The 72,089-nt window shown below is 33.8% G+C and overlaps 4 protein-coding genes across 8 annotated transcripts in view; 1 reads left to right on the forward strand and 3 right to left on the reverse strand.

Moving 5' to 3' along the window:
- Positions 1-3,044: 3,044 nt before the first annotated feature.
- LOC133192597 (uncharacterized) lies at positions 3,045-4,142 on the reverse strand. The gene has a single exon (XM_061328589.1). It carries the CDS (start codon positions 3,902-3,904, stop codon positions 3,128-3,130), a length of 777 nt encoding a protein of 258 aa, XP_061184573.1. The 5' UTR covers positions 3,905-4,142; the 3' UTR covers positions 3,045-3,127.
- A 378-nt stretch (positions 4,143-4,520) lies between these two features.
- On the forward strand, positions 4,521-42,572 carry LOC133191961 (vacuolar protein sorting-associated protein 8 homolog). The gene is made up of 42 exons (XM_061327750.1): positions 4,521-4,581; positions 4,815-4,886; positions 5,993-6,135; positions 6,287-6,377; positions 6,590-6,622; positions 6,788-6,842; positions 6,936-7,060; positions 7,188-7,274; positions 7,378-7,445; positions 7,875-7,925; positions 8,080-8,182; positions 8,305-8,361; positions 9,679-9,801; positions 9,955-10,035; positions 10,122-10,205; positions 10,427-10,513; positions 12,376-12,486; positions 12,799-12,936; positions 14,207-14,299; positions 14,734-14,780; positions 14,944-15,166; positions 19,697-19,881; positions 20,788-20,897; positions 21,358-21,431; positions 21,777-21,811; positions 23,073-23,139; positions 23,471-23,563; positions 23,944-24,083; positions 26,538-26,622; positions 26,791-26,889; positions 27,085-27,224; positions 27,824-27,980; positions 28,296-28,385; positions 28,523-28,583; positions 28,859-28,956; positions 29,329-29,410; positions 30,803-30,885; positions 31,238-31,318; positions 40,356-40,522; positions 41,010-41,181; positions 41,904-41,975; positions 42,255-42,572. The coding sequence occupies exons 1-42, from the start codon at positions 4,531-4,533 to the stop codon at positions 42,381-42,383; spliced, it is 4,143 nt and encodes a 1,380-aa protein (XP_061183734.1). The 5' UTR covers positions 4,521-4,530; the 3' UTR covers positions 42,384-42,572.
- Positions 36,323-37,745, reverse strand: LOC133192342 (uncharacterized). The gene has a single exon (XM_061328359.1). The coding sequence runs from the start codon at positions 37,730-37,732 to the stop codon at positions 36,323-36,325; it is 1,410 nt and encodes a 469-aa protein (XP_061184343.1). The 5' UTR covers positions 37,733-37,745.
- Positions 42,573-43,269: 697 nt separating the features above from the next.
- Positions 43,270-72,089, reverse strand: part of LOC133191960 (tensin-1-like) — a 38,408-nt gene continuing 9,588 nt past the window's right edge. For 3 of the 5 annotated variants that reach the window (XM_061327746.1, XM_061327745.1, XM_061327744.1), the window contains exons 2-22: positions 70,120-70,157; positions 69,653-69,720; positions 68,826-68,923; positions 68,245-68,486; positions 66,653-66,736; positions 66,205-66,378; positions 65,367-65,566; positions 65,099-65,167; positions 64,771-64,872; positions 54,139-55,584; positions 51,411-51,646; positions 50,133-50,334; positions 49,433-49,736; positions 48,922-49,082; positions 48,658-48,744; positions 48,303-48,524; positions 47,804-47,881; positions 47,586-47,666; positions 47,177-47,345; positions 46,071-46,139; positions 43,270-45,830 (exon numbers count right to left, since the gene is read on the reverse strand). In XM_061327746.1, the coding sequence (XP_061183730.1) occupies positions 45,686-45,830; positions 46,071-46,139; positions 47,177-47,345; positions 47,586-47,666; positions 47,804-47,881; positions 48,303-48,524; positions 48,658-48,744; positions 48,922-49,082; positions 49,433-49,736; positions 50,133-50,334; positions 51,411-51,646; positions 54,139-55,584; positions 64,771-64,872; positions 65,099-65,167; positions 65,367-65,566; positions 66,205-66,378; positions 66,653-66,736; positions 68,245-68,486; positions 68,826-68,923; positions 69,653-69,720; positions 70,120-70,127 (4,245 nt within the window). In that variant the 5' untranslated portion in view covers positions 70,128-70,157 and the 3' untranslated portion in view covers positions 43,270-45,685. The remainder of the gene's footprint in view (positions 45,831-46,070; positions 46,140-47,176; positions 47,346-47,585; positions 47,667-47,803; positions 47,882-48,302; positions 48,525-48,657; positions 48,745-48,921; positions 49,083-49,432; positions 49,737-50,132; positions 50,335-51,410; positions 51,647-54,138; positions 55,585-64,770; positions 64,873-65,098; positions 65,168-65,366; positions 65,567-66,204; positions 66,379-66,652; positions 66,737-68,244; positions 68,487-68,825; positions 68,924-69,652; positions 69,721-70,119; positions 70,158-72,089) is intronic. The other 2 variants (XM_061327748.1, XM_061327749.1) reach the window with 2 other exon arrangements.

Raw genomic sequence — 72,089 nt, forward strand, 5'->3', positions numbered from 1 at the left:
GATACATTGTATTTGAAAGAATGGAGAAACATTCCCTCTTTCTCTCCAGTGTGCAGTTCATTACTTGATGGTAAATGGTAAAATGTATCTTTCTACTTTTTATTGTGCATAATTTTATTGGGTTGGGTCTCCTTAACTCCGTTATGATGTCATCTGTTAGAAACATACAAATACAGTGGCGCCGCGGTAATCCGGACGCCTCACCTTCCGGACGATATTTTTTGGGAACCGATTTTTTCCACGTTATTCTGTCTCATTAATCCGGAAATTCGCGTTCCGGATCCGGACGGTCAATTTCTACTACAAAACGTAATATTTCGTTGAAAAATGACTCGTTTATCCGGACGGTAATTTTTCGAGGAACGACTTTTCACACCTTTCTTGCAGTAGTGATAATTATTGTAAAAACATTGTCCGTGGAGTCAGTGTGACCTCTAAACAATAGCGTCTATAATTAGCGTGTGTTTACCTCAGATAAAACACACGTCTTTTATATTATGAAGCCCGAAGAATTTAGCTTATATTGTGCATTAATTCAATTGCTAACGGTATATAAATATATGAGAATTTTGGAGAGCTGTAAATAAAATATTTTACTGAATAATAAATCACGAGATTTTGTTGTGATATCGTGTTGCGTAAGTTTATCAAAATACGATCGTACATTATTTGAAACGTTTTTTTTTCTTTTCATAAGACAATTTAATATTATGATACATAGTTCAAAAAATATATATCTCTATTAATGCACTAAGAAATACGTAACTGGCGTTAGTTATAAATGCCGATCACGTCTTTTCAAGATATATAACTTAAGAGTTTATAGAAAAAGTATTGATTATCCTGAATATGGCTTGTGTTTACGCTGAATGTTTGCAATACGTACACTGATTGCAGTATTTAGTTACTTACTTCCCTATGTAGTGAATATACGCGGTTAGTCATTTGAACATTCTCAATGGTGATAATGAACAGTTCTACTTAATATGAGCTTGAATAAATTAAAAAAAAATGTGCCGAAATAAAACAGTAGCAGATCAAAATTTGGTCAGCCCATGTAACTACACGTCAAATAGAAGGCGAGTAAAGTTTCCTGTGTTAGAAAAGGAAATCTCAACATAAAACTGACTATCCATTTTTCATCGTGTAAATTACATTTTAATTTTTTCTTTTTTAAATATTTATTATTTCTTTTAAAACTATAAAAATGAAATCAATAAGTCAAGGTAAAATAAAGGTGTTTTCTTTGCCTTCACATTTGATACCACTATGTTCATATGTACATGCTTTAAGAGGGTACGTCTTTTAAGAAGTGATTCACTTATCTGGACGATTCATTTATCCGGACGATTTCGTTGGGGACGGAGGCGTCCAGATTAACGAGGCGCCACTGTATGTTACTAAAATTTGACTGAAAAAAAATCCCCTCCCATTTATAACCTGTGATATGATTTTTATTTCTCAACTGTACATTTTATTGCAATATATGAGGATATTTTTGAGTAAAATTTTTAAGACATTATCTAAAGTATGTTGTGATTTTTAATTGATTTAATTTCCAAAGTTTCATATTGAATGTTAAATTATCAATCAGAATTCTGCCTGGCCATGCCAGCTTAAGTAGTCTTCAGTCAATGCATCCACATGCATGAAAGGAAGACATTTGTCCACCAGGGGGACAAAATAGGGGGCCAGGATGTAAATAAATGTCAGTCCCTCTAATGAATTCATAAAAGTGAACTAGTGTAATATGATATTAGTTTCTAATTAATATCACAGCCAATGCTTCAACTATTTATACATATATCAAGAAAGTACAAGTTAAAAAATACTTCTTTATCAGGTTTAATAAATAAAATGAAAAATAAAATGATTGTTTGATAAAATTTTCAGTAGCAATGCTCAGTTGTTAAAATGTATAACTAAAAACAATGTCCTAATCACCACCTAAGTAACTCTTCCACCGCTTCTTTGGTGGTGACATAATGTAATCTCGAGAACAAACAGATTTGTTGTCAAGCGTATCGACGGCATTAGAGTTACATGGTGAAAAAGCTGAAGCATCACATGAACTTTCAGTTTTGAAGGTAAATCTTTTGAACAGACGGTAATTAGAAAGGTAATCTGAAAAAGTCAAATGTCTAGCACAATTTAATTTTTCAGTGACATTTCCACATCCCTGTTCTTGTGAGGTATACCCATCTTTTGGACCAATTTCCATAAAGGTACTGGGCTGAACAGTGTCACTATTATTCTCCATGCAGTCATTAGCACTTCTCATTGAACATTTGCTGCTCAGATTTGAAATATTATCAAGGGAATCACTTGTAAATGGCACAAAACTCTGAAATAAAGAGATATTTTTGCTAGAATCATCTATGGATTTAATTCCAACTATATCCTCACTTTTAGTCTGAATGCTTTCATGCTTTCCCATATCACTGCAGAAGGGCCCCTCAAAATTGTTTGATGTATCAAGGATAATCCAGTGTTTTTCTTTCAACAAAACACCTGTTCTTGTTATTTCTGGTAGTTGTGGAGATATAGGGGGATGATTTAATGATTTAAATGATGAAAGTAGAGATTGCTTTGATGAAAGCTGTTTTGAAGAGAAAGATGATGATGCTTCATCAATTCCTCTAAGATATGTTAATTCAGATGACAAGCAATTCTCATTTATATTCGATTCTGAGTGAAATTTGGCTTCTGTTTCTCTGACTGTTTTCTGGCAAGACAAACTGCTTGAAGACTCTGTGATGTATTCACCTATAACTTCTCTGTCCTGATTATTCTCTTTAGCTTTCTCAGAGTGCTTATTCAACAACCTCATATGTTCCGAATAGGTCCTAGTCCTGCAACACTGTTTTAGATCATAGTTTCTGACAACATTAGTTATCTTCACTCTTCTACATGAATAAGAATCACTGGTATTTTCATCATCAAAAGAGTCTCTGTTATTGTCATCTCTTAAATCTGGATGGGATTCTTCTCTTTCAGCTGACATTGTGTTCTTTTTCAATACTGTGTATGATTCATTCCTATTTTCTACACAAAAGTCTTTCAACATTTTCGGAGGAAGTTTATCATCATGGTCAGTAGTATTTGAATGCACAATAGTCTTATATTTTTATAGTATGTCTGAATCATAATAACTCTCATATGTTTCTAAAGTGTAGTTACATGTTTTTCTTGCATTTTTTCTCAATTTGCCACAATGTCCTCTTATAGATACATGTAATCGTTTGCTGTGCTTATTTGCCATGTGTCTATTCTTGTTGTCTTTCGAATTAAAAATAAAGTTACACATATGACAAGTGTACACTGAGGTTGATTTGCTATTTCCTCTATAACTAGAGATTGAATGCATTGATTTTTCATCTTCAGAATGTTGCACCTTTTTTATCTTCATTTTTAATGGCTTCACAATTTTCAAAGCAACATGTAAAACATCATCCAGTTTATGACTTGGCAAGCCATGCTTATTTAAAACATCAGATACTTCCAATGAATCTGGTTTTGCTGTATTTTCATCTGCATCCATCGAAGAATCAGAAACAGGAGAAGAATTGCTCAGAGTTTTTTGACTTTCAAAGCAGAGTTTTTTCTTGCAGTTTTCACTTTTCAGGATGTCTAAGATGTAATCATCTAACTTGTGTCCTGTCTTCACTCTGTTGAAGTTGTCCATCAATTCCTCACCTGGAAATTCCCAACTTGACGAGGGGGAAAAACTTTCACTTGTATTTGAATCATCATCCATGACTGCTGAACTATTTGAACTGATGCTTGCTGAATTTTCAATCGTCAAATTATCATTAGTGAATCTGTTTGGGGATTTTACACTTTTAAGAAGGCTCAAAATATAAACATGATCTTCATCGTTTTCATCTGTGACTTTTTCCTCCATATTGAAGGTGTTTAAGCTTTAGTTTAACACGATTGATCTACTAACGAAGATCCCTCAGAATTCAACCAAATTCCAAGATTAAAAGAATGACAAAGGCATTCACAATGTTTGAAGTTAACTTTCTGCACATAGCTATGTATAATTCGCAATTATTCAAGGCTAACTCAAGCTATTTCCTTCTGGTTTGGTTAGTTCTTGCTGTTCGCTGTGGAAACTGAAACTCATTGTTTGTTCATGTATTGTGTATTCATGTATTGAGTCTTCTGCAAAAGCAAAGAATATGCATAATTAAAGCCAAGTATGTTTTCATGTATTTTGCAAATTACAGTATAGCATTGTTTTTAACCTTTCATTTCGCGAAATGTCTAAAATTATAAAATAGCGTTACTTACACGTTCTGAAAATGAAACTAGGCTGACGCTATTTTAGAATATCAAACCCGGGTTCATAAAATATATATTTTTAAATTTTACACTTATCATTTTTATCATAAAATGTAAAATGATAGTTCTATATGTATTTTTAGGATTTTAGATGAAAATGAGATTTTCTGAATGATAGTGGAAAAAAATCTTAAAGAAAAATACATCGGGATCGAGGTACAAATACACAGGTCTTCATCAGTTATGACAGAGGAAACGACAAATACAAACAACTTGTTAAACTTTGAAATAGAGGTAGGTATGCACTACTGTGCCAAATATTGCACATTGTTTAACACAAACAATGTAAAGATTTCCCATTAATATGATAACATTTTTCAACAAGAAATGATTTGGGAATCAAATAATTGTATAAAAAGGGGGTGTTGTTATCAGTTTCACCTCAAGGGTACGTATATATGGCAAAAATTAGTACATATTTTTAAAGCATTTGTGTAAAATGTCTTAATGCCTTTTTTATCTTGCAGTTTGATGATGAAGAATTTAAGTCTGACTTGCCAACTGTGGAAAACCCCACACTAGAAAGTATTCTAAATGAGGTAACAATTTTTCTGTTATGTTTTTAACAGGCAGGTAATAAAGTCTCTTTTAAGTAAAAAATAGGTTGACAGTGTGACTGTTTGGGGTGAACACAGATATGTGTATTACTGGATTCCTATTCAGTTTAATTAAGTGATTTGTCTCTTCAAACCCCACAAGACAGTTTGAACTTCTAGACTGTGGCATCACATACAGTTGTATGTTAGTTGCACTACCATAATGAAGTCTGAAAAAAGCAAATTCTAACAAAGAAAGTGTAATCTACCATTTACCTCCAATATCCATTAATTAAATCAAGGTGAGTTTATTATTTCATGGTGAACTATTCTTGTTAGCACAAGAACATAGTAGAAGCGAGATACATTTGCATTGCATTGTAGATTTTGAGATTATTGCAGAAAAAAAACAACATTTGGATCAATTTGCACAGTCCAAATTTTTTTCTTGGCCCAGCATTTGCTTAAAAAGCTTGAAGTGTCGAGTGGTGCTTTGTACCACTAACTTTTTCTATATCGATACGTATCACGATACTTGAGCCACGATGTATCACAATATGTTGAATTGGTTATAAAATTTTTTTTTGTATTAAAACGAACAAAACATTTCTTCACAAATAAGAATAATGGCTTTATTCAAAGAAGTTGTATACCTGTTGTAAAAGAAAATAATTTTACGCAAGTGGTGTTAATTATTATGTATTTCATATTTATATTAATATTTAGCATATTATATCATATATTTAACCCAAAATGTTAAGTAAACAGAGAAAAACGTAAGTTAGAACTTTTTTGCGATATTTCGATATTTCTTCATACGTATCAATATGCGTATCATCCTCACATTGAATCGATATTATCAATAACTCGATATATTGTCCCAGCCCTACTATAACAGTGCACTAACAAATTCAAAAAGCCTTAAATTAAGACTACCGGTAAACAAGTACTATGAACAGTGATTTTTTTTTTGGCATTGTGTATATAATATTGATAGGTTTATTCTAACTATTTTATCTGAATATCATTAAGTATATATATACTGTCATTTTATTAATATACTGTCCATCTACAAAAATCAAGTAAATCCCATTTTTTCCCTTTTGTAGACTGAAGACTATGAGTCACCAGTGGAAGATGACACATCTTCCGTTATATCTGCTGTCCAGGCATTTAAGGACTCAGGTGACACAACCTCCCTGTCCAGTTCTGACAGCAATCGCACAGATCGTAGTGCAAGATCCAAACAGAAGTGAGTTATTCATATTTCATGCCACATTACGTCTTTGTAACTTTCTGTGATCCCTTTCAGCTAAAAACCAAAATAATTTACTTTGAAAAAGCAGACAAAAGTAGATGATTATATTCTTATACAATCTGACTATTGATTTGTTACTTTACAGGAAGAAAATTGATATACAACAAACAGTACATGGTTCAGTTTTGAAACCCAACCGTTTAAAAAATATAGCAGCTCAACTTCACAGTGCAGCTGTTAGTAATACATGTATATATTAATCTACAAACTGTACATTTCATTTGTTAAAATATTTGGATAAACTATAGTTTATCAAGGGAGCTTAAAGCCCAAGTTTCTTTAAAAATGAAAAAAAAAAAAATACATATTTGTTTTTCAAGATGAAGCTTTTCATAACAAGTCATTAACTCTTTATGTTTCATTTGATTTATTGTCCATCTGTTAACAGGAGAGAGTTGATGCAGGAATGCCAACAGCAATGGTATAATTAGTGTGAATTTCATTTGTTTTTCTCTCAAAGTAAATTACTAAAACATTGATTATGTAATGCACATCTGAAGTCTCTTATACTGCAACTTTTAATTAAGAAAATGATTTCATAATCTTTTATGATTGATGTATAGGCTACATATGCTCTCATTTTCAGGCTGTTTCATCACTGATTGCCATTGGAACCTCACATGGACTTGTCCTGGTGTTTGGTAAGACGAAACAATTTCGACATCTTGGAGTTTCTTTTCCTTTTTTTTTTTTGGAAGTGATCTATTATATCACCTTTCTTCTGTTTCCTACAGATCCCAAACAGGTGTTGAAATGGTGTCTAGGGAGTACCGCTGTGGGCCAGCAGTATGGGTCAGTGTCTGCCCTCAGCTTCAACAAAGACTGCACCAGGCTTCTCTCTGGTTTTGCCAAAGGACAGGTGAGAATTTAGAACACTAATGAAGGACTAAAAAGACTTATCCCAGGGATATATGGGATGGATGGAAATGGGACTTCACAAATGAATTTGCATTGGCAGGAATTTGACAATTTTGATATTGTTTTAGATAACAATGTGGGATTTGACCAATGGAAAACTGCTGAGGACAATTACAGATGCTCACCCACCAGGATCAGCTGTCCTTCATGTCAAAGTAAGACTAATACGATGAATAAAACACTAGATATGTCTTGACCATATTTTCCTACTGGATGTCGTTTTAATAAGCTTTGTCTTCAAAAGAAGTCTTTGTTCAGTTTACAGACAGTCCAGTTTTAGCTGTGTGTAGTGACAGTGGGGGATCTGTGTTTGAACTAGAAATGAAGTATGTTATATTTCTGATATCTTTACTACAGGAATGTTTTTACACAATTATTTTTAAATACTGTAAACGAACTGTTTTCCACGGGATCATAATTCTACAGAATCTCAATTTCTGTTTAATCCGCGAGTAGAAAATGTCGCGGATTTCTTAGACTTTCACTATATGCCTTACATGTGTATTATGTACACTAGCTGCGACAAATTTCCATAGAAAATTTGTGACGACAAATTTTCTCAGAAAATTTGTGACCACGTATATGGCATAAATTAATACCACGCGGAAAAAAGTACTTCAACAGTACACATATTTTTAACATATACTTGTATTTTCTTCATTCAAAAGTTAAAGTTTGTCATTGTTTTAAAGAAAAAAGATTTCTTGATCTGTGATTATTGAATTAATCATAGAATTGCTCGATTGTTATTTCAGACGATTGATTGGAGTGCGTACCTGTGAATCAAAATGTCTGTTTTCTGGGAGGTGATTATTTTGATGTTATTCTCTGTAATGCACGAGTGTGCTAAGAGTGATGTTAGATGAAACAAGAAATTTTTTCTGTATAATCTATTTTTTTGTACTGTGTTGTGCTTCAAAACTTTATGATTAATTTAATTTCTCTCACTATCGTTCTCAGTCGAGGAGAAGTCTGTGTGGTTGAACCCCTGCACATGAACCTTACCATCAAAGATCATCCAATGCAGGATGTCATGGTGGTTGCTATGGCAACATTATCTAAAGTAGGTCAATGGTTCTTTAATGTCAAATTTTAATCCCTCCAATAAAAAGGACAGATTTATTTCTTGTGTTGAACATGTTCTTCTTTTCAGTATAGGTGAATCAGTATATTTTTTTCCTTCAGGTTTTGTTGGTAACACTGAGACCCCAATTGAAAGTTGTTTTTACTCATCCCCTTAAGGTGAGATTATTTTTAGATTGATGTTACTGGATTGTCAGTAGCCTCTCTTTGATTGCATGAGTGTATCATAGAACTCTTTTAATATATAGAATGATGCTTTTCTATTCAGGAAATTGTGATCACCTGGCATTTGTATTTAATTAATATAATTACATATGCTTATACATATACCATGATATTATCATTTATAGAATTATGTTAATATTTATAGAATTGTCACTACTTGTATTAATTTTATAGAGTTCTTTTACTATTTATTAGGGATGGCAATTTGTAACCGGTTAACCAATTAATCGGTCAGAACAATGGTAATCGGTTAAGAAATCTGTAATCAGTTAATCGGAAAAAGTGAAAATATGTGTAAATTTCCTTAAAATTCAATTTGCAATTTAAAAAAATCTATGAATGTTGATAAGTTTAAACGTTTTCACATACATGTATTTAGATTTAATTTATTAGGACTCTTCGGACTGGGGTGTTGGGGTAATTGGTCAATTTGTGAAGTGTTAATTGTTGTTTATACATCAGACCGTTCCCAGCTCGTCCTATATTTTTTTAATAATAATAATTAAATCACTGTTGAGTATTGGGAACAGATTATATTCTTTATCTTTTGCAGTTTTCTGTCAAATTATATTTTTACAAACGTTGTAAATTAAGTGATAGTTAAAAGAGGTTCGTTCCTGAGCTTTTGAGCAGATTTTAGTCTTGACCTCTATTTAAAAAAAACCTGCGCATTGTTTTAGTTCTTATAATAAATTTGGATTGTACAATGCAAAATAAACTATATTCAACTAAAACTCCATGATTTAATTGAGCTATGTGTGCAGATTCTAAAAATATACTTGATAAAAACTTCTCAATACTTTTGAAAGCAGGATCCAACCTCCTTAAACTTTGTTTCTGTTTATGGTGACAATGCAGAATGACCGTATGTAATGTTTGGGGGTCGTCAGAAAGATATCTATGTCCTTGATACATGTATCTCATGTATGTTTTATGGACTTCTTTTCGAAATTGAATTAAAATACGTAAAGTGTATACATATGAAGCATAAACAGAATATTACTAATGCCATTTTTCTTTTCTTTTTATATATATATATTAATTTATTAGGGGTGTATGAATAGAATTAATTTTAAAAAACAATGACTGGAAATGTGTATTTTGTTACGATTAACCGGTTAATCGGTAGGAACATCTTACGATTAACCGATTGGCAATTCTCTATTCAATTGCCATCCCTACTCTTTATAGAATTCTGTTACTGTATAAAGAATTGTGCCACTATTTATAGAATTGTGTTACTATTTATAGGGTAGTCCCACCAGTCTCCCACTGCTTGCCTGGCAGTTTGTCATTATCCAGGTGTCAGAGAGGGACAGAGTCATAGACCCAGTACTGGTGTTTGCTAGGGAATCTACTATCTATTTTTACCAGGTATATGTATAGACAAATCAGAAACTCTGAAATCCAATAGCTAATGCACAGGCACATAAGATAATGCACAGGAACACATGATAATGCAAAGGTATGAGAGCTGTTGAACAGTCTCCTGAGTATTTATTAATACCATATAATTGTTGATTCTAGGTGATCTGTAGTAATGCCCAGGACATAAAATGTACAGGTTTACAGAAGATCAAGGTACCTTACAAGATGCTGGCTGTGGCTGTAAGTATCATAAAGTACATTATATGCATAATATATTGAGTTGAATGGCTAGAGAAATTTTAGATTAAAATGTTTTTGCATTGTAGTGGATGAATCCAAGAGTCCTGGTTGCCTTGGATACAAATGAAAAAATGCATGTCATTGATGTCAGGTCTGAAGAGGAGCTGGAGGTTAGCTGCGGCATTTATTATCATAGAGACATAATCTTGAAAGTTGAAAATGCATACATGTAATATTTGGAAAACCTGTTTAGATGTTTTGTTTGGAAGGGGGGGGGGGGGAGACTTCATATATGATTAGAAGCTTTGTACTTATATTGGGGGTAAGAATTTTAAATCAAATATTTTTATTCTTACAACTTGCTGTTTGTATGCCTGAAAATTCATTACAGGTAGTGGATGTGTCTGATGTACAGTTGGTGTATAATAACAGTCACTTCAAGTCCCTGGCTACAGGAGGCAATGTCAGTCAGGCTCTGGTAAGTTAATCATTACAAGCCCCTGGCTACAGGAGGCAATATCAGTCAGGCTCTGGTAAGTTAATGGCTACTGGAGACAATGTCAGTCAGGCTCTGGTAAGTTAATCATAACAAGTCCCTGGCTACTGGAGGCAATGTCAGTCAGGCTGTGGTAAGTTAATCATAACAAGTCCCTGGCTACAGGAGGCAATGGTCAGTCAGGCCCTGGTAAGTTAATCATAACAAGTCCCTGGCTACAGGAGACAATGTCAGTCAGGCTGTGGTAAGTTAATCATAACAAGTCCCTGGCTACAGGAGGCAATGTCAGTCAGGTTGTGGTAAGTTAATCATAACAAGTCCTTGGCTGCTGGAGGCAATGTCAGTCAGACTCTGGTAAGTTAATCATAACAAGTTCCTGGCTACAGGAGGCAATGTCAGTCAGGCTGTGGTAAGTTAATCATAACAAGTCCCTGGCTACAGGAGGCAATGTCAGTCAGGCTGTGGTAAGTTAATCATAACAAGTCCTTGGCTGCTGGAGGCAATGTCAGTCAGACTCTGGTAAGTTAATCATAACAAGTCCCTGGCTACAGGAGGCAATGTCAGTCAGGCTGTGGTAAGTTAATCATAACAAGTCCCTGGCTACAGGAGGCAATGTCAGTCAGGCTGTGGTAAGTTAATCATAACAAGTCCTTGGCTGCTGGAGGCAATGTCAGTCAGACTCTGGTAAGTTAATCATAACAAGTCCCTGGCTACAGGAGGCAATGTCAGTCAGGCTGTGGTAAGTTAATCATAACAAGTCCCTGGCTACAGGAGGCAATGTCAGTCAGGCTGTGGTAAGTTAATCATAACAAGTTCCTAGCTACAGGAGGCAATGTCAGTCAGGCTGTGGTAAGTTAATCATAACAAGTCCCTGGCTACAGGAGGCAATGTCAATCAGGCTGTGGTAAGTTAATCATAACAAGTTCCTGGCTACAGGAGGCAATGTCAGTCAGGCTGTGGTAAGTTAATCATAACAAGTTCCTGGCTTCAGGAGGCAATGTCAGTCAGGCTGTGGTAAGTTAATCATAACAAGTCCCTGGCTACAGGAGGCAATGTCAGTCAGGCTGTGGTAAGTAAATCATAACAAGTCCCTGGCTACAGGAGGCAATGTCTGTCAGGCTGTGGTAAGTTAATCATGACAAGTCCCTGGCTACAGGAGGCAATGTCAGTCAGACTGTGGTAAGTTAATCATAACAAGTCCCTGGCTACAGGAGGCAATGTCAGTCAGGCTGTGGTAAGTTAATCATAACAAGTTCCTGGCTACAGGAGGCAATGTCAATCAGGCTGTGGTAAGTTAATCATAACAAGTCCCTGGCTACAGGAGGCAATGTCAGTCAGGCTGTGGTAAGTTAATCATAACAAGTCCCTGGCTACAGGAGGCAATGTCATTCAGGCTCTGGTAAGTGAATCATTCTATTTGTTTCCTTTTGTTATGGGAATATTTAAAGTATAAATACAGAAGTTAATCCCTAGTGATGACAGAATACTCCTTCCTCATGTGTAGTTACCTCAGGTATATGTATAGACTTTTTTATCTCAGCTAGGATGATGTGTTCCTGGTTCTGTTTGTTAGTGAACATTGCTGGAGTTCAGTGCCATTTCTAAGTTCATGCTGGGACACATGTTCTTCAAAATCTCAAAGAAAAAAAATTAACCAATGCTGGGTCATGTAACTGGCTATAACTGACATTTGTGTTAAGATTTTTACAGAGCTGTGGATCAGGAGGGGATATTTTTATCAAAGGAGGATAAACTTAGTCCAGACAGTTTTGTGCAATTTTGATTGTTAATTTACATAAAATCCACTTTTCTGTTGACAATGGATTTATTTTCTCTATGTTCAGGCGATGGCTGGGGAGGAGGCCTGCTACCAGACCGTGGTTGGTCACAATGGTCAGTTACTGTTGCTAGGTACCAAGGCTGTGTATGTCTACATGCTACGCAGCTGGAGGGAGGTAAGGCAGTGGTCAATTCATAGCAGTCAAGAAAAGATATACACTGTAGAACAGGGTATTCCCAAAAGAATGACAGTAACTACAATGAAAATCTTACTGCTTACATATATATTGAATCAGAATGTAAAAATCTTCAATTCTCTGCAAGTTTACTGAATATGACCTATGATCCTATGAAGAATCACTTTCATAAAGGTTACAAGCAGTATTTCATTTTTGTCATCATTTACCGTTATGAATCTACTGCAACCAACTGTAATTAAAGCTTACTTTGTATGTATGTTTGTATGTGGATATGTATTGTATTTTCAGCGTATTGATGTTCTGGTGAAGCGGAATAAATACAATGAAGCCTTGGCTCTGGCATTGTCATTTTATGATGGTCGAGCCAAAGCCGTCATTGGACTCAGTGGGTCCTCAAAAATCAAAAGGGAAATAATTTCTAGTATGGTAAGCTAAAGTTTGATGTAAAATGTAAATAATTAAAATCTAGATATTATTTTTTATGCATGCAGAAAAACAGAACCAGTTTATAGTAAATTACTAACTTCTCTGTTTATATCTGTATTTATCAATCTCCCAAGGTCAAAGTATACTGTAAAATCACATATTTTTGTGGGGGCAAATTTTCTTGATTTGAAGGGGGATTGGTTCATGGGGATTGAATTTCATGGTAAGAAATGCAAGATTGTTATATATTTTTGAAACTGATTTTTTAAGGAGGACATGAATTAAGAGGTCTTTCCATACCACAAAAACAAAGAAAATCTAATTATGTTCTCTTTCGCTTCGCTCAGCTGAACATAAATTATTTCCTATTCTTTTTACATAAATAAAAACTCAAACACAAATATTGGAGGAGGCGACAATGTTAGCCAGATTTAATAAAACAGATTTGTACAAATGTAAACGTGTCCATTGGAGTAGTCTTGCAGCCCAGGTTGGAAGAAAAGCACAAAGGCAGTCCTGGAATAGTCCCAAAGATACTATGCAACTCCAGGCTAGGAATCAGATCAACTTTAAAGAAACTGAACAACAATCTACAAAATAAATCTGCTTCATTATTATATGAAAGTAAAATTTTCGGAAAACTGATAGGTCGTGGCTAACTTGTCGAATGGCAATAGAACTTAAAACATGAGTTTAAATACCCTTAGATCGAATTACTACGTGCCACAAAATAGACCCCGAATGTGATTTAAATTAATATAGCGCTTAAGTGACATCAATAGAAAGTATACTGACAAGATACATATTGCCTAGATAGCCGAATCAATATACCTGCCGCCGCTCACGCCGAAGCAACCAGGATCGACCCCACAGAGCATCAAACATTTTTTTTTTTAATGTAACCGAAAAGAAATTTATACCTCCATAAAATATTTTTTTAATGATTTCACTGTATTCAATATTGTACATGTAATTTGTAACATTGTAAATGAATTCTTCATTGTGTAGTTCAAATCCTGTTATTGTTCTGGGCTTAAAAGTCAAAATTGATGTTAGCATTTTCCTATTTTCACACTCCTGGGTTATTTTTCTCAAATCTGAAGGATCAGTATAATATTTGAGTGTTTCATGTCAAAATTCTTTTAGGAAAAGAGATCAAGAATTATGTGTATAGATCCTTGATTATAATTCTTCTGGACAGGATGGGGAGTTTAAGGACAATTGCATGTACACTTTAGCACAAAGTAAAGCTTATTTGTTGTCTTTACAGATGTTAGATCTCCTGTTTGAGTACGTAGACTTGTCCATGACAACACTGTGTCCAGAGAAGGGGAAGATGGAGGAGCTGGAGGCTTACTATCAGGTCTGTAAATGCTGTTAACATCTTGTTAATACTGTAAACATCCTGTAAATACTGTAAACACCCTTTAAATACTTTAACATGTAAATACTGTAAACATCCTCTAATACTGTAAATATCCTGAGAATTCTAGGATCTGCATTCTGTTTAATTACAGATATTGATTCCTTGCAGTTGGATAAAAAAATCAACACTTATTGTATTTAGCTCATTAATGGTTAGAATCCAAAGAATAAAAAATAGAGCAAAGGCCTTACTATAATTCAGGCATTGAACATGAAAAAAATTGTTTAAGCTTGAAAAATGAAAATAGAATTCAATGAATGCTCCAGTAATTCTTGCACCTATTAAGCATTTTTTCAGTTTATCTAAATTTTAGTTTATTAAAAATGATGATGTTTTCCTTAAAAATCAATTCTTAATTCAAAATTTTTCAGAATATTGTTCCTGTATGTGTTGATTACTGTTTACATCTCAACAGAACGTAAGTATTTAATGTTGTTGATGCCATAAAAATATTTATTATATGGTTATAGGTTCTTTACAGTATACAGTATTTTTTTTTAGAATTTCAGAAATATGAAAGGCTGAAATTCGCTTGTTATTGTTGATTTTGTTGACACAAATGTTTTAAACTTTTATTTCAGTGATATTTTGTTCGGGAGGATCTATGACAGATTTGCTGTAGACTACATTGCCCGGGGGACATTTCTGGAGTGTCTGGAGCCGTACATCCTCAGTGACAAGCTTCGTTCCATCCCTCCCAGTGTAATGAAGGACCTTGTGGAGCACTACCAGGATAAAAACATGTTAGAGGGAGTGGAATCCTGCATAGTTCACCTGGAGGTCACAAGTCTGGATATACACCAGGCAAGCTATAATCGCTAGATTTCATTTATGTATTGAATGAATTATTCAGGTGCTTATTCACATTTAAATCTGATATTTTAAAAACTGATATAAATTTACATTATACTATGTTAAAAAGAAAATACATGATCATGCAGTGTCTGAAAAGATTATAAAATGAATGTGTTCAGAGAAGCTTAATTAGGGCTTCACTCTTCCATACAGTGATAGTCTGCCTCCATTCATCTGTCTGTCCTTCAATCTGTCTCTTGGTCTGTCTGTCCAATTTCAGTTGTCCAGATATTATTTTCTCTTCCCTTGGACCAGTTGGGCTCAAACTTAACCCAGAGAGTGCCCACAGGTAGAGCTTTTGCAGTGATGTCGAACCAATTTTCTTGATCAAAAACAAATTTGAAAAATTTCTCAATGTAAAATCCTTGTCCAGAGCATATTTTGTCTCCCCTTGGCCCAGTATGGCTCATACTTCATCCAAAGAGTGTCTGTGTGGATGGTGTGTAGTGGACTTTAAATGAATCAATTTTCTAGATCATAAGTCAAGGTTGAAAAAAACCTCTTTGTGCAAAATCCTTGTCTGGAGATATTTTCTCTCCTTTTGGTCCTTCCTGATTCAAACTTAACTTGTAGAGTGTGTAATGGTAGACTATGTGTGGTGTCCTTCAGCTAAGTTTCTATTATAGTGATCAAGGTTATACATGTAGTTACTGTAAATCTCTGTAATTTTTTTTAAACCCCCGCAAACGAAGTTTAGGGGGGTATATTGGAATCAGCATGTCTGTCTGTCTGTCCATCTGTCCGTCTGTCTGTCTGTCTGTAGACGAGATTTTGTCCTGACCATTTCTTGGAAACTGTTGCAAGGATTTCTCTGAAAATTTGTACACTTATTATTTGCCATATGAAGGTGTGCACCTGGTATTTTCATCATGATTGGATAATTTTTTTGCATTTTACAGGTGTGTTTTTTTTCATTTTTATGTTCCCCAAACGAAGTTTGGGAACATATTGTTTTTACTATGTTTATTATTATTATTATTATTATTATTATTCTTTTTTTTCTACTTTCTTCTCCGGTACTTTTTTGTCCGGGAGTGTTCTCATAGAACCACTCATCCGATTGACATGAAACCTTTTTAGGGTTAATAGGCATGTTGTGTAGGTGTTCGGAACGAAGGTCATTTTGCGCGCACATGCATGCACGTGCGCGCGCGTGCAATGAGTGAAATGACTGATATACTTGATGAAGCCGTAACTTTTATATTTCTTGATGACTTGCTTTGAAACTCAAAATATAAAGATATATTAGTAGTCTAGACAAGATAACATGGTCAAATTAGCGTGAACTCACGCGCATGCACGTGCGCTCTTCTCTGATTGGCTGATACAAAAATCTCAATAATTTCCTTCTTTTTTGACAAAATACTTTGAAATTTAGAAGTATATATTATAAGGTGCTACAGCATGTTATATAGGAAATTTCTTGAACACACGCGCATGCAGGTGTGCTGCAATCTGATTGGTTGAAACTTTAAATGTCTATAACTCCCTTGGTTTTCAACAAAACAGGATGAAATTTACGACATGGATAGGCACATAGAGCTCCTACATTATGATACTATCAAAATTGAATGCAAGGCCATGCATGTGCGTATGCTGAATTCTGATTGGCTATTACTTAAAGGGTTACATCTCTCTTATTTTTCAATGAGATTCTTTAATATTTAACACAAATGTATGTATTGTGAGACACTATAAGAAAATTAATGTGAAAAATGTAGAAAACATGTGCAAGCACAGGCGCTGAAATTTGATTGGCTAATACCCATATGGCTATATCGGAGTAGTTTTCCAATGAAATACCCTTAAAAATAAAGTGTCCATCTATATTACAAAAGTATTGTTTAATTTATTGAAGCTTGTAGGGAATGGGGCATCATAAGGGATTGGGGAGCCGTTTGGGGAACATCTGTAACGGTTCCCGTTACAATTAGCACTAGTTATTATGTGGTTTTGTCCGGATCTGTTCCCAGAGACTATTGCATAGATTTGTATGAAAATTTGTACACTTATTATTTACCATATGAAGATGTGCACCTGGTATTTTCAACATTATTTGATAATTATTCTGCATTTTACAGGTGTTTTTTTTTTTCATTTTTATTGACTTAGTCATTTCGGGTTCATGTCTAAGGTTTGAGACATAGAATCTAGAACAACTGTACAAAAATGTGAACTACAGCTTAAAACTACTTATCAGAACTAAAAAAAAATCACAAAATATTAAAAACAGTTTTTACATTACACAGCAGATAGTGTAAATCTATTTGTCCCTTTGGAGTAATGAGTGGACATGCATCCAGTTAAAGATTAATTAATGAGTTCAGTGTGGGAAGCTGTTAGGGCATCTCTGATCAAGCAGGTCTTATCTATATCTCCTGGGAATTGGGCAGAAAGAACTAAAGATCTCTGTTGTCTAAGCCTCTTAATATTGTAATTTATGTCTGTCAAAATACATAGTTACTGAAACCAGCCTTTTATTTTTAAAATGAGTTTGATATAAAGGTATTAAGATCAATTTGACTTTGTTTAATTAATTATGATTTTTTTTTTCAACAATCAATTTGCAGAGTGTCATGTCTCGCAAAGATGACAGATAACTGCAAACTATTTTTTCAATGTAATTAAAAACACTGTAATTATTAGTATTGATGTTTTATTAGGCTGCACCTTAATTTCATTCATTAAAAAAAAAATATAATGAGTAATTAAATTTTCACTCTAATAACTCGGATCTGTTCCCAGAGACTATTGCATAGATTTGTATGAAAATTTGTACACTTATTATTTACCGTATGAAGATGTGCACCTGGTATTTTCAACATTATTTGTTAATTTTTCTGCATTTTACTGGTGTTTGTTTTTTTCATATTTATTGACTTAGTCACTTCGGGTTCATGTCTAAGGTTTGAGACATAGAATCTAGAACATCTGTACAAAAATGTGAACTATAGCTTAAAACTACTTATCAGAACTAAAAAAAAAATCACAAAATATTAAAAACAGTTTTTACATTACACAGCAGATAGTGTAAATCTATTTGTCCCTTTGGAGTAATGAGTGGACATGCATCCAGTTAAAGATTAATTAATGAGTTCAGTGTGGGAAGCTGTTAGGGCATCTCTGATCAAGCAGGTCTTATCTATATCTCCTGGGAATTGGGCAGAAAGAACTAAAGATCTCTGTTGTCTAAGCCTCTTAATATTGTAATTTATGTCTGTCAAAATACATAGTTACTGAAACCAGCCTTTTATTTTTAAAATGAGTTTGATATAAAGGTATTAAGATCAATTTGACTTTGTATAATTAATTATGATATATTTTTTTTCAACATTAAATCAATTTGCAGAGTGTCATGTCTCACAAAGATGACAGATAGCTGCAAACTATTTTTTCAATGTAATTAAAAACACTGTAATTAGTAGTATTGATGTTTTATTAGGCTGCACATTAGTTTCATTCATTAAAAAAAATATAATGAGTAATTAAATTTTCACTCTAAATGTTTAAGCAAGTTGTGAACACCTCTCACATCTAGAAAACATTAGTGATTTGGTACCTTCTCTGAAAAACCCAGCGAGGGTATTTGTCCCATTTGGACAGTTCTAGTTTCTTTAGTATCCTATTTATTTGTGTAGAACATATTTTCTCTAACCTTAGCCCTGTTGGACTCAAACTTAACCCATTGAATGCCCCATGGGTAGAGGATGTGCAGTGTCCTTGAACCAGTTTTCTAGATGAAAGGTCAAGGTCAAAAAACTTCTTTGTGTAAAATCCTTGTCCAGAGCATATTTTTCTCCCATTGGCCCTACTTGGCTCATACTTCACCCGTAGAGTGTCCATGGGTAGAGAATGTGAAGTGTTCTTGAGCCAAGCATCTTAGTTTGTGGTGAGGGTTAAAGCAAATTTGTAAAATTTCTTTTCTTGAGCATATTTTACTCTCCTTTTGACCCATTTAACTCAAACTTCACCCAAGAGTGTCCTTGGATTTCATCATTATGTCCTTTGCTAAAAGCAGGCTATTTGAGATGGTCACCAATTCAATATTGTCTTAGTTATTATCAGTAATTTAAACATTCTTGATACTAATACATTCTTGAATATTACCAGTGAATAAATTTGGAATGCAAGGTATATTTAAATGATACATTTTTCATTAAAATCAAATATTATGGTCCGAGTAACCAAGTTATCCATGTACCAAGGTACACAATTTCAGACTGTAGAGTATATCCTATTTGAATATTTTTATATTCAAACCTTGTTATCTCGATTTCGATGGGACCGAGCAAAAACTTCGAGATATCTGAGGATTTGAGATATCAAGGGTAAAATACTTAAAGAATAAGTGGTTGGGACTTCCAAATCACTTCGACATATCCATGGTATTCGAGATATCTGTGTTCAAGATATCGAAGTTCAACTGTATAGTACTTTTAAAATGTCAAATAATAAATTCATAACGTCTTCTCAAAACAGGTGGTGAATCTTTGTTGGTCCCATGGACTGTATGATGCCATCATTTATGTGTACAACAAAGGCATGCATGATTACACTACTCCATTAGAAGAACTGCTGGGCATTCTAAAACAAGCCGTCAGCACAGGGATTCAACTGACAGACGAACAGATAAGACTGGGGAACAAGCTGCTGGTGTACATCAGGTATGGTTTATTCTCTCTACAAAACAAGTACAAATATTGTACATAAACTTATTAAACCCCCGCTTGAAAAGCAGTGGGTGTTTAGTGATGGGAGTGTCCGTCCGTCCATCTGTTACGCTTTGGGATACACATCTCTTATCCGCAACTCCTCTTATACCACTGAATAGAATTTGATGATACTTTTACAGAGTATTTGTTACATAGTGCCATTGTGCACCTCCTATTTTACTTTTTGATCAGACAAATATTTCGGGTTTCCAATAGCACAACATAGAACACTGCCATTCTTTCTATAATATTGAGGGATACCCATCTCTTGTCCGTATATCCTCCTATACCACTGAATAAGATTTAATGAGACTTTCACAGAATCTTTATTACATAGTGCCATTGTGCACCTCCTATTCTGCTTTTTGATTGGACACTTATTTCGGATCTCCCACAGCAAAACAGTCATGGACTTTGCCATTTTAAACATATGGGAGGTGGGGAGTATCATTTGTGAGCTCAGTGCTCACAGTTCCTCTTGTTTAAGAATATATTCAAAATTCAGTGAAGATATAAGCCAGGAACTATTTGGAACAATTATGAAGTAGTACATATACTATTGATATTTACACATAAATTAAATACTCATTTGGAAGGGTCTCTTAAGACTATAACTTGTATTATTGTCAAAAATTCATTGTAACATCATTCATACAGTAACATCTCCATATTTTATCAATGTTACAAATTATGAATGGATTAAATTTTTTGTAAGCCATATTTTCTTTTGAAGTAAACACACAATGTTGGGTATACATCAACTTAAGTCTCAAAGCAGGGTACTTGACAACTATTCATGAAATTTCAAGAATTTTTTCAAGAAATACCTATTACAGTTTGAACATACAATCATTTCAGCTGCTGTTTAGCGGGAAGAGCTTATCCCCTGGGTGATATTCCAGAGGATATGGTGGCAGATGTGAAGAGGAATGTCTTTCAGTGTATCACTCGTTTGAGGGTTAAAGATGGTAGGCATATGAAATTATATGTTGTTGAAAATTACACGATAAAAATGTCAAAAATTTTGAAGTATTATTATTCATACATATTCATGGAAGTGCAAATGGCTAATGTTTTAAACAATGACCTAAATTCACAAATTTTAGAATTTTTAGACTGATTTTTTTTTTTGGAGATTGCCTTTATATATGAGTCATTTTCATTAATGGACATTGTTTGGAAAGGATATACATGTATAATTATATAAACTTTATTATTTGAAACTCAGTGCAGTCAAGAAAAAACTGAGTTATCCAAGGACTTTGAGATAACAAGGTTAAAAATACATAAAGAAAGAGTAGTAGGAACTTCCAAGTGACTTTGACATATCCATGATATTCAAGATATCCATGTTTGAGATAATGAAGTTCAACTGTATATGTACAAGTACATACATATGTACACTATACATGCATTACATACTTGTAGATGAATCCACTTACCCATATCTGAGAACACTGCTTCACTTTGATACAAGGGAGTTCCTCAATGTTTTAGCCTTGGTGAGTTGGATCAGTTTCCATTAAGCTACATGTATTAAAGTAGACAGTAATTTTAGATTTTTGAAAATATTTTTGTTTCATTTCTCTTATTTGGAATTTAAAAGTTTTATAAGGCAGAAAGAACCTAGGATCATGAAAATGAAGTTTTAATTTCTTTAATTCCTGACAATTTTTTAAAGTAAAGATGGAGATTACAATGAAATCAACTCAAATGTTGAGGACAAAAATTTCATAAAGGAAACAGTGATTGTCAATGTTAAAAGTTATCTTTCTTTGAAGAGTACCGTTCTTCCTTGCTAGAACAGTTGCCATGGTACCTAAATGATGATTGATTTTTTTTTTCAGGCTTTTGAAGAGAGAGAATTTAATACTGAAGAAGGGTAACACATTTTATTTTTCATGATTTCTTTATGTATTACAGCAGTTTAAGAATTAGAGGGCAGAGAAATTTTTTTTTTACAGAGCACATGAACATGTATAGACTTTTTTTATGTTAAGATATGTTTTTAAAAAAGCCATTATTCAAACTTGTACCATACTGTATTTTAAAACAAAAATGTTTGCAGTGTTGATGCTAAAAGTTTATCTTCAGATATCATGTGTTAGCAGGGTTAATGAAACAAGTTCAAATACAGTAAACTTCTTTTATAACGTATCTCAGGGGACTGTGATAAATCCTACGTTATAACCGGTGTACGTTATAAACGGAGACGGGAAGTACTCAGTACACCTTTACCGTAAGCACTTTTCAAACTGCTAGTGTGTTATTAATATTTTAAAGTATGTATAGTATGTAAATAAATGATTTACAGGTATATTTGGTTTCATGCCTTATATTAAGAAAGATTTAATATTCACTAACATTTTATTTTCACAAAGTATAAATTATTTCAAAATCACTTAAGTGCTGTACAATCTTGATCATCGTCAGATCATATAAAGAGTCCGTGATGTTTGTCTGTTTGGCCTGACGACATTTATTTACAAAAGTCTCCAGAGTTGCCAGAGTCGTGAAAACTTCGGACTAATGCCCTTTGATCGTCAGGGTAGATGGTATGCATGTGTCAGGCATGGCCTCGTCGTCGTCGCGGTCTAGTGATACTGAATCAATGTATTTTTCTTTCACTAGTTTAATTATATCATTTTCGGTTATATTGCTATTTACTGACTCAAAGGTGAATTTTTATTCAAACAATTATGAGTACATCTACTGGATGACCTTTATCAAACAATTATTAAAAATACATCTACCTGAAACAACAAGAAAACCTTGTTAGAAAATCACCCATTACGGAGAAGCTATGAAGTCAACAAACCGTGACTAATCTGCAGTCACTGAGCTGATAGAAAACTCTGAAAAGGTGTGAAACCACGTGTCAGAATACATTATAAGAGGTGTAATTATGTAACCGAGTACGTTATAAAAGAAGTTTACTGTACTGTGAAATCACTAATTTTCATACAATTTAATTTTCGTTGATTTTATGGTATGAAAAGACCATGAATTCATGTCCTCTAAGAAGTGCTAAATTGTAATTAAAACAATGCTATACTTCTTCAACCATGAAATAAAATCCCCACAAACCAATATATTTTTCTCAAACCCTGAATATTTGACCTCACGAAAATAAGTGATTTCAGGATACAGAATCGTCAGAGAGTTGTGGATATCCTTCTACAAGTGATGGTTGAAAGTGGGGAGTTCACTGTAAGTCTCTCATTAGGGATTCTTGAGCAGATTCTTTCAGATGTACTGTTACATCAATTGTTAAAAGAGTTCAGTTTTCATTGGAAAAAAAGAGATTGAAAGAAGGTATTTAGAATTTTTTTTATGAATTCTCAGAAATCAATCAAGATGTTTTCAGTTAAAGTTGTAGAATGTTATGGAGAATGGAATATTGTTCGACATTAATGCACACATACCTGTACATACATTTACAGCAATAAAAACATATGTGACAAATGATATTTGAAATTTCTGCATTTAATATGATTTGAAGCGCAGGTGAAGTCTTCAGATAGTTTTTTCTGTTTTGTAGCCCACACAGATAGGAATCCTTTTCACGTTTCTAGCCAGACAGATGGCCTGTCATGAAAACACAATCCTCGTCAACAGAGTCCTGTTTGAACAGGTGCTTTATAATTATCAAATGGAAAATAGATGATGAAAATTAGATTTATAGCTTTGTTATATAAGCTAATCAAAGTTTGTAATTAATGATTTTTTTTAATACTGACTTCTCATATGATACTGTAAACCAACTATTATTCAGGTCATCTTTCATTTGCAATTCAGCAGTTTGAAATCAATCCGCAACTATTAATTTTCATGACCTAGGAAACATTCTCTACAAATACAAAGCAAAATAAATGGTTTGGAGCGATGAATATTTGCGAGTTAAAGAAGGTCACGAAACTCGCAGATATTTATCACGTGAATAAAAGCTGGTTTACAGTAAAATGAATAGTATGTTTGACCTTGTTTATGAGGACAATATTGTTGGTGTTCCAGGTCTTAGAGTTTTTAGCTAACCCTGAGGATGACTCCCGCCATGAGGAGAGACAGCAGGCTCTGATGGAGCTCCTCCAGGCAGGGGGATTAAAACAGGTGGATGAGGAAAAGTTACTGTCTATGGCTGAGAATGCCAAGTTGTGAGTAATGTTTATTTCCTCCCTGAAGTATTCCATTATCAAAATACATTCAGTTGAACTTCACTATCTTGAACACGGCTATCTCGAATACCTTAGATATGTCAAAGTCATTTGGAAGTCCCAAGCACTTTATCTTTAAGTATCTTACCCTCAATATCTCGAACCCTTGGATATCTCGAAGTTTTTTCTCAGTCCCATCGAGTTTGAGATAACGAGGTTTGACTGTATTTTACAACTAATGGTTAGGTTAGTAATCTGTGAGTTTTCATGAAGAGAATGGACATAACATTTTTAAAAAAATCAGTAAAATAAATATTGAAGCCCTTGAAATCTATTTTATTAGCTCTTCTGAGCCAAAGGCTCAAAGAGCTAATGCTATGGCCATTTGTGCGGTGTGCGTAAACTTTTTAGAATATGGGCCATAACTTAAGAACCCCTTGGCCAATTATTGTCAAATTTGTCACAGGGTATCCTTGGCCCAAGGGCTCCCTTTTATACTAAAACTGGGGTTGTGACCCTTTAACAAGGGGAGATAATTAGGAAAATAGAAACAAAAGTACTGGTTGCTAAAAAATCTTCTTCTCAAGAACCACTGGGCAGATTATCACCAAACTTACACAAAAAGATGAGGATATGTTGTAGATTAAAATTTGCACGGGGATTTACCCTGGGGCAAAGGGCGTGGTCTCAAGGTCACTTCAAAGTTGACCAAAAATTACATTTTATTAAAATGTTGATATTTTGCTTACTATAAGGACTAGGACCATCAAATCTTGTCAGTTGGTGCATCTAAGGACCTCATATCATGTTGACTCAAAAGTAGGTCACGGTGACCTACTTTTTAAATTTTGCGGCCATTCTTTTTCAAAATGATTTAGAGGCATATTTTGAACAATTTAAGGCCTATGATCATCAAACTTTGTCAGTTGATGCATCTTGGGTCCTCAAAGTACGTCAACTAAAAAGTAGGTCACCTTGACCTACTTTTTGAATTTTATGGCTAATCTTTTTTAAAACAATTAAGGTCATTAATTCGAATACGGGGAGGCTTAGAATCATTAAATCTTGTTAGATGATGCATCTTGGGGCCATAAAACATATTTATTAAAAAGTAGGTCACAGTGACCTACTTTTTGAACTTCGCAGGCATTCGATTTCAAAGCGTTTTAGAGGCATAATTTGGACATTTTAAGTCCTATGATCATAAAACTTTGCAAGTTGATGCATCTTGGGTCCTCAAAAAAGGTCAACTGAAAAGTAGGTCACCGTGACCTACTTTTCAATTTATATGACTATAATTAAATATTTCAGGTACTAATTGGCTTAGAATCATAAAACTTTGTCAGTTGATGCATCTTGGGTCTTTGGAGTAGGTCGACTAAAAAGTAGGTCACCGTGACCTACTTTTGAAAATTTATGGCTTTAATTAAATATTTGGGGTACGAATTGGCTTAGAATCATCAAACTTTGTCAGTTGATGCCTCATGGGTTTTCGGAGTAGGTCGATTAAAAAGTAGGTCACCATGACATACTTTCGGAAAATTTATGGCTTTAATAAAATATTTTGGGTACTAATTGGCTTAGAATCATAAAACTTTGTCAGTTTAAGCGTCATGGGTCTTCGAAGTACAACAACTGAAAAGTAGGTCACGGTGACCTACTTATGAAAATTTATGGCTTTAGTCAAATATTTCGGGTACTAATTGGCTTAGAATCTTTAAACTTTGTCAGTTGATGCATCTTGGGTCCTCGGAGTACAACAACTGAAAAGTAGGTCACGGTGACCTACTTGTGAAATTTTATGGCTGTATTTAATATTTTCAGGAATTATTTGGCTTAGAGTCGTCAAAATTTGTCAGTTGATGCATCTTTGGTCCTCGGAGTAGGTTGACTGAAAAGTAGGTCACCGTGACCTACTTTTGAAAATTTATGGCTGTAATTAAATATTTTGGGTACTTATTGGCTAGAATCATCAAACTTTGTCAGTCGATGTATCTTTGGTCCTCGGAGTACAGCAACTGAAAAGTAGGTCACGGTGACCTACTTTTGAAAATTTATGGCTTTAATTAAATATTACAGGTACTAATTGGCTTAGAATCATCAAACTTTTGCATCTTGGGTCCTTGGAGTAAAACAATTGAAAAGTAGGTCACTTTGACCTACTTATAAAATTTTATGGTTATAATTTTAAAAAAATATTTTAGGTATTAATTGGCTTAGAATCATCAAACTTGGTTGATGGGTCTTCAGAGAATGACAAGTGATAAGTAGGTCACCATGACCAACTCTCAGGTACTAATTGGCTTAGAATCATCTTGGGTTCTCAGAGTGTGAATTGGAATTTCAAGGGTTTATCTAAATATACAGGATACTTCGAGGCTTCAAATAGAAGTGATAGGTTGTACAGTTTATCAGAAGAGCGATTCAAGGCCCATGGGCCTCTTGTTCACTCAGCTATCGAGTCTGTGAGTTGCTGTATGAAAAGAGAAGACAATTTGACAAGATTTTATCCTGTTACCTGAGAGATCCCTCAAGAAAGGTACTTGTATTGATTCAAAAGTTTTATAAAGTCATATGTTGCCCCAAAAAAAGTTATAAAAACCATAGATTCACCCAGGACATGCATATTCGTGTTTGTATGCTATCTGTAAAAGTGTTGTGTTTCATGGCTTAAAGCCACTTTACAAGTCTTTCTGTCTTTTGTCAGTATCATGCCTTCAGCTACATCACCAGCATACTGAACAGTGAAAGATTTACAAAGGAGGAACAAGAAAGGCTAAAAGAAGAGGCTTTTAGTCACTTAGAGGTAACAAACCAATAAAAATCTGTCACTCGCAGGAAACTAACCAATCAAAATCTGTCACTCGCAGGAAACAAACCAATCAAAATCTGTCACACAGAGGTAACAAACCAATCAAAATCTGTCTATATTTGACACAGTTCTCCTAAACATGTGACAGAGTAGCTGAGTTGAACTTTACCTACCTATAAACTTTTGCAGGAACTAGTTTCCATTGATTGTAAACAAGCAGCTCAGATGGTGATTTCTACCATGCCCAAAAATTTGGGAGTAGTCGCCAATAAAATGAAGAGTAATCCTAAGATTTTGTTTGAGTTCCTGAAAGGAGTGATGTCATACAGGTACGTTATTTCTGTAAAATTTGAAGAAGTTACATATGTATTGCTAGGGTGTGTGGTAGACATAGGGATCCCTTTCCCTGTGTTAATCTTTGTGGCATTTTGCCTTCACTATAACATCACTTTTTCATGAATTTTCATGGGAGTAATTATTATAAAAAGATGTTGCACAAAAATGATGAATGTAAAAGTAACACTGAAGTCCAAGATTCCTTATCATAAACAAACGAATGGAATGAACTTATTTTTACACTTATTACTTCACTTCTGCAATTCTTAAATTTACTGCATTTTGCAAACAAACAGGCAGGATTATTATATTATATTAACTAAAGTGTAAAATTTAAAGAAAATTTCCCTTTCCACTGTATATACAAAAATGAATTGTGTATTTTTTATGACCTTTTTCTAAATTAATTTAACATCCCCCCCCCTTTTTTTTTTACATGCATCTTTAAATCAAGCAAGCATTGTGGCCCATGGGACCCTTATTGCATGTACCGTTATGTCTAATAGTGTCATTCTGTTTGATACATGTCACAGTCTGTTTGATACATGTCACAGTCTGTTTGATACATGTCACAGTCTGATATATGTCACAGGGAATCTGGTAGCAGTGCCATACACACTGACAAACAGGTGAATGTGGAGCCATGGATCCTAGAACTGTATGTGGATCTAATGTGTCAGTTCAGGCCCCAAGATGTGTATAATTTTATCAAGCTTAATGAGGGATACAGGCTGGAACAAACACTGGGGGTAAGTGCTTTCTTTCTAAATCAATCAATCAATCAATCAATCATTGATTCAGTGAATGATACTGTATTTAGAGTTTATAAAAATAGTTTTAGTAATATATCAGTATTCCTCCCTGATTTAGATATTTCAGCAAGATGATCTCAAATATTGTATTAAAAAAGATCAAATTAAGACCTCATCATCTAAAATTGCTGTTGATTTATTATACATGTAAAATAAGATGAAAAATTGATTATAGGCATGTTAAAATATTTTGTAATACTAGTATTAATAGCTGTATTTCATGTAATGGAAATTGTCCTACCTATGACACAGATCTGTAGAAAACACAAGCACTCGGAAGCCACAGCATACCTACTGGAGAAAGCGGGGGACATTCAGGGGGCATTTGGAATCATACTGACTGTAAGACATTGGACAGCTTATTTTTATTTATTTATATATACAATGTATAAACTAAAGCATTCTACAGGAAAGTTTTGTTGTAAATGTATACATACAAGTATATATTTCATGGACACCTGTATTTTTGATAATTTTAGAACCTTCAGAACAAACTGAAGTTACTGACCAATGAGCTGCTGACACCGGATTCAGAGAAAGGTATGTACAGCTCTAGGATTGATTTCTTTATGAAGTTAGTGTGTTGCCAATCATACTTGTGCAATAATTATGTATGTCACAGTTGTTAAAAAGTAAATCTTGATATGAAAATGAACCCAGAGTCCCCTAGTGCAGCATGCCCTGTACACAGTCTTGCAGAGCTGTCATTACTATAATTGACTTATATAAAGTAGGAAGTCATGACATCTTTGATGTTTTACCATTACATGTACACATTGTAAAATTCATATAAAGTGCTTTTTTTCTGAATACAGATGTCACAGTACAGTTCCAGGAAGTAGAGACCCTTATTGTAGTGGTCATACAGTTGTGTCAAAGGAACTCTGGGAAAATGGATGAGGCTGGCCGAGAGGTAATCATATCAACCCCAACCCCCAAACCCCCCAACCCCCCAAAAAAGGAAAAAAAAATTCTTGTTAAAAAATATCATGTAACAAAAATGAAAACTCTAAGTTTCCAGAAGTAGTGTTTGAAGCAGATACTGTATGTGTACTTAAAAAAGCGAGCTTCATATTTTAGCGCCTTTGCCACAGACAACAATGCTAATTAATGAATACCGTTAATAAATCATTAATAAATACATCATGATGGCGCAAACGTATGTAGAGCTAATTCAGGATTACGCCAAACACTCCATACCCAGTGATTCTGCTAAATTTTGAATACGCCAATTTATGTACATGATTACTTAACCCATTCAATATGATATGCCTGTATTTTTCAGTCTCTTTGGTTCCCTCTACTTGAGACTGTCATGTCACCACAAAGAAAACTAAAAGATATAAACAACAAACAGATTCAAGAAGGTACATGTCTTTTACTTCATTGAAAAATGTTTTTATATTATATGCTTTTATCAATTAACAGAAGTCTTTGTTCAGAATGAATCTATTTTAAAAATTGAATTTTGAATTGAATTAAATTTTTCATTATTTTGCCATTCCCCAAGTAGGAAATACTTGATTTTTTTTTAAGTAGGAAATACTTGATTTTTTTTATCAACATTATGGATTTATCAGGGTTGGGGTCAAATACTTTGAAATGTAATTAATTACTTTCAAATACATTGATAATTTTGTCAATTACTTGCAATTACAATTACATTGATTTTTTCAAATGTAATTAATTACTCTCAATTACTTTGACAAATGTAATTAAATACATTTCAATTACTTAAGTTTTATTTTTAAAAAATCTTGAGAACAAATACATATATAAACGGCACTGAGATACACAAAGCATTATGTACTGAAATATTTTTACTGTTTTGAGTTCATTTTAATCATCATCAGATTTTCAAACACAGCATCACTCAAACGACATCTCAAATGACACGAAAAGAATTCATGTTTCGTTCTGAATAAGGTTTTTACTATAATGAACTTTTATTCAGTGTTTTTGTTCTTGGATATTAGAGGGGTTCACACCTGGACAAAATTACACCTCTACCTATTGCCCTGGGCAGTGTGACATGCTGTATAAACAAATTAAGCACTCTGAGACATTTAATTGTTGCACAAACACAAGCCCATGCCACTCAGGTATACTGAACTGTGTATCTTGAAAAGACACCTTTTTAAACTTACAAGTAATTGAAATGTAATTGAAAAGTAATTGAAAATACATGACATTTTTGGAATTGTATTTAAATACATTCAATTACTTGTAATTGAAGACTGGCTCAAATACAGATTACTTCCAATTACTTTAGAAAATGTAATTAATTACGCTCAATTACAAATACTAATTACAATTACCCCATCCCTGGGATTTATATTAATAAACTGTGTCATGCAGTCTCTTAATTTACAGTATTAACATGTAAAAGTGACCTGTAACAGTTACCTGTATACTAGTATATACATGTAGATCCTTGGCTTGTAAAGAGCTTTGAGTACCTTGACAATATACAGTCAAACCTCGTTATCTCAAACTCCATGGGACTGAGAAAAAACTTTGAGATATCCGAGGATTCGAGATATTGAGGGTAAAATACTTAAAGAATATGTGGTTGGGACATTCGGATCACTTCGACATATCCATGGTATTCGAGATATCGGTGTTCGAGATACTGAAGTTCAACTGTAGATGAAAAATTTGAGATCACAAGTTCAAGACATAAACAAATTAAGCTTTCATTGATGATTTTTAAATGTATTTTCATGTAGAATAAAAATGAGATATCCAATTCATTTCAGATTTCAAAAAAGCTACACACCATGTCCTCAACAGCATGATGGGATACATAGCATTACCCACAATTCTCCACAAAATCATGCAGGTTAGATTGATAGAACAGAAAAAAGATATTTAAATAAAAGGATACTCATAGATGTTAACAGCAAGAGAAATGTTATGCAGAAAAAAAGCATAGATAATCAGTGATAATTCTTAAGCATGTATTGAACCTGGTTCTATTAATCTACATGTATACTTACATGTTTCATGTTGTTGCATGTTTAAATTCTGTTTTCTGTTTATCATCTGGTTTATACATGTACATGTAGGTATAAAGTACTGTGAATGACTTTTCGTGTTTTGTATGAGTTTATTTTTGGAAGAAAGTGCAGGCAGCATTTACTAATAGGATATGATTTTTATGAGTTATCTATCAGAAATCTGTTTTCTCTCAGGATCCTGCCTATAGTACTGGAAAGTTTGGAGAAGTCAGGGAATTAATTCTAGGAATGCTGGAAACTTATAATTATGAGCAGGTGTGTATAAATTTGTTTTCAGCATAGTCGCCAATCACCCAATTTCGTTGGGTTACATCCGATTTTTCGACCCTTAACCTGATTATTTCTTATGACACGGAGGGTCATGCTTTTCACCAGATTTTTGCTGAACAACCTGAAAATCTCCCGATTTCCAGATTTGATTTGTAAATTAGTTCGCACATGTCATTTCCAGTTATTAACCCAAGTTTGGATCTGGTAAACAATGTCGATGGCTATGTACCGTAGGCTGTTTATCGGTAAATTATCAGTACGGGTGTTAACAATTATCTGGGAAATGTTTTCATAATATTTCATAATGTTTTCATTTTAATTCATTAAATATTCAAATTTGCAATTGCTTCTTTTCAATTAAATGATTCTAAATATACAGGTGCATATTGTACAATGTATATATATGCAAGGCTAATTGTATTCGGCGCGTCGGCGCGCCAGCGCGTCCATCTCAACCCGATATCACAAAAGTATTTTCTCCCTGCATTAAAACACTCAAATGACATCGATTTTCTTTATAATTTAAGCATTATCGGTTATATTCAAGTCGACAGCCCGAGCCCGATTGTATTTTTTTGTTGGGTGGATCCAGAAATTTTTCCCTAGGAGGTGTTGGCTCAAATCGCAAGGGGAAGAGGTCCAAGGCAAAGCTTTAGTAATTTTACTATGTCAGTTCAAATAAATTTGAATTTTCCAGGGATCCGGATCCCATTTGATCCATGCATGCCTTACCACAATTTGTGCTAGAGTAATCCGAAATACCCCAATTTTTTGAGTTGGCCTATACTTTCGATTTCTCTCTCTCTCTCTCTCTCTCTCTCTCTCTCTCTCTCCAAACATTAACTATATACATGTATAGCATTTAAAAATATTTAGTGCTTTGGTTTTTATAAATTTTCTTTATGTATAACAAAAATTTACCGGTATTACGTAATGACCCTAGACATTAACTATATACATGTATAGCATTTAAAAATATTTAGTGCTTTGGTTTTTATAAATTTTCTTTATGTATAATAAAAATTTACCTGTATTACGTAATGACCCTAGACTCTAGAGTTTAACCCCCTTTTTAGAGACTTGATTATCATGGCAATAAGCTGCAAAACATTGGTATCAGTGTTTGACAAATATTCCTTGTTACGTATTAAAATATTACTACTACTAAAAATTAGCTTGTTCTTTATTTGAGCAGGGGGAGTAACTTTAGTTACAGATACATAAAGTCCTGCCTCCCCATATTGTAGTCTTCTCAACCACTAAGCTCATTACAAATCCAATCATATAAAATACATCTACAATGGTTCCATCAACATTCCTTAAACATTAATTTTTTTTTTTTTTTTTTTTTTTGTTTGTTTGTTTGTTTGTTTTGCAGAGTGAAAATTAAAATAGAATTTGATGGTCATTAAAGTAAGAAGCATACCAAAAAGGTTTATGATGACCTGTGTTTACGAAATACTGAATCATTCGCTGATTGCACAAAAATTGATGCCAATGAAAATTGATAAAACTAGTGTATTAATTAGTGGATAAAAGAATATGAATAAAAGAAACAACAGGCGGTTAAATAATGGTATCAGGTTCGTTCGCCCTATCTACCTGTTCGCATGAATCCGTTCGCGCAGGGTCCGTTCGCCATTATTCTTGTTCACCCTATATCTCGTTCGCCCTATTATATATACAGTATATAGTAAATATCAACATTTATAATTAATTTTATTAAATATTTTACTTGGTGTTTTTTTCAAATGTTGCTACAGTATTTTTTTTTATTAACCGTAATCTTAATGAAGTAATTCAAATTTGATATTTATGCTCTTTACATGCTTAATTGATTTAATTATACTTAATAATGTCACTGTAATTTAGGGGATCATACAATCTGCGTTATGTTCAATTAAAGGACTGAGATGTTAATTTCTGTTGGTCTGCTGGGTCTTTGATTAGTACAGGTATAAATTACCGGTATAGTGTGACCACATGCATTCGTCTGTTGTCTCCCGTGTGCAATTTATGTACCAATGTACATATAATTTATTTAAAAAATCCATTGGTTAATTATTCAATTTCTGCAATATAAATAAGGCGAACGGACCCTGTGCAAACAAGTGATGTTGAAGCTTCAAAAACAAAATTCCATCTATAAAACTTTCTCTTTTTAGCCGAGCGCATTGCTCGTAGAGCAATAGCCGGTTTATGTTACGGTGTTCAACCGGAAATACTGCTTCCTCACCGCCAAATTAAATATGAGTAAGAATAAAGTACGTATGCTCAACCACCTTTGAAGCAATACAAACACTTAATTAAACAAATTTAATTTAACTAAGAAATTCTCTAAAAAAAAAAAAAAAAAAAAAAAAAAAAAAAAAATTGATAATATACTTTCTCCCCTTTTCTTCAATAAATTATTTGTTTAAAAGATGCGATAGGTAATTTCATCAAGTCTGCCAGCTTCACATTCTATAGATAAAGGTTGTGTTACCAGGCTAATGCGGGGAGCATGTGACCCGATGCACACCTTTATGCAAAACTCCCCGCTGAGGACCCGTCTGTGTATAAACGTTTGACCTTGCTGCATCAATGTAAATTCAAACTGCATTTTATTTTATTTTATCTTTTAAACATTTTTTTTATTTATACTATATGCCATAAATATATTTTTGTGTTACATATTCTTCCAGTGTCTTGTTGTTATTCATCTGTAATTACAATGTATGTTTCATGTAAAACGGACTTGTTCACTTCTCTGTAAATGAGCCCGGCTCTCTGTACTTCTCAGTACTTTGATTATTTATGATATCGAGCCCGATGCTAACAATATTGTATAAGCGATAATTTATTTTAAGCCATATGCAATATGAATGGAAAATATGTCGTGAATGTTGTTACAGATTTTGACCAGATTTTTCTCTTTCCAGAGAGGGTCATGACCCTCTCTTTCCAGAGAGGGTCATGACCCTCTTTTTATTACATGTTAGGGGTTGGCAAGTATGGTTTTCAGCACGATTTTCATCACGTAGACAAGGGAGTTAACCCTATAGAGATACAGGAAAATGAAAAGTTATTTATAGACTTGCTACTAGCATCTGGTAAAAGGATTGGTTTAACAAAGGGAGTAAATCTTAGGAATGCAGGAATTTTATTGCCTGACGCCACGTGCGTCAGGCACTGTAAGGATTAATTTTTCAGGGATCCGAAACAAAGCGATCATTCTTAACTAGATTTTATGCAAGCTGATTTACATCGGAATTTGTTACCTGCATTTAAACAAATACAGTTTGCAGAAGAAAGAATCATATAACTGATGCAAAATAATGAAGTGTTTAATTCCTTCAGTTTTTTTTGCATGCACATGTTTATTCTTTGCGATTCTTTGTACAGACATGTCCGTCTAACATTTTTTCTGCGTTTCTAAACTACTGGATCAGTCCATTTGCCTTCTACGAAAGGGGTGATACAATCGTTTCGCGCCAAATGTTACATGTAAATTATCTTCGCGCCTTTTTCTTGGGTTGTTTCAACTTTTAACATGATTCTTAAGCTCCAGATTTTTTATTGACAGTAAATTTTATCTCATTTTTTAAGAGAACACATTGAATATGGACAGGCAACACTAAAGCAATGGATCTGTAGATTATTCTTACTATTTATCCCATAAGTAGACTAGTCTAATCACAAACAAACTCCCTCCACCTAGTAAATGAGACATCCCTTCTTGATTCAGTCTGTTTTCCACTTAGCCTTTCTTTCAATATTACATAAATAATGTACGTTACAAGGTTAGGTTTTTAAAAAAGCTTAGAAAGTCAGCGAGTAGCATATTACTTCATGCTTTGTGATAAACAAGGGTTTCCTTTTAATACAGTGACAAGAGTGTAGGTCAGTATCGGTAGACATGGTAGAAGAATGGTCTTCACTCCCGTAAGGTTCTAAGTAAAGAATCGGTAAAATGAAGAAGACATCATGATCTCTACTGGTTTTCATTTCATAAAAAGCACGTCAGTTATTATAAATATGAGAAAGGTCCAGAAATCGATTGAAAAGGAAAAACAAAACAATTTCAAAACTGTAGGGGCAACTGGGGTAAGTGGACACATTAAAGGTTTAATTGGAGTCTGAAAACTTCTAATCTGAACTAATCTTTCTTGTAATATACTAAACTGATAGTTCACTCTTATCTCTTTGTAGTGTAAAATATTTCTCAACTTAATTCAAATGGTTTGAAATATATGGGCTAAAAAGTTAAATTTTAAAAAGTGTTCACTTACCCCATAGATTTGGGGTAAATGGACAGTGTTGAAAATTATGAAATAACAGTACACATTGTCTTTGAAGATACAATTACACATCCTTATATTATCGACAAAAAAGTTAAAATTAATGAATCTTTTTTTTCTTTTTTCAAAATTGAAATTAATTTTCTGAGATCGATCACTAACCGTTATCTTTACCCTTTTTCAATTATGAAAAATTTTGAAATGCATATATGTTTTTCTAACTTTAATGACATAAAATCATCGATATAATTCCAGTGACTCAAAACATCCAATATGTAAGGTATTTCACACAAGTAAACATTCTCCAACACACTAGAAAGTGGAAAACCAAATCAAAAAAATTATCAATGCTTGTCACATACAAAATGTTCTAGCTGGCGTCCATATTTTCCAGTGCAAGATTCGTGGTACCAATCATCACAACTAGTACATTTAACCCAGTCCTCATCATCTGAATCTTCATCATAATAGTACCCCCCACAGTAGGAGCAGCAATTAATGGTGTCAGTGTGAGAAGGGATATTTTCCTTTGACTTTGATGTAGTCTTCTTTGATTTACTTGTAGGCTTAATAAGCTGTTTCTTCAATTTTTCCATCTCTTTCTTTTGTTTCTTTTCTTCACGCTCTTTTTTTCTTATTTCTTTTTCCATCTGGTCTTTTTCTCTTTTTTCCTCCTTTTGTCTGATCTCATTGATGAATTCATTCTCTGTTACACATCTTGCACCAAGAACTTTCTTAGTTTTTCTTTGAGCTGGTTCTTTGACAACTGTTGGAAGTTGAAGTGCTTCTGTAATTTCTTCTGAGACTGACAAGGAGCTCCTTGGAACCTGGGTTGGTTGACCAATAGAGACTGCCATGTTCTCAGCTGATGCATTTCCCCCTCACTGGTAGTGCTGGTTACAGAAGCTAAGACAGAAGTTTTTGATGGCCCAAATGCCTCTGCAGGAATAGCCAGAGGGTTGAAGGGAAAAATACCTGTAGCTCTAAAACCTCCAAAGATATTTACCATATTCATTTTCTCATTATATGCATGAGAGAAAATTCCGCAAAAGTAATATCTGGATATTTGTCTGCCAGGATTTGATTTCAAAAATGATTCACAATGCTTGTAGTATGCCTTCTTTAAGGGCCCAAAAACACTTCTGTCCAGTGGCTGTGTCCAATGCGTTGTGTGAGGCGGCAAGCAGAATATTTCAACGTCATTTGTCTTCGCTGCTTCCAGAAGATGAAGTGTAATATGAGAGGCATGGCCATCTACTATCAGCAACACTGGTCTTTGAGGTGAGAGGTTGGACAAAAAAATCTTTTCAAACCATATTCCAAACAGTTCTCCATCAATAAATGAGCTTTTACTGCATGCAAACAGTGTGTTCTTTGGTGCACTGCTCATTAAAGCTTGACTGATTCTTTTTCCTTTGAAAATCACCATATGTGGCAAAACATGGGCCTCAGCATTTACACAACACAAAACTGTAATGTTTTCACCCCTTTCACCACTTGTTTTCGCATGAATGGCTTTCTTCCCCTTCCTCCCCACAATTTTTGATGTTTGATGAACTGTACTAAATCCTGTTTCATCTGCATTAAATATTTGCTGGGGTTTTGACTTTACATTGAGTTTATCCATAAGATCTCCTAGCTTGGTAAAATGGCCTGAAATTACATTTGGATTAAGCATAGTACCACGAGCAGCACTTAGACCTTCAGGTTTATGGAGAGATAAGCATGGGTGCCGGTCTCGAAATCCCTGCCACCAGTCATATCCTGCCATTTTCTTGTCTGCATTAAATGGATTTTTTCTTCCTGAGTGTGCAATAATTGAATATGCAAGCTTACATACATCTGATATTGTCAAACCAAACCCACGTTCCTCCATCTCCAAAATGTGACTAACAAGAGAGTTTTCTTCCTCTTTAGACAGAGTGGTTGGTTTTGATGCTGGAGACTCCAAATCCATTGCTGAAAGTCTCCTCAACAGGGTTGTTCTTGGAATGCCAAATATCTTAGAAGCTTTAAACTTGGTCATTTTCCCCGTTTTAACACACTGAACAGCTTTACTTAAAGATTTTCTGTCCCATTTTCCTTGTTTGGGCACCCAGTCTTTTTTCTTTCTGGCCATTTTACAATGTTTTCCGTTTCTGAAATTAAAAAAAATTATTTTAGTTACATAAAAACCCAAAATCTCTGTGCAAGAAAATATTTACCATCAGAGATACCTTTACTTTTCTTTTTTTTTTTTTTTTAATTTAATTTGCAATTATTTAAATTTATGTTACAGAAAATCAATTTATGTATTATTTTCATGATTAGAAATATCATTTAAAAATTAATTTGATACATTAAACTAAGATTTATACCGATACAATTCAAACTGAATATCTAAAGATTAAACCTGAGACTGCTGTTTAAATAACATTGTCACGGTTTTGCACTGTCCACTTCCCCCAACAAACTTGGGGTAAGTGGTCACAATATGACATTTTGACATTTTTAAATTAATCTAATCAATTATTCTAACCAAATAAATATTTGTGTTTGCAAATTATTAATTTCGAAGAGTATGTTGCCATTCATTACATATTTTTTTTTTTAATAAATCTTGAAAATTGTAATAAATCCATGAAGGACACAACGTAATTTTTTTCATTATCACGTGACCTTTCTAAAGGGTAAACGTAAAAAGAAAGCTTACAATTTTCCCTTCCACTTGAACAACAAAACATAATAATGTGTAAATTAATATAATATTTGAAAAACTAGTATCTAATTATTATCAAATATCAACGCCTCTAACGGACTGAACTTGAATATTTTATTATCAATACACAAGCTTTTATTATGTTTGTTTACAGATTTTTCAAAGGGTAGCCATTTTTTATGTGAAGATTATATATTGTTTACATGAATGATGCGATAAAAATAATATAAACTGCAAAAATACATCAATGTAAACACTCCAGACTTAAAACTGATGCGTCATTGTATAGATTGAAAACAAGTTCTTTTGCTTAAAGGCGAACAGTTTTTATTTAAACAATGGTTAATCTCTGCAGTATTTATGACAATACTAAGAAAATGGCTCTGTGCAGTTTACTTACGGATCGAGTCACAGTTTTCTCCTTTTTTCAATCGAAGTCGTTGACCTTGAATTTTCCCTGTCTTTGATGTTAACACATTTGCTTCCTCCTTTACAACGAGAGCTGAACAGGTTTGATAACTCTTGTTTGCTTTAATTTTTAAGCAATTTTTTAAAAATGTGTCCACATACCCCGAGTGTCCACTTACCCCAATTGCCCCTATATAAAAATGTATTTTTAAACTCATTTATAATACATGTATATGGTAAGACCATCATCGCCTGAGTTTTGTCCGGGGGGGGGGGGGGGGGGGTGTATTAGTATCTTGTTTTGCGCTAGCTATATATAAAGTGTAAAGGTCATTTATTTTGATTTCTAGAGCAGCATTTAAGCATTTTAGTCTCAAACACTTCAAGACAACAGTTAAAACTGTTCATAATTTATTTCGTCGTCAAGAACGACGGAAAACAGACCAGTCTATTTAAATAGATGCCGTCTCGTCAATCTATCACTGACCAGGGAAGCGCGCCCTCTAGTAAGAGAGTACATGAAATATGAATTTCTTTAAAACGAATCATCTAACTGTTTTTCCCAGAATTATCAGTGGCGGATCCAGGAATTTCATAACGGGAGGGCGCAGTAAAAGACAGGGGATCAGGGGGCTGTATTGAAACCCCAGTGGGTCCAGGGCAAAGCCCTGATGGGGGTTCGGGGGCGAAGACCCCGGAAGCTGACGAATTCTTACAAAGAAGAGGTGTTTTTTCCTTGATTTTAGGAAAATGATCATATAAGTTCTACATACAAAAAATTCAAACGGGGGGGGGGGGGGGGGGGGGGGGGCGCAAGCCCGGCGCGCCGGTGCTGGATCCGCCTTTGATTATAATCTACGCTAGCGCACTTGCAATTTCATCCCAACGTAACTAGTCAGCCCGTGGGCTAACTAATAAATGACCATCCAGTGGCATGTCTTAGATATTCGTTAATCTGTAGTATTTGGTTATGACATTCAGACATTTATGAAAGTCAACTGTACATCTTGTGTAATGATGTATCGCAACTATGTCGCTCCTTGATGACGGAAACGTTTAGCACCTCTCTTGCATATACGTTCCATAGATATTGATTGATTAGTCAGGCAAGCTTTTTGAAAAGCTATTACTTGTAATATTTAACAGTTAATGATATTTATGAAATTGCCTCCAGTATGTTGTTCAGAGTTTAAAATGATTAGTTAAACAAAGGGATTTATTGTAATGATATAGAAAATCTGGTTCAGCTGTTAAAAATGGATTAGTCAAAATAATATTGATGAGCCAGTGTATCTACTCTCTCTTTGTTCCCTTGTAAATACATGTAAAACAAAGAACCAGCATATCAGCTTATGAGGAATGGCCATATACAATAGGTAAAAAGATTTCCCATTCACCTTATAAGCTATTTGCTATAATCTGCAACCTCACTTTTCTTAATAATAATTGAAAAAATAAGACTTTTTAGTCTTTATGGTCCAGGAAGCATCCAGAGGTGTCATACATTATAATATGTTTAGAACTGTACTCTTATCAGATATAATTATTACAGGTACAATGGAGCCATGTTCAACTCTCCTGCAGTGGTCTGTTTTATTGGTTAGTGAGCACTGTTAATAGTTTTGTATTATTTCAGACACTGATGGAGACTTGTAAGAATTTATTGAACCATGATATCCATGTCCATTTGAAGAATTTAACATCAGCGGCCACCAAAGGCTACATTCCTAAAGGAGACAGCTGTAATCTGTGTAGTAAACAGTTTATTAATCAGAACGAGATGGATACTGTGATTATATTCAGGTAGTACTGGTAGAGAATCTTTTTTACAAGAGATATTAATTATTTTTGTATGGAAATGAATCACATTTAATATTTATATTCTATATAGTTATATATATATATAGTTCTGGTATACAGATACTGTTTGTCTTGTTTGGGCATTCATTCACTATGATAACTACATGCATGGTACAATTGATATACAGCAAAGGAACACTAACCATAGGAAAATAATGATTGTTTACTAGCTTGATTTGGTTACTTTATGTCTTGGTAGTTTTTTTTTTTTTAATATCTGTCTTGTGTAAAATGATGGTTATACTTATTCATCTAAAATATACCACCACAACATTGAACATGCTATGTAATTCTATGATTTATCAATGTACATTTGTTGTGTCCACTATTGAAATAAGAACTACAACTGAAATAATTATTGCAATAGTCGCTGAGAATGCATTTCAGACATGTACATTGTATGTCAGTTTGTAAAATGTGAACATTTCAGATGTGGTCATAGTTACCATAAGGGCTGTCTACAGTCCATTGGTTCTGTTAGTGTAATTGATGGAGAGGATTCCTGGATCTGTTATCTGTGTAGCCACAGGAAACGAGGACAGTTCCAGAGTACCAGATTTCACCGCAGTCTTAGTAACAGGGGACAATCCAAGGGCAAAGATGTTAGTACATAATATATGTATTCTTAATTTATCTTTATGCCCCTTTAATCGGAGATTCTGGAGCATATAGTTTTTGGTTTGTCTGTTAATCTGTTTGTCCACAAAAACTTTAACTTTGTTCATAACTTTTGAACAGTTGGGGGGGGGGGATTCATATTTTGACCTCATGACCTTGACCATGGAGTTGACCCAGTTTTATAAAATTTTAACACACTTTTAGCTAGGCCATAACTTTTGAAGATTGGTTCTAGGGCTTTTATATTTCATGTGTATTCCTTTTGACAAGACGTTTCTTTGATTACCAATATCTTTGACCTCCTGACCTTGGAGTTTGACCTACTTTTGAAAAACTTTAATTTTGTCCATGAGCTGCCATAAGAGGGAATCAGTGTTTCACAAAAACATATTGTTTTTTTTTTAACATAAACATGATGTTTGCTGTATAGTGAAGAGATTTCCTAGTATGGAACATGTATATGGAAAAATTCCCCTCAACCAACCATTTCAGTGGATGAATATAAAACTGGGTGGATTCAAATGAGACAGAGTTACCTCTCTTTTAACATAACTGCATCGGATCAACTTTTTTAAAAAAAAAATGCAAAAAGTGTTATCACCTGTGTAATAATGCAAAAACAATGGGCAAAAATTGTCCTTTATACAGTATTCCTGATATGAGTCAGAAAATTAATTGCATGTTGTATTTGCTCTATTTTCATTAGAAAATTGCTGCAGATCCTCAGTACTATCAGACTCTAGACTTTATGAAGAGCTTTTTAAAGACTCCATCAAGGGTTTGTTCATTTTCTGCTTTTCTTTCCATTTTCTTCTGTTTGTCTTTCATTAATTACCAATTTTTAAATTAAGGAATTCAAAACTAAGCAAAAAAAAAAAAAAAAAAAAAAAAAGATTTCATTTTCTCCTTTGTTAAATAATGAAGACAAAATTATTTAGCTTGGTCATTTTTGCATTTGTGATAATGAAATACCCAAAAGATTATGATTGCAGTTTTCACAAAAATAAAACAGGATACATATGTAATCACTAACAGCTGAAATTCCTCTGTACTGTAGATGGCCCTTCTTACTGAACTGTCTAAAGGATCCTCGCCCAAGTCCCACAGAGGATCATCTAGTATCTTCAATCAAGAAAACTTCCAGCTCAAATTAGCACCACCTCCAGCAATGGATTCTGTGCCATAGACACTGACAGTTTATTGTGTGTGTGATAGTAAAAGAGTGCATTTATGTGCAATATACAAATGTTTTAATGTTGTGAAATAATTCTTATTTCATTTATGTCCAACTGTTACCATGTACAATGTATATATAAATAGTGTACATTTTCACAAAAATCACTCAATACATTAGATACAAGTAAAATAGTAATTACTGGGACTTGTTTTTTGGTTGGTGTTTTTGTAACACATAGAAAATAGTCATTGAATTTGAGTTCATAAAGTGATAAGATCCGTAACTGTGTATATTTCATCAGGGAAAAAAAATTGGTTGAGTATTTTTGGCTGAAAACGTTGATGTCTTGCCTACACCTTAGTTTAGGTCTTGTTCCAGAATTCATTTTAAGTTTCTTGTCAGCAAGAGCAATATCATGTATAGGTTACATGTTTTGTTCCCTGGACCCTCAGAAATTTGTCAATGAAAACTTCTAAGAGCTGCATGTCCCTGCATACGCAAGAAATTCCTTGGGGGCATTATTTGATATTTCTTCGCAGTGATATTGAAAAAGACCAAGATACTTAAGGGCTTTGGTCTAGAAATTAGAAACCAAAATGACTGATGGAACTTCTTCATAGCTAAATGAGGTACATTGCAAAAAGGGTAAGGATACAACTTGTCATGATTTGAGGAAAAAATATTGGTTTGTGGGGATTTTATTTCGTATTTGAGAGTGTTGATGTATTTTGAAATTTTACATGAAATTGTGGGCCTATTCATACCACAAAAACAACGAAAATTATCCCCCCCCCCAAAAAAAAAATTTACTGATTTTACAGTATATTGTTTACAGCACTCCTCCGCAACATTGCCATAAAAAGGAATCTTTCTTCATAAAATAAGAAAATATATCTGCACACTAAAAACGAAATTTATTGCATACATATTGAAACTGGTACAACAAAATCATATTCTTTCTACAAGCACACCCTGTCCAATCCTTGGCAACTTAAAACACCCTGTATACATGAAGCAACTTTCTAACAGGTGGATCCAACGGGAGTGGGTATACATATTACGTCTTATTGCTATTCTAAAGACAGACTGCTCTCAAAACAGAGGTTATTGTCAAGATCCTTTACTGAACAAGGCTTCTCAAGAAATATCTAGTACATAAACTGTTTACAGAATGAAATGTCAAAGGATTGAACAGGCATGCAGGAACTAAATTTTTAATAACTAATGTGGATATATCATTTTCCTGGCTGGAAGTGATTTGGATCAGCTGTTTTTGAATGATTACAGTAAAAATATCATAAGGTCTACCTAATCTAAAAAGATCATATATTTTGACATGTACACTGCAATGAATATACAATTTTTTTATTAGCTATAGACATGCTCAGATTTACGAGCACTATGTAAAAACTAAGATACCATTGTACAAAAAACGTGTATACATGTAAACCATTTCCACTGTAAAGCTGAAAACACTAGGTACAGATTTATATGTATATAAAAGCACACACACCTCACACACATGTAACACGTACTCATGCACATGAGATAATAGCACCCAGTTGTAGAACTCTTCCTGCTGGGTTGAACCAGCCATTTGGAGTTCTATGATTTAATAAAAACGGTAAAAAATAGCTAAACTTTCCGACATTGTATATTTCAAATACAGCAGTGATTCGGCAAGAGACCAAGTACAAATTTGTTAATGGAGAGAGCTCAAAAAGCCCAATGAAATCGGATCAAAAAAAGTAATCACAGCTCAAATATTTTAATAGATTTTTGTTCAAAGGAATACTCTATAATATCACATGATAAATGAATTTACAAAAAAGGTTCATTTCAATCATAAATCATAGCTACCATAGGAAACGTAAAATAAAGAGGTCTGGTAGAGGAAACTGAAAATTTTACTTCCAACATTTACGAACACTTTTGATGAAGGTAAAATATGTATTAATTTGAATCTGCCAATGTTTGTCTTAAAACTTCAGTAAATCATTTATGATGTGTCCTTAAATGTTCAAATGCCCAGAGTCAATACATTTTTGCCAACACTGACCAAAATGCCTCAGCTATTAATGAAATGTTCTTAACATGCAATACCAGTGTGGTTTAATATATCGTGAGGATTAGAAAGGTAACGAGGGAGAAAAACAGCAATAAATATTTAGGACAACCTTAGCACAACTTAATTATTTCACACCCAGTGTATACAACTGATATATGTACACAACAACTAATGGCATAATATATAATAAAATACACTGTACAATGCAGAAATCTAGGACAACATGTATAAAATATTTACAAAATAGGTTCAGCAGTGAAATGCTATGATATAATAATGATTTCATTTAAATACCGGTATTGAAAAATAAGTTAACCAGGGAGATGGGGGGAAAAAATAATACAGATCATTTTTCAGTTGAATTTCAAATAATTTTTTTTTTACAAACGAGTAGAATACAACCCACAGAGAGAACAACCACTGTATTAGAGATACAATCAACAATAATAACAATAGAATTTTCAGCACAGTTGTATGAGGATTACATTTTTAACAGTATGTAAAAAGGTTATATCTACAAAATAGCTCGCTCCATAAAACAAAAAAACTACAGAAAAACAATTACCCGATCAAAAACAACAAAGTCTGTATGCCAACATCAGCACTTGTTGTGGAAGACACTGTGGTCTATACCAGTTTAACAGTTCGTGTAAACATTCTGTACAAAACTACCAACTTGTCATAGGTTTAACAACAGCAAACATACTATAATGCAGTTGCATAATGATTCATGATATGATCACATTGACATGCATATTATGTCACGGTAATTTCTTTACACAGTAAGTACTTGGTTTGATATTCATAAGATTATAAACACATGTTACTACTGCCTTCCTATTTCAGCAGTATACATATTTATATATTTACTACTTAAAAATAAAGTGGGTTTGCATTTGGGTAAAACTTTAAAAAAAACATTCACCATTCGAATATACTTTCTAATGCATATAAAAATATACATATGTAACCATGGTAACACAAACACAATATCAAGACACTCAATATCCTTGTATGGAAAACAACCTCTTCTTTTCTCTTTGTTAAAATCCTAATGGACGTCAGAGTTTGTGAAGTTTTTTTTATTCCACTTGCATGTGCAGTACAGATCCTTGACTTTGAATAAATAATATCTTGCAGCACAACACAATATACAGATAAAGCTATCTAAGCACTGACCATATATGTAAACTTCATCAGATCAATGACAATAATGGTTAGAAAATCAAAGACCAATGAAAATTCAATCTTTCTTCCCTTGGCCAATCATAACCTTTGTTACAAAATTGACAATAGCAGATGCTGGCTGACCAGGGTCTAGTTCTGCAAACAGATGACAGGTATTGTCAGTTCCACCACTTTGTTTCTTTGCCACAAATCCAAATATTCTGAAAGATATACATGAATCTCTAGATTCTCTTAATCCATTATTTAATAAGATCTGTTCAAGATAGTTTGAGAGTATAAAAGTGTAAAAACCTTTTTTATAACTATTATTTTCAATTAAATAAAATTAATTCAGAAAAATGATGAACTAATTGCAGGATTATTAGTATTATGCTTGTTTCCACAATTTATTCAAGCTGTAATTTTAAATTCTGCAACTTGTTGTCATTAACCCAACTCACTGTTTTCCCTCTGGGTCCATCCCACAGTATGTGACAGATGATACAGGGTAATGTCTTCTAAAGAAGAGTCTGAAAAAAAAAAATACATTTACATATAAGTAATGGAACTTGTGGTTGCATCACAAAAAATGTAAGCTTGCAGGTTTGCCAAATTTGTAGTATCAATTGGCTGTGCTTTAAAGGTCTGATGAAACTTTTCTCAAATATCTCTCAGTAACATACCAAAAATACTCGGTGTTTATAATTATTATTATCTTGTGATTTCTAAACTGTTTCCAAAATGTCTTCAAAATAATTACACCAAAAATTGTGATATCAACAATTCAAGTGATATCCAAAAGGATTATATAGTAAATACCATCCTCTTGTATCTTGCACACAAATGCCTGGTAATGTACCTATTTTTTATTGTGAGAAAACTTGTTAAAACAGCAATACTTCGATCACAAGTTCTTTGGAAAATTATATATTAATGAGGAATGTGTCATTTGGCTTTGGGGCCATAAAACTTAGACAAGCTCACTTTTGATCTCAGTCTCACTTTTACCAAAGGTATCAATAATAGAAAAGTGAGACTGAGATCAAAAGTTAGCTCATCTAAGTTTTATGGCCCCAGTCAAACCTCGTTATCTCGAACTAGATGGGACCGAGATAAAACTTCGAGATATCCCAAGATTCGAGATATCGAGGGTAAAATACTTAAAAGAATAAGTAGTTGGGACTTCCAAATCACTTTGACATATCCATGGTATTTGAGTTATCAGTGTTCGAGATACCAAAGTTCAACTGTATTATTATCTTGTGATTTCTAAACTGTTTTCAAAATGTCTTCAAAATAAACCAAAAATTATGACATCAACAATTCAACTGATATCCAATAGGATTATATAGGAAATATCATCCTCTTGTATCTTGCACACAAATGCCTGGTAATGTATCTATATTTGCGAGAAAACTTGTTAAAGCAGCAATACTTCAATTTCAGGCTCTTGGGAAAAATTATATACTAGTATTACTGAGGAATGTGTCATCTGATCTTTAAGAACAAGTCCTCAACAATAGAAAGCATGAGGGAGATAACGGCCCAATGTACGTCAGAAACTTACTTCCGCTGGTTGTCCGTGAGAGTGATACCCTGATTAGAGACTTTGAAATGAACAACTGTCTGCTTTGGTTTGTGATTTCCATCAAACGTCTGCTTGATTGCCTTGGCAACAGCCTGGGGCCCAGTAAGGGACTCAGTGTCCACAGAGTTCAGGTAGAGAACATTGCAGGCTAGAAACAAAAATTCATTTTTATGCTTGAAATTCGTAACTCGACATAGCCAATAGAATACCTAAGAATCCATATGTCAAACTCTTATAAGACATCCTAAAATATTACTCTACTACAAAAATATTTTTCATGGTTATTTGTTTGCTTTTTTGTAAAACTGTACAATTAGAGAGACACAAGTAAAATACTGACAAAAAAAAGTAAAAATATACAAGCAAAAATGGGTACAAGGACACTTACCTGCTCCCTGAGCAAGGAGAGCAGCAGCAGAACTGGGGAAGTCCGGGGATGTTGGACCATCTATGTGATCATGAACGGTATCTGTAATGTTAGAAATAAAAACTCAGGACAAAATAGAAAGAGATAGAATACTGCATCAAGAACACAGCACCTCTGGAAGAGCAGACTGTGAACAGCTTTCATTTATAAACACATTTTTTAGGTCAATCACCACATACCTGGTTCAGGTAGAACTAGTTTACATGGCAAGGCCAGTGGTGTCAGTGAATGTTGATAAACTAATGAAGCTAAGCTTCCTGTAAAAAAAAAAAAGATTTACATGTAACATTAACAGTGATGATAGTCTTTTTTTGAAAGCCAAAAAACTAGTATGAATTATGCTTTCTAGGTTCTAGCGTTATTCTTTTTTTTATCAGATGGATCAAGTTGTCTCCCTTACCAAAATATTCACATTTAAAGGCATGAATTAGTAAATTACCAACTGGACCAGACTTCTATAGATATACAAAGCTCCATTTAATACAGTGAAAACTGTCCAATGCGACACCTTTACTGTGAATCCGACCTTTATTTTCGTTCCCATTTTACGTTCTTTACATTGTACAATCCGACACAAAATTTGTTTCCCAATGCATGTCAGATTAGACAGGTTTCACTGTATCAACAATACCACTAGATTTCCTAAGAATTCTTTTTTTAAAGTATACATGTAATTACCGAAAACAGGTTCATTGTTGCAACCTCTCAGTCTTACTCCTTTAGGGGTGGGTTCAATGAGGAAATGTCTAACGAGGTCTACCGAGGGATCCCCAGTGGACTTTGTTTGGACGTTAGCTGGGACGGTGGCCACCTTCAGAGCCAAACCAAAGGCACCCGGGAAAGAATTGCTGTCTCTCACAACAAAAGTACCTGGTGCCTTGTCTTTCAGTAACTGAATAGCTATAAATAAGGAAAAAAACATTAGAGAATTCTACAATATAGTTTTTTTTCCTAAGTATGTCAAATCTTCTGCATAAGGAGAAACACATACTTATTTATAAAATTTCTGTTACAAATATAATTCGACACCTACCCTCTTCTCTAGAAATGTTGGGTTTATACCAGTATTTCGATGTGTCTTTAACGAACTTTGGTGTAGCATGCAGAGCATCAACAGAATCTGATGACAAAAGAGAGCAAAACAGCAAATTATAAAGTGTACAAGTGAAACACATTTTACAGCATTTATACAGTGAATAGACTACAGGCCTACAGCACAAAAACAATTTTTAAATTGTATAAAATGTCAGATATAAATGATAGTTTGAGATTCTGTGACACTAGTCACACTACATACCTGTAACAGAAGATAAGCTTCCTCTTCTGGAGAGTCCAAAGTACACACTGGGTGAACTTTGACCTGTGACTGTGTTAGGACTGAGGGCGGCAGACTGTGACACATTGTTGGCCACATGTAGCTGCTGTCGGAGGGTGTTGAGGGTCTCCGGGGAGTGAGCACTGAAAGTAAAACCTGAATCATCAGCAAACAAAGGTTAGTGAGTGATAGCAATGAATTCATTTAAAAATAAATGAAATGTGTAAAATTTCATGTTTGGACACAGTGAAATGAAGATGTTACTTATATTTTCTTGAAATAATTCATCCTCATGTTTTAACACAATATGAACATTTATCAAACCTTCTTTGAACACATTTTCTGGGGTGTGTCACTAAGATACCCATTTATTTAAAATGATTACAGATCACATTTGAGTGAAATGACCCTGAAACCTCACTTCAGCCAAATCCTAAAGGTACCCAGTAAAATATGTCTATAATTTTATTCATAAGCCTTCCCAACCCCTTACCTTGCAGGACTTCTTGACCCTATTCCAGCAGACATCATGGGGGGACTGGAGGTATCTATATGTAGGGGACTCCTGGTTCCCATGTGTTGCTGCTCCTCAGTCAGGTAATGCTGCTGTGGATGCTGTACATGCTGCTGATGCTGTTGTTGGTTTGTCTGGTAGCTATGCTGTTGGTGACTGGTTTGGTAACTCTGTTGGTACTGGAAGTGTTGTTGTTGTTGCTGTTGTGGTTGTTGTCTTTCTATAGCTATTGGTTGACTCTGTGATTGTATTTCGCGCTGCTGCATCATCTGATGACTGTTATCTGTAGGGATAAAATAATCAGGATTTCTTGTATAATTGTTCAGTGCATGTTGCTCTGTTTTTATCAAAACAATTCTGGTTCCTTCATAATTGTTAATTTGTAATTAAAAAATCTTGAAACATTTTAAATCAACATTGTCTTCCAACATACATAATAAAAAATGCATAATATAAATCTTGCAAAGTTAACTATATGTAATACCATTTGCAATTTTCTAAGCAATAACAAATATCACCAAGTAACACACTGCATTACTGTGCAAGAAGCATTGAAAGGATAATTTTTCTTCACTTGTACATCAATGCCAGTGAACTTTCAAATTATAAATGGAATAGAATAAATGTTTCATCTATAAATTAACAATTTTTCATTTTTTTTAAATTAGTCTACAGTTACCTGTGTACATTCCAGGGCTCACTGGGAAGCTAGGGGTTGTTGCTGTGGGGAAACTTGGAGTGGTAGATCTGTTAAGAGTTCCCACACTTGTAGGTGAGCCTTCAGGCTCCAGGGGCTGCATGCCGGGTCCTATGGGCCTCAGGCTGAAGCGGTCCTCCTCTACTGTCCGTGAAGTCTTGGGAGTAGTAGCATAGCTCTGTCCCTGAAAGGCCACACACTACATTTTCAAACAGGCAAACTTCTACTTCACATTCTATATTTGTCTACCATATTTTTTTCTATACATACATTATCTAAATGAAATCATTCATGCAAAGCTTCTTAATATTCAATGTGTCTTAACAAGATTTCATGGAGCATTTCCCCTGTTTTACCTTTGAAGTGAAATTCTCCTATTCCCACAAAATCCAGGTGCAAATATTTTATACATGCACATTGGTGAAACACTTTGATAATACAAGTTCTAGGTCCAAGGCCCACAGGGTTTTGTAGATTAAATCACGTACCATTAATTATGGGAACAAGGTTGCCTAACCTTTGACATAATGATGCATGATTTTATCCTTAGTTAGTGATATCGTAACAGTGTAATACAGTACATTAGAAAAATATGGGAATATAAAAATATTGATCTGATTTTAACAGCTACCTTGACCTTTACATTTTTCTCAGGATATTAAGCTAAACATGCCTTTGGGTGTGGAAAAATAAACACTTTCTTATTTCCTTTAAAAATAGCTTGCTTGAATAAATTTATTCAACTGAACCTTTAAATAATGTAGGCGGATGGTACGTATCCTAACTAAATGGTGATTATTATGGATGGATTGAACATAATCAGCTTGATGAAGCATATTACTGCAAAAGATGCTATAATCCAGAAAACGTTCCCCATGAGCATTCACCATATCAATTCACAGATAACGAGTTCCATCACATAAAGAGTGCAGGCTGACAGCCTTGTACTTAGTGCATGCTTTATCTCTTCACAGGACACCTCAGACTTTAACAGCTTTAATCTTTTTGAATATGACAAACCTTCCTGCTAATAAGACAAAAGTCAGTGCTAACCAATTTTCAGAGTCTGATATGTTTCATAAAATGAACTTTTCTGATAACTTCATATTTTTCAAAGGAAGGAAAAGTTTTGTGGGCATTGCAGGCTGTTGAAAAATGTTTGAACCAATATCTAATAATGCAAATGATGTCATTCATAAAATGATGATTATCTCATAAATGCTAATTCTCCCATAACAATCAACCTTGTTGTTGACTTACAGCCATTGTGTTGGACATCTGTTGTTCCTGTTGCTGCTGTTGGTAGTTGGTTTCGTACTTCCGTGTCTCAACCCGCCTGGTGACAACATGTTCCTGTGTATATCCACCCGTTGTCTGCTGTTGGTTCAGATTCTGCTGTTGATTGAGCACTGTGTTGTTGACAGCACTCAAGGATTGTTTCAGATCATCAAATTTGTCATCTCGTTCCGTTGTTTTGAATGATTTTTCGACAGTTCCTACAAAAGCATGCAGACCATGTACATGGCAGTAATTTACATTTCCAGCCCATAAATGTATACTATAAACATAATTTTTGACACATCTTATTTCTTTTTTATTTCTGAATGTAGTCTTTCAAGTTAATTCTAAAAATATCAGTCTTAATGAAAAAAAGACAACTTTTTTAGCAATTAATTAGTAAACTTAACAATTAGTGTCATACAATTTATTAGTGCCAGACATACTGGTTTTATGAAAGCACAAATCTTGATAACATATACTGATTCTATATATATACTTTGAAACTTCTCAGATAATATTCATTTAATTATCGTTATCAACTAAATTTATACAAAGATCATGGAAACTCATCAACCCTCGAAGTGGGTTGCACTAGAAAATCTTCACATTACCAGCCTCTCTTGAGCGAGAACAGTAGCAGAAGTATGGAGTTTTGGCATGGTCTGACATTAAACATGCAACACTTCTTTCATTAAGACATTCCAGCTGGATGCATCATCCATAGGTTTAGACATCATGCAATAAATAACACATTCTTTTAATTTTGAACCTCTGTCTGTTTTGTTGCTCTAAGTCTGTTGAGGGGAAGTACAGATGCTTCTGCCTATAGGAACTTCAGAAAACTGTTGCCTCATTGAATCAAGGTAATGGTAATTAACGGCAGAGGGGGTGATCAGTAATTCACAAGTTTACAGGGGGGCAGCCTGCAGAGGAATAAAGTGTCCCAAGGGGCATAACTCTCATAGAATTATATATTAGATTTGTTAAAGTGTAATTTATCATAACTTCACAAAGTGGGCCAACCTGGAGAAAACACCATAGAAATATGTCTGTATACAACAGACAATTAAATAAAAAAAAACTGGATCTGAAACCTCACAAGTAATTTTCTCCACCCCTAAACATCAGAAATATATATACGTATCCAAATTTCATATGTTATCCATAAAATTTGTACATTTCTATTTTTCACTTTGCTATATATATATATCATACAATTCTAAAAATAAGAAATCTTAGTGCAAATACGTATAGGTTTATTAGTGCTTAAAATTCTGCTCTATCTGGGCTTGCTAATCTATCTATTCTTACAATATAGGAATATGTCACTATACATGATTTCCTCTGCTATATTAAAGTTACATTTATTATCTCAGTTGAGATTTTACCAGATAATTACAAGTTTGGAATTACTTCTAAACTGAATCAATATACATGTATTAAGTGTGCCTCCTTTTGACCTTGACTTAAATATGGATGTATGGTGTTACAAGTTAATATGCACTATTAAAACACATATATATGTACATAACTAACTAGGATACACATAACAATACTCCTGGTTAATATAATGGAGTGTAAAAGGAGGGAGGGTATACAAAATCAAAAAAGAAGGACAAGAAGATGGCTACATTCTGAGGACATGCAATGAAGTCTATGTACACTCACAAAGAGGGCATGCAATGGGGTGGCATGGAGGAAAAGGTCATAATGACTTGAGGCGAGATGGAGATTTTGACATTTTCAAAGAAAGAACAGAGCTGTCACAAAAGATTTCATGATTTTTAGACTGAAGCTACCACCAGGATGAATAATTACCAAAATTTTAAAAAGTATTCCAAATTGATTATAGCCAACCACCCAACCATGGTATGTCAAAAAGTACATGTATTAATTTTGTTTAACTATAATGTACACCAAACTTGTGGAGTGTAATACATAAAATCTTGTCTGAAAATATTAATTTTCAGACAATAAAATTTTGTTTTTTGGGTGTCTTACTTAATTCTCCTTCATTTCTTTTTTGTTTTGTTTTTTTGTTTTGTTTAATTTGTTAGAATTTATAAAGTGAAAAGTCATAAAATAAATACCAGTGAAAGAATGACAATTTTTTTTTTTAAAGATTCATCTTTCAAAAGGTGAACAAGGCATCAATAAAGATAAAAAAAAATACTCCGAGATGAACAAATGCAAACGTACGTGTTGACAAAAGAAAATACTACACTAGAACATACCCCTGTTATAGAGAGCATGTTTGAATGGTGTACTCTGAACTCAAAATAAAATGAACAAAAAATGTACTGTGCAGTGGTTTGTCTAAGCTAAAGAACCCAAAATCAGGACAGAAGCAATCTACCACCTATAGGATAATTAACCAAATGATAAACAATCTGGATTCCATTGTGTCTGAGATAACAAAAAATTGTTGCTCATGCTTGGACATGCTTTGAACCACCCACCCCAACTATTTCCAATAGCTCCTGACAGCAAACAATATTTATACTTATATATTATAATAATTTGAGCCTGGTAGATATTTCCAAACTAACAAAATATTGTGACTAACATAAAGAAGAAAATGATAGAACACCAGATATATGTTGTCACAAGAATAAAAGAAAAAGATAGAAAAAAAAATTATTGATAAGCCTCATTTTCAAACAGCCAATCAAATCAAGGGTAAAGGGTCCCAGGTCAAGGGTCATACCTGTGGGCACTGCTCCTGGACTGCGGTGTACATAGACCTCAGTAATATAGTGAGATTTTTTCTTGCCTTCTGGTATAGCCGACTCATGAATTTCGGTGACTTTTGACTTAGTTGCTGCATGGCGAGGTAGGCTCTTGGTTTTGAAATTGTCAGACTCAGAGGATGAGAATGATCTTTGACTGGTGTGTCTCACCACAGTTGGCTCATGAACTGGAGGAGTACTGAAGTCCCTCTGAAATGTCTTTCGTTCAACTGGAGGAGACAGACTAGCAGCAGATCGATTAGAATACCTATAAGTACTGGTCTGATAAGTGGGGGAGAAAGGTCTGGGGCTACGGGGTGGGGTCGTTATGGTAATTTGACGAATAACAGGGGGCTGGATATCATCCTTACGGTCAAAGGTTACATCAGAGGTTTGCCTTATTAGCTTCTGAGGGCCTTTTCCATCCACTGCACTATTGCTAAGTGTACGAGACCGCTGCATAAAGTTCTTACTACTGGATCGCATAGGAGGGGATATAGGGGCAGAAGCTGGCTGTAAAATAACCTTTGTTTGCAGCCCCCTGGTTGGACTTGTGGGTTTTGTTACTCTAGAATCGAAAGTTGAATCACCTGAGGAGAAAGGGCCTGGAGATTTCTCTGTTGAGTATGTGTGAGTTCTTGACATCGAGTAGCTGTATCCCTGGGGAGGGGCAGAGGCTGGACCATTTGACAGACTGGAATTTTTCACACTGGAAGCTTCCTCCTCACTCTGAGCGCGTTTTGTCATGTAACGATTTTGGGCTGAGCGAAGCTCTTCCACCAGTTTCTTTTCCTGTTGAACACGAACATCATCCTTGAAGTCCTTTTTATCTCGAAGTTTTTTCTGCTGCTGTTGCAGCCAAGAATCAGTATCCGAAAATGTTTTCCCATTCTGCATGGTGCTATAAGAAGAGGAGGACATTTCAGATTGATACCGATTGTCATAATCTGTTTTATAAGGGAGAGTGTTAGATTTAGGACTATCAAATTTACGAGCCATCTCAGGTGAGGTGGTATAACTAAAAGCCTTAGTTGGCATGTATGGAGAAGACGATTTTTCTGTCTTCACTGTATAATGCCTTTCCTCTCTCACTTCTCCTGGAAGTTTGTACGTAACCTCCGCAGACTGGTGTGCAGGCTTTCCATCCGGTCCAGTATGTGTCTCATAAGTCCTAAAAGTCCTGCTTTCCTTTGACATTGTGCTCGACCCTGACTTTGGACTGATCACTTGGTCATTTAGTAAGTTACTCAGAATATCATCCAGTTGAGTTTGTTCATCCAGTGGTGTGACGGATTGCTTGGCATTTGTGGAGTACGATGTGTTGTAACTCTGTGTGCCATAAGACTTTGTATTATTGTTGGTATTCTGCATTCTTTTAGTGTCTGTGGAATACGATGACGTCTGCTCATCTCTCCTTAACACACCTGCTCAAAGAAAAAAATAATAAATAATTCATATATTTCAATAAAATAACTATAATGAAAGACTCTTTTTGTATCTCCTTAAGCCAATAAGCTGAAAATCAAGCACATAGATTTACAATATAAATGATAACATACATGTAGCACAAATTTGATTAAATATTCATATATGATGGCAAAACAGGCAACTGGATTTCTTATTTGGTACTTGATATTCTTTGAGCATTTGCCAAAGGCATTTGAACTCTGTATACTTATTAGACCAACCATTTCATTTTTCATTTGCATTCAGGCACAATTTCTGACAAAAGTAATGGATATACCAGTGTATCAATAAGAAAAATTGCCTGCAATCAGGTTTTCCTCCATTTATATCACACTGCTCTAATATGTCATTCGAAGAGTGAATATCAAACATCAAAAGAACCTTGATATTTTGCACAAAAAAATTATCACTTGTTTATTGCATCATGTAAAACAACTGCAGTACATCCATCAAAAGAGAGTGCCTGGTTCCTGATAAAATGCTACATTTATCCCCTTTAAAGAAAACAAGAAGTGCTTTGTTTTTCCTCACTTATTTTCTAAAGCAATCATAACTTGATCAGACTCTATGACGTATATATATCTTTTGGTGTTTTCTTAACCAACAACAATTTGTGATGGAAGTTTGTAAATAAAAACCCATCTCCTTCTTGGAAAAATATCAACTTAATTAGAGTTGACTTCCGATCAATATGCAGAGTGGTAAAATCCTGTACAAAATACAAAAAATTTCCTCAATGCCTGGCCCCAGGACATTATGTGTGTTTCTAAACAAAAATGGATTCAAATATGGACAATACATCAAACTTATTATTAACAATATTTTAAAAAAATGTTATATTGGCCAAAAAAAATTTCATACCAATGGCTAGAAGAACTTTTGGTCATTGCACGAAGAAGTATTGCACAAAAAGAAAATTCAATCTTTACAGCATTGCAAAAACAGAAAAATTCTGAGAGTTCTAATTCATGTATAATCCTTACTGGGTAACAGATCAGCCTCAGATAAAAGAAAATTAAATAAACAATTTTATTGTGTGGTGAAACTGAAAGAGATCTGGCTCTCAAGAACTTGAAAAACTTTATTACACAGGGAAAAAAATAATCCATCGAGACTAGTCAAGGATGATTAAATGTCTACTCAAAAATTGTGTAGGTGGTAAATACTGCAAATCTCTCAAAATATGATGAAAGAAGAAATCAACCTTGCTGTTTCTTATCAAGGTTTGGAGTAAACTCACGCTAAAAGAAACACATCTTAATGATCATCCCAGTCATAAAATAGTCATAATCCTGTAGCCAACCATTTCCGTCTTTCAGCATTACACTTCATATAACCCAATCCCATTTTAACAGCCTTGAGTTTGCATTGCAGTCAAGGTTACTTGGAAATGACCAGTTCATTGTTTCTTGCTAAGAAAACAATAACACATATTATAGATGCACATACACACACAGAAACTGCAGATCCCCCACAATTACTGATAGGATTGAACATGACAGATTTATGATGAATGATTCTGTTCTCAGATAGGTACATACACACTGGATATAGAGGAAACAGGTTGCTGAGATTTTGCAGGGATTCTCTGAATCTGTCAGAATTGCAGGATTGTATCAAATCAATTCTTTAGAGCTAGGGTAACATTTACATAAACACTAGATTGTGTAGTTATCAACATTCAACAAACCAGCCACCCTTAAAACTCTCAGAATTACATTTTCTTAATGCAATCTTGCAATGCTTAGTCTTATGCTATTACATGTAATAATACTTCATTACATTTCTTTCTACTGACTTCAAATTGAAAATCAAATCACTGTGACTTGTAAGTTTGAAAAGGGAGGGGTTGTGGCATGGGTCATGGGATTCCTTAATTAAAGAATTTTTTTTTAAGAAACACAAATGAAAGCAACCAAAAAAAAAGTGTTTACATTTCCGAGATAACTGGCAATGGCAGTTGGGAGATTTGTCATTAGATGGGATTGATATACTGTAATTTTTTGCCTTGGCTTCCATGGCAACCTGCCAGATTGACAGCAACAGGATGTTCAGGGCTCATCTTTTTGATCAGCTGTGTTTAATCTGGGTTTTGGTATTTTTTATTTTTAGTAAGATTTGTTTTATGTATACCACTGACTTTATTTCTTCCTCAGATCTACATAATATCCATTAGAAAAATTCCATGTGTGCAAATTAGATGACTCAAATGATTAAATGGGTAGTATGTAGATAAAAATAAAATGATGAATCAACAGAAAAGAGAATCTAGATCAAAATATTTCTGGTTCAGGTTAAAGATATCTCTTCAATAAAAAAAAAAAAAAATCAGAATCATTTAATTGTTCTTGTTAATGAAACGGGCAAGTGTCATTTGTTAAGGCACCAGGCATGACAGAAAAAAAAATCAATTTAACACCCTTCCCTCTTTCAAATAAGATAATCCACAGTTTTCTGAATTTCTGTAAAAACACATACAAGATAATCACTTCTTACAAGCTTCAGACTACATTATAGACCTCTGTATGCCATGATGGATCAGAGTGTTAATGTCAATATATTTCCATGAATGTAATTTCAAAGAATTTTTATGTTACATCCTTAGACATGGATAGATCTGTAACTCAGGAAATATGAATACCCCCCCCCCCCCCCCCCCAAAAAAAAATGATGATGAATTGAAAAATTTATAAACAACAACTTTTATATTTTTTTTTATCATGGTTTATTATTTATTTCAGTCATTTAAATTAATATGTACGGATACCATTTTTAATTAAAACACCTGATTCCATGAATATAGTTGCATTATTTGAAAAGAAAACAAATTTAAAAATTCAAAATGAAACTCACAATGTCCCCAAAAGATTCTAAAGCCCTTCTCATTAATATCTTTAAATTAAAATGTATCATTATTAAAATAGTTATATACAAGCAATATGTAATTATTGTGTATTCTTGTGATAACACTTTATGTGTCAATATATAAAAAAAAAACTGCTAGATCAAAGTTTGAAATTTTAATTTAATTATATATGTTTATAAAAAGTGTATATTAAAATATGCATGCCAAAATATTTTATTTGAAAACAATTGAAAAAAAAAATGTCTTACCAGATGAAAAATTCAAATTCCTTTCAGGCATTTTCTCAAAATTAATTGTCCTCTCTCCCTTTAGCCAAAAAATCTTTCATAAATCACTCAACATATCATAATTAGTTCACTACTCCAGGCAAAAAAATAAAGAAATCTCTCTCCACCAGCTAGGCACAAAATATATATACTTCAAAGAAAACAAAAAGTATTCCAGGTTCACTATGACCACATACTTTTTCTCCCTCCCTGACACAGAAGATTTAATATTTCCTAGCTGTTCATGAAAGAAAAAAAAGAACAACTACCCTAGTGTAAGATTCCAAGGCAAAGTGGGTTTGCTTTAGTTACCTTTGGCATCTTGAAGTGATTACTTCCCAGTGGGGGGAAACATCTGAAGGCAGGGAAGCAAGGAAGATGGAACAGACACATGTATATTTGATGATCTTATCTCATTTACCGTAAATGCCCCAGTAGTAGTTCACGCTCAAGAGCGGAAATTGTCTTATCTTCATGGAAGCAAGGGAAAAAAAAGACTGGAAGATAAAGATCAAAATTCACACTGCTCCCCTTCAAGAAAAAAAAAATATGCCCCCTGGCCCTCTGAAAAGTCAACTAGTTGTATTATGACCAAAAAAAAAAAAAAAACTAAAAAAAATACTAAACTTATAAATATCTTTGTTTTATGTCTATTTATCATTACTTCTATATACTTATTCCCAAAATATTCCTAAATTCAAAGTACTAGAATTACCAATTCTATAAGGTGGAATATTCAACACTACATAAGCTGCCACTAGATTTTCCATTTCCAAAAAAAAAGGGATAACTGATTTGGAGTTTTCTTGTAAATGTGTTATGGTCGATACCATATGGTCACTTAATTATAACTTGGCAGTGCCATGTGGTCACTACTTGAGCCAATAATCCCTTGTAAATATATTCAAAAGAACTAATAATCACCAAAGCTAAGGGTACTTACACAGATAGCATAAATTCCTTTCAATATGAATGATTGTCCTGGTAAATCTTCTGTGAATTCAACAATAGTCAAATGAGTTATTTGTACTAATTGAAGTTTGTATAATTTTTTTGTTGCGAATATGTACTTCTTGTCTAGATTTTTGAAACTGGTACATGCACAGAGACAACTAGAACATTTTTGCTGATAGTATGAACTGTGGCTTGTTGATGACAACCAACAAGGCGATCTTAGCCTAACCTTTCGATCATAAAAAAAAACATTCTAAACACTCGATGAAATTACTGTAAACATACATAAAACATACATAAATTAGGACACTCAAAATTTAGTGTAATCTTCCTAATCAGCTGATTAGCATAATGTCAATATGTGCATTTGGAGCAAAGTTTCTATATGTATATTTTTTAATCATGTATTTGTGTGTACTTGAATTAGCAGACAAAAAGCAGCATGAAAGGCATCAAAATATGATTATGACTTAATTAAGTACATTTACAATATCCAATTTTACCCAGTACATTAGTATGTTTGAAAATTCAGTCAAACCTTGTTATCTCAAACTTGAGGGGACCGAGAAAATACTTCGAGATAACCAAGGATTCGAGATATCCAGGCTAAAATACTTAAGGATTAAGTAGTTGGGACTTCAAAGTGACTTCGACATATCCATGGTATTTCAGATATCCGTGTTCCAGATACCAAAGTTCAACTGTACATGTAGTTCTTTGAAATTTGAAAATTTGGTGCAACATGTCAATATTTTCTATCAGTGAAATTGTAATATCTGGCATCAATCACTTGATTCCCAATTGTTCATTATCATTCATTGATAATTTTCCTTGATTACAAAATTGAGATAATATTAATATATTGTACATGTATAATGATTTTGAAGTAAAGAACATTACTGATGCAATTGGGTGTAAATTTTAATTCATCACTTATTTTTTTTAAAATTAACTTAGACAAGAGGCCCAAGGGCCTTAACGGTCACCTGAGTATAATACAACAATTTAGAAGTTAAATTATACACTGATAGATGAAGCTTTTTTGCCCTAAAGCAAGAGAAGTAGGAAGATCAGGATCAACAAAATAATTAGTCTAGTATTCAGTATCAACTCATAAATTGAGTTCTAATCTGTGCTCCACTTAACACTATCACCATGCAGACTATTAACAAACTATTATTGCTTCTGTACTATTTTTAAACCCATATTAAGACCTCTAGCATTGACCTCTCTTATGGTCTTTAAAGAACTTTTAATAAGATAAGTTATTTTTGTCTCATTTTTATTTATCTATTACTTACAGGTCTACCTGATTATTAAAACTAAGAAAATACTTTTTGAATTATATGATAAACATTCTTGCATAATTATCTTATTCTATTTACCTTTCAAATACATTATTTACAGTGATTAATTATCAAAAGTGAACGGAAAAGGGGAATAACTTCTCTCAGTAGAATACAAATTAATAGAGCCCTGCCCAGGACTAGAATGCTTAGACAAATGGTCCAGATGTTCAAAAATCTGGTAGAAATACGCTTACTTATATCATTTAAACTTTTACTCAGTTTTCTTCCGATATGCCCAGAAGCAGAGAAGAATTTCACAGGTTCAATGCATTTTCACTACAGATTCAACAAAGCCTTACCGTAACACCAGAACCCAAGACCAAGGGTCAAGAAATTTACAAATTTGGAAGAGTTACCCTCATCATCATAACTATGGACTTCGAAGAATTAACACTTTTCCACTATATTATCAAAAGCCCCCCCCCCCCCCTCGTTATGCCAGAACCCCTGACCCTAGGACCACAAGATTTAAAAATTCTGTTCGAAGCTCTCATTTTCATCATAGCTAAGCAATTTATTTATCAGCTCAACGCTAAGGAGCAGACAGGATTAATTAATGATTAATTAATAGAATTAATGCTTTTTCACTATATAATCAATAGAGCCCCCCCCCCCCCCCCACTTCCTCAATAACCCCAAAAACTGAAGCCACATATTTAAAAATTTTGGAAGAGGCATCCTTGCCTATCATAATCATGCACTTAGTTTGTTTAAATAATCTCCAGTAGCAGAGAAGAAGATTTTCAAAGAATCAATGCATTTTCACTATATAATCAATAGAGCCCCGTCCTAACACCAGAACCCCTGATCCTGGGGCCATGAAATTCACAATTTTTGAAAAGGCATCCTTATGCATCAAAACCATGCACTTAGTTTGTTTAAATAATCTCCAGTAGCAGAGAAGAAGATTTTCAAAGAATTAATGCATTTTCACTATATAACCAATAGAGCCCCGCCCTAACACCAGAACCCCTGACCCTGGGGTCATGAATTTCACAATTTTGGAAGAGGCACTCTTGCTCTTCATAACTATGTACTAAGTTACTTTATTTAATACCCAGGAGCAGAGAAGAAGATTTTCAAAGAAATAATGCACTTTCACTGTATGATCTATATAGCCCCACCCTGGGGCCAGAACCCCTGACCCTGGGGCCATGAATTTCACAATTTCTGAAGAGGACTTCTTGCTCATCATAACTATGTACTTAGTTACTTTATTTAATACCCAGGAGCAGGGAAAAAGATTTTCAAAGAATTCATGCATTTTCACCATATAATCAATAGAACCCCACCCTAACACCAGAACCCCTGACCCTGGGGTCATGAATTTCACAATTTTGGAAGAGGCACTCTTGCTCTTCATAACTATGTACTAAGTTACTTTATTTAATACCCAGGAGCAGAGAAGAAGATTTTCAAAGAAATAATGCACTTTCACTATATGATCTATATAGCCCCACCCTGGGGCCAGAACCCCTGACCCTGGGGCCATGAATTTCACAATTTTGGTAGAGGGCTCAATGCTTGTTACAATGATGCCAACAGTTTGACTGCTTGATGTCCTGGGGCCCGTTTTACAAAGGAACTTACAACTAAGACCAAAATTAAATTTTGCTAATAACCTTCTAATTTACAATAAATAGAAAATGTTTTTAATATATATAAAAAGTATGTAGAAAGATACTTTTACGCCAGCAATTTGAAACAGAATCATTAATTTTACAAAATTTTACAATCAACTGAAGTTTTTGGTCTTAGTCGTAAGTTCTTTTGTAAAACGGGCCCCTGGAGTAAAGAAGAAGATTTTTAAAGATTGCATTATTTTTGGTGGTTTTAGCCCCACCCCTCAGGCCCCAGGGGGGCAGGGACCATGAAATCCATGAAATTTTTGTTCCCCTTCACCCATAGATGCTATATGCCAAATTTGGTTGAAATTGGTTAAGCGGTTTCAGAGAAGAAGCTAAAAATGTTCAAATGTTAACACACGACGCACGCCGATGGACGAGAACGGATAGCAATAGGTCACCTGAGTGACTCAGGTGACCTAAAAACAGAATTATAATTTTACTATGCAGCACTAAATCACCTTCAAAACTGCCTACTATTAAAGAATGCTAATAATTCATTAAAATAAAGAACTTGAAAGAAAAACATTTATACATAATTGATTTCCAAGTGCAATCTTAGTTGTTAATTCTATAAAAATCATCGTAATTATCATCAAAGGCTAAAAACAAAATGTACACTTGGTGCAGACTGACATTTTCAGCATTATTAAAGTACTAAGTCACTTGGTACAATACATAAAACCATGTACCATTGAACTAAACTGAATGAATCACTTGTGCCATGAGAAAGGGTTTAATTAAAATTCTAAAACGGAAGCTTAAAATATAAAAACAGTAGACTGTATTAATGGTGCAGGCAAAAATATGTTACTCAGCCCAAAAAATGTGAAACTTCAATTAAAATGCCACATTTCTGGAGATGAGTGAAATTTTAAGACAAAACAAAAATACTCAGCTGTTTCTTAAAAGAAAATCTTGCATTGTCATATAAATGTTAGAATTTGCTTAGATCTCTCTTACGATTTTGTCATTCCCAGATAACAGAGACTCTTTAATGTAGGAGGAAAACCTACTGAGGTGTCCAAGAAAAATTCACCCCCCCCCCCCCCAAAATAACATATCATAATTTTCAATCAAATCATTTTTCTTTTTTCTAAAAAAAAAATTTCCCAAGTACACCCTAATAAGAATATTCTTAACATTTCAATGAATCTCAAGTATTCTACAAGTTCTCTTCTGCTCTGAGGGTGTTAAGTAGAATAATATGACCACATCCTGAAAACATACAGGAAGTTGTACAGTGTGTATGGTGTCGCACCCTAAAGTATGTAACTTGACACCTTCAGAACCTCTGCCATTGATAAACAGACTAACAATATAACAGTGTTTCTATTTTTAGCCACACTAGGCATGGTGCTCACTTTGATAAGTTGTATAAGCTTTGATGATAAAAAGATGGTGCTTTCTTAATTTAAAACATCAGAGATCCAATGAAACAAAGCTTGGAACAAGAACAAGTTTTTTGTCAGAATGACACAGATATCTTCAGGCAAGAAAATTCAGAATGAGGGTAAAAAAAAAAACATGCTAACTCAGCAGTGTATAATTATTGACACTAAGATCAAACTTTTTCTTTTCTTGATGTAACATGAATTTTCCTTACTTTAAAAATTTCATATTCAACACAAATTCAACGTTAATTATATGTCTGAATGATAACAGAATTATAATAGTTTAGGATTCAAATTTGGCATTCAATTTATTAGAAAGAAAGAACAATATTTTGCAGTAACAAAAACAATCTTCTGAAATTCTAAAATAACTGCTACATTATGATTTTATGAACTTAAGAAACACACATTCACTTCACTTAAATGCTTAAAATTACTCAACTAAATATGTAAATTACATCCAAGCAACATGTTTTCTGTAAACAATGCCTCCTTGCCTAGTGTAATAGAGATTTTCCTATTTTTAGCAACTATCTAATGGGCTCAGAACTCATCGGACAAGAATGAACAGGGGAGTGTAATAACTGAGGAATCATCGACAGAACCAGAGCAGTGCTGACAGACTCATAACTATGGCACTGAAATCACTAATATTGCATGACTCGACAAAATACAAAAAGAAATCTTACTTTCAATTTTTGTATATCCATCAATATATCTTGGATCCTGACCCGCGAGTTCATCTGTACTATCCTCAACAGGCACTGTCACATCTGACTTAAAGTCAGTCACTGAAATTAAATCAAAATACTTTTTTAAAAAAAGAGATATTCCCTTTTTCTGTTTGATTGTATTTTGCAGAGATCTGTAAAAATTCCATTTTTTTTTTAGATATCTCTTGCATTGTCACATGTATTATGTTACTATTTTAAGCTGTTCAGTTTTTCTTTTCTGCAGTGTAAACATGAGGCTTGTGGAGTGTAAAGCTCACCAACAATTTAAAAAAAAAAGACAAACCTGGAACAATAGCATCTTGATTTGGCCCAAATACAAATTCTACTTTTCCATTATCTGGGAAACGAGGATCTGCAAACAAATTAAATAAACAGATACCTAAGACAAATACGTTTTTGAAACACCTACTTGCTGCTTTTTGTAAATAGAGTATGTTTAATGGTAAGAAATATTTTCGCTGTTAACGTTGGAAATAGCATTTTATGTATGAGTATAATGTTTGTAATGAAATGCTCCACAAAATCAATGACATCTGACATTTAAAAAGTACCTCTGTCAGCATCCTCTAATTCCTCCTTGTTAAATAAAAGGTTGTAGTTGGAGATAGCACAGGTATGGAACTGACATTTCCAGATGGGATCCTTTTGGCCTGTGTTGGCCTTGTGGTAACAGTTAATCATAATGTCCCCTCTTAGGGGAATTCCCGGGGATATGGAAATACACACTTTCTGCATCTGATCTGTGACATTACTGGAAGAGAAAAAAATATGCAATCAATATTCTACATATGGTTGTTTTTGTATACTAGTGTGGTTTTACTTGAAAAATATCTTCAAAATCATACACATAAAATAATTATATATGCATCTGATAAATAATTGATTAAGTGGAATGACTCTCTGTCATGATATGCTATATCTTTAATTTCTTCACAATTTAAACTTCATACAATCTCTAGTCATTTAATTGCATACAGTTCCATGTATGTCATAAAACAAATAAATAATGAACGGTATAAGGAAGAATCCACCAGTCACTAAATATCAACTAAAACATGATTATATCTAAAGAACACTGGTCTAATTGCAACTACTCTTTATGCACTACATATATATTTTCCAGGACATGGTTCAAGACAAAGATATTGCATACAGTTGAGTTTTGTTGACTTAAACACCAGTACATTGTATATCCGACACCAGGGATCAGTCAGAGTGAGTCAATGTTCCCAGTGCCTTTATGAATTTCAACATTCTATCTTGAACCCTCCCATATAAAAAGCTTGAGGGGATTCCTGTCACATTTTAGATATCAAAGTTTGACTGCAGTTCTTCATAACCCTTGTCCAAGACAGAGATGGTATAAAATTTTGAGTTTGATCTACTTACTAGACACCAGAAGTAAATACTGGCTGCATGCTCTGGTACACGGTGATGTATGGGCGACACCCACCACGATGATCAAAGTTAGGGACACCATGCATTACCAGGTGGTGGAGGTAGAGGGGATTTGAGTTTATCTTTATTGCACCCGAAAGGAGTCCGGAAAAATACTCAATGTACCTGTAAGAAAGAGGTTTTTTTTTTTAAAAAAAAATGATCAAAATTTTTGAAGTAAAAATTTTCAAAATGAATAATTTGGGAAGGCTGGTGTTCAGAATTTTGCAGCCATACATGAAAATGAACGAAATTAACAAGAACCATTTAAAATTTTTTCCTCTTAATATAAAATTGTTTTACTAATTAAGGAATATGTGGGTTTTTTTTCTACCTTATGTGCTCAAATACTGGGTATTTTAGAACAGCAAATTCACCATCACACCCTCCCTGATCTTACCTTCGATGTGAGGGACTTTTAAGTCCACCGAGTTTATCCTCGTAGAACCTGTTCATTGCCATTCGGTCCAGAAGTTGCTCTGAGCTGCAACACAAATGTACATCATATTTATTGACTGCCACTGATAGAATACTTCAGGGTGTATTTTATTTTTACTCCATATGGTCATATCCTTGTACTTATGTACTAATTAATATTTAGAATACACCCAAGAGATAAGGAGTCTAGAACGCATGGATAAGAATAGTATAAACATGATAAAAGAAATGGATTATTATACTTCTTGTAACAATACAATGTACATATCATTTCCATATTACAAATTGTTAAACAATGATGTTAAAACTTGAGTTCAAAGAGACATGTCATCTGCAATGACCTTAGATGTGACCTTGAACTTCAACAAATGATATAATCTAATTATGGTATAGGCACAGATTAGGTCTGGCTGATTTCCCTTTACCTTGAATCACAATTAATTCACACAATAAACAAAGTTTCACCTTTCTGAACAATCAAATATCTGCTTTTAGACACATCCATTACAAATAAATAAATCTTGCAGTATTAACTATTTTCATCATTTTTTTTTCTTTCAAAATTGTAGAAAAGGGTCTGTTAGGGAATTAAAATGCACATTTTACCCTGAGAAACAAAACTTCAAAACCTTTGAAAAAAATTATATCCTTTGAAATATGAGGTTGCAACCTTGATACTTCTACTTGTTAAACAGATTTGATCCAGATGGACACAATTTTTCAGTCTTACGGACTTTTATGATTTCAAAGCAATAATTTAAAAGTTATTCATTCAACATTCAAAGTTACATGTGAATAAACTTTTGATAATAAAATGGGACTCTGTGCAGATGTTACTATACTTGAGAAGTTAACTCTTAACTAAACCTTGAACAAATGTTACTATAGTTGAGGAGTTAACACAACTAACCTTTTATTGATATTACTGTAGTTGAGGAGTTACCTTTTAATTTACATTTAGCAAATGTTGCTGGAGTTGAGGAGTTAACTCTTTAAGTAACCTTGAGCAAATTAACCGTATTGAGGAGTTAACTTTAAAAAACCTTAAGCAGATGTTGCTACAGTTGCGCTCACTCTTAACTTACCTTGAACAAATGTCACTGTAATTAACTTTTTGTCATGTTGCTGAAGTTGAGGACTTAGCTTAACCAACTTTGAGCAGATGTTACTGTAGTTGAGGACTTAGCTTACCTAACTTTGAGCAGAGATTACTGTAGTTGAGGACTTAGCTTGCCTAACTTTGAGCAGAGATTACTGTAGTTGAGGACTTAGCTTGCCTAAGTTTGAGCAGATGTTACTGTAGTTGAGGAGTCAATTTTTAACTACAGTAAAATGCGCTTTTAGCAAACATGCTTACAGCAAAGTGATTTTCATTCTCAGTGGTATTAAAATGGATAAAACAAATTACTTTTTAAACAAAGCAAAACTGTTCATCCCTGGCACTTCTCATAAGTATGTTTTATTATAACCTTGAGCAAATGTTACTGTAGTTGAGTAGTTAACTTTTCACTAATTTTTAGCAGTTGTCACTGTAACCCATGATTTTTAACTAACCTTGAGCAGATGTTACTGTAGTTAAGGAAGGCTGCAATGATGACGGCCAGACGACCCCTTCCACCTTTACAGTGTATAACGACCACATGATGATGATCCGAGTTCAGCCAGGAGTCCAGACTCTTACAAATATTACACAACCTTTCCAGGGGTGGAGCCAGATGCTCGGGCCAACCAAAATCAATAACTTTCTGATTATTGGCTCGTTGTAGGTCATCTCTGGGTTCAGAGATATTTATAACCTGCAAGTAAATAAAAGACCATTTGCTGACACTTTGTGTAACTAACATTAATTATGCATTTAAAAATTTCAAATCAATTGAGCAGCATAAGCTGCTGTTTATAATTTACATTTTCAAACCGATGTTCTACTGATAAGCATGTACAATATTTAATATTAAACTGATCAACTATAAAACACAACCATAAAATATCATTTTCAGGAAAAACAAAATGCCGACCGAAGGCTGTTACTTTTATGCAAAATAAGATATATAACATGATCTGTCTCAAAACTAATAAAATTTTCATCCAAAAATATTCCCTGCTGGAGGACGGTGACCTCTAATATATATACTTACCAAGACATTTTCACCATGTTTTGCACGAAGCATATGAAACACATCCTGTAGATCCCTCTGATATTCAGCATTATGGCCTTCAGATAGAAATGACATACCTGAAAATAAAGGAAACAGATAAGTGTCTGTCAGAAATAAATTACACTAGACAGGAGACTCCATTTTTTATCAAGATCTAAATCAAATGATGCAACAAAAATTAGCAGCATATCACATTCTACAATCTGCTTTACTTGGGAACTTGGGGTGATAAATTACCTGCTTAAGTAAAAGATGGAGAGGGAAAAAGAGACCCCTGGGCCATAATGCTTACCTGTGTTACCATACTCTTACATAGAATTACAGTCCATGCAAAAGCTTTATGGGTTACAAATTACACACTGTACCATCAACTAAAGTGCACATACAAGTACACAATCATATTGTACTTTGTGTGGCATTGCCAAAATGTTTATGGAACCATGAAATGAGTTATGGATGAGCATGATTTATATACAAAAAATATTTACATTACATATAAGAGCTTAATGTATCTCAAGAGTTTCATCATTTTGAATTAAGTTAACAATACATTTTAATGGTCGCACCCTATTTTTGCATTTATTAACTAATGGATCACAAAATCTCATCTGAGCTTTTTTTTGGTTTTGCTTAGCTTAAGAAACAAGATGAGTTTTTACTCAGTTTCAGATATGATTTTGTTCTACTTTTAAGCATTAAATTGAATTAAATAAGAATTCCTCTTTTCATAAAAAATCATTTCATTTTTCAATTTGTACCAATTTTTTTTCCATACTTCACAAAAACATATGAAAATGTATACATACAAATTATTCTATCCGTAACATAGACCAATTCTATTTGGGCCTCTTCCATTTTCGTGGGCTCATAAAACCTGTCGAAATAAAAATGTTTTACTGCTAAATAATGAGATATAATGATGAAATAGCTTACCATATAACACCTTTTTTAAACAGAAATTTATGTCATAATACATTGTCAATAAATATTTTTAATCCATTTTTAGGTTCACACTTCAATATGTGTCTCATGGAAATTTCCTCATAAAATGAGCACATCTAATTTATAACATTATCATGAGTTATCATCATAGGATGTCTAGTAAGGCATTAAAAGGTTGAAATACCATGTAACTTCCTATTTGATCTCTTTGTTCTAAATTTGTGTGCATATATTAGTACATGTATTATATACATGTATAATAACTGATTCATGTCCTTCTGCAATGAGTTCATTGTTTATAAAGTATTATATCAAGTGCTACTGCACTTACCATCTCATGTTCTAGTTGGTGAAAACATGACTGGCCACCTAAAAAATAAAAAAAAAAAATCATGTAATATTAGAAAAAAATTGAACAAATTCACCCATATTAGGACTTTGGATGAGTATTCTTTCATACAAAAGATTTTAAAAGTATGCATGTGTATGAATTAAATTTTAAAATTCTCTCACCAAATGATCATCAAATATAATGGCTATTCCAAGAAAAATTTTCTATCACTTTCATACATATGTATGAAGACATCTTTAAATCTAAATGTCCAGTGAAAATGTACAATCCCCCACGGCTTTATAACTTCTTTTTTGGTGGAGAGAATGATTATATGGACATTTTTTTGCTTGTTCAATATAATTCCATGTCATAATAAAAATTTAATTTCAATACTCATTTAACTTCCTTTTCATCACTTAATGCAAATAAAAGATATTTATCACTACACAACATTTCAATAACACTATATACCGGTATCTTGAAAGTCTACCAACTATTAAGATGCACAAACAAGATAAATTCCAGAATCTTCCTCTCTAATACAGGGGGTGATGTATCCAAAATCAAAAACTCAGTTACAGTAGCTTAATGGCTGAATTGCTTTTCAGCAGTAATAAATTCCTCTGTTTCAATTAAGTGATATCCTCTATTGTTTTTATACATGTTAGCTGTTTAAGTATTAAGTAGCAGGGGGGCTTAAGAATGTCTATACATTAATTTCTTCTGATTCAATTTCAAATTCACTTTGCATGTTACATTAACTTAGAGTGAATCACAGCATATCTAGACATTCCACATAAAACCACAATCCTCAAATTTCTGTCGTAAGCACTTGCACCCTATTTTCCAACCCACATCATTTCTCGATTGAAGCATATCACAAATAAAGTGCTTCTGTAAACTTTTTCTATGAAAATTAACATATTACATGTTTCAAAACAAATTCCTCAGCCTTCTTGATACTTTTCACTCAAAATAAGATTTCATTTTGTGTCCTTGACTGTAAAGCTTAGAGTTCAAACTGGTTCAACCACTATAATACTGGGTTAAATCAACATCTGTCCATCTGTTCATCTTTTCCATGATTCTGACATGGCAAAAATATTGGCTAGAAATCAATTGGGCTTTATCTCTTTTAAGCCAGTCCACTTTTCATGTGTATACTTTTGAAACATTTTCATTTCTTCATGACTGGCACAACCATTCTTTTATTTTAAAAATGATTATTTTGACCTGATTCCTCCAAGTAAAAAAACAAAAAACAAAACAGGTTAATGTAAACTTTTTTGAAACCAGTTCAGTTTACATTTATGATGGAACGGTATGCCTGTGTGTTTTATCTTTTGCCCTGTTGAACATTAGAAGTAATGACCCCTTGTTGTAAATGTTCTTTGCGAGATCGTGAAGATGAGATCAGCTGCCGAGGTATACATATGTAACTGAATCTGATTCAGCTTTTAGGCTACATTCACAAAAAGTATTTTAGAAGAGTTATCTCCCCTTTGTTACCCATTTAATACTTTTGTCGGTTTTAATTATAAGCATCTTTTTTGTGATGAAGTTTCTTACTTTTTAAGGAGTTTTCCCTTTTCCTAAGGGGGGGGGGGGGGATTTTTTACTCCTTTTTAGGGCATTGGGGGGAGGGAGGGGTGGGGTTGGTGCTGGCTATCTAGCCATAAACCATATAATTATTGATATTAAAACAATAAAATACTCAATTTAAATATACATGTATATACTATGGAATTTTAACAGTTCAAATCATAAATGATTTTTTTCAATGTAAAATTTATGTTGACCAGACAAATTATACTTGCATGTCATTTTATATCTACATTATATGGGGCATGTCAGCAGTATAATCTACATTAAATTTAAAAGGTATGTGCACTGAGGTGTAGTCTTGCTAGACTTAGAAGTAACCTTCAAATAATAATTCATTTCCTCCTAAAACAAAGTAAATCTAC

This window comes from Saccostrea echinata, unplaced genomic scaffold (assembly GCF_033153115.1).
Source record: "Saccostrea echinata isolate AGI-Se365-2 ecotype Australia unplaced genomic scaffold, CSIRO_AGI_Sech_v1 ptg000025l, whole genome shotgun sequence".
Taxonomy (NCBI): domain Eukaryota; kingdom Metazoa; phylum Mollusca; class Bivalvia; order Ostreida; family Ostreidae; genus Saccostrea; species Saccostrea echinata.

Excerpts from the sequence above, each read along its gene's own strand:
- LOC133192597 (XM_061328589.1), bottom strand. The coding sequence starts at position 3,904 with ATGGAGGAAAAAGTCACAGATGAAAACGATGAAGATCATGTTTATATT.
- LOC133191961 (XM_061327750.1), top strand. The coding sequence starts at position 4,531 with ATGACAGAGGAAACGACAAATACAAACAACTTGTTAAACTTTGAAATA. Across the intron at positions 6,843-6,935 it reads TGGACTTGTCCTGGTGTTTG|ATCCCAAACAGGTGTTGAAA; the intron begins GTAAGACGAAAC and ends TGTTTCCTACAG. Across the intron at positions 28,957-29,328 it reads TGGATGAGGCTGGCCGAGAG|TCTCTTTGGTTCCCTCTACT; the intron begins GTAATCATATCA and ends TGTATTTTTCAG.
- LOC133192342 (XM_061328359.1), bottom strand. The coding sequence starts at position 37,732 with ATGGCCAGAAAGAAAAAAGACTGGGTGCCCAAACAAGGAAAATGGGAC.